The sequence below is a fragment of the Canis lupus genome, chromosome 13 (assembly GCF_011100685.1).
Source record: "Canis lupus familiaris isolate Mischka breed German Shepherd chromosome 13, alternate assembly UU_Cfam_GSD_1.0, whole genome shotgun sequence".
NCBI lineage: Eukaryota > Metazoa > Chordata > Mammalia > Carnivora > Canidae > Canis > Canis lupus.
The window spans coordinates 2,689,957-2,762,045 of NC_049234.1; the positions used below are offsets into that span (position 1 = coordinate 2,689,957).

At 40.7% G+C, this 72,089-nt stretch overlaps 2 protein-coding genes and 1 long non-coding RNA gene across 4 annotated transcripts; 2 read left to right on the forward strand and 1 right to left on the reverse strand.

The window, feature by feature from the left end:
• Positions 1-378: 378 nt before the first annotated feature.
• Positions 379-17,348, reverse strand: PABPC1 (poly(A) binding protein cytoplasmic 1). Of its 2 annotated transcripts, none has more exons than XM_038555213.1 (15): positions 16,501-17,348; positions 13,253-13,446; positions 12,945-13,060; positions 10,704-10,834; positions 9,032-9,126; positions 8,571-8,708; positions 8,278-8,373; positions 5,103-5,375; positions 4,795-4,885; positions 4,053-4,163; positions 3,814-3,968; positions 2,836-2,920; positions 2,281-2,411; positions 1,607-1,700; positions 379-824 (listed from the first exon to the last, which is right to left on the reverse strand). In XM_038555213.1, exons 1-14 carry the CDS (start codon positions 16,691-16,693, stop codon positions 1,608-1,610), a joined length of 1,902 nt encoding a protein of 633 aa, XP_038411141.1. In that variant the 5' UTR covers positions 16,694-17,348; the 3' UTR covers positions 379-824; position 1,607. The 2 variants fall into 2 exon arrangements, with proteins under 2 accessions (XP_038411141.1, XP_038411140.1); XM_038555212.1 differs by having other exon boundaries at positions 10,695-10,834; positions 16,501-17,336.
• A 672-nt stretch (positions 17,349-18,020) lies between these two features.
• Positions 18,021-31,929, forward strand: LOC119864992. Its single transcript, XR_005368438.1, has 4 exons — positions 18,021-18,299; positions 23,153-23,929; positions 25,739-25,905; positions 31,327-31,929. It is a non-coding gene; the product is annotated as an uncharacterized LOC119864992 (long non-coding RNA).
• Positions 31,930-46,277, forward strand: LOC119876950 (transcription factor Maf-like). The gene is made up of 4 exons (XM_038556338.1): positions 31,930-32,020; positions 32,302-32,568; positions 43,652-43,728; positions 46,207-46,277. Exons 1-4 carry the CDS (start codon positions 31,930-31,932, stop codon positions 46,261-46,263), a joined length of 492 nt encoding a protein of 163 aa, XP_038412266.1. The 3' UTR covers positions 46,264-46,277.
• Positions 46,278-72,089: the final 25,812 nt, after the last annotated feature.

The following is a 72,089-nucleotide window of genomic DNA, read 5'->3' on the forward strand; positions in this document are numbered from 1 at the left end:
CTTTAAAAAAAAAAAAAAAAAAAAAAGGCAGCTTAAACTAATCCCAACTTTAGGAGTCACTGCTGTTATGGTTTCACACCATAAAAATGAGGACTTAAGCTAATTACCTTCCAGCTTGGAAACCTTACTATAGGCAAACTGGCATTCATCTCAAAGAATGTTAAAAGAATTCACATGGAAAAAAAAAAAAAAGAATTCACATGGAAATCTAAATTCATCAAACACAATGGATAAATTCTTGTGCCTCTTTTCCATAAAACTATGACACCCTTGAACTTAACAGCACTTTTCTCATGAAAGAGGTTCTTTTGCCAATTCCAGCTTATCCCCTATTTGTACAAAACCAATTGCAAAGAGAAATAAAATAACATCACTGTGCACTGTTTAAGGAATTTTTATTAAAGCAAGAATTTTATAATCCAAATTACGTTTCCTTGCTCAGTTATCAATTCTGTTATTTAAAACAGAAGTGACATTCTGAGCTATTCCACAGTAAAGAATTACAAAATTAAAGAAAGGAATGCTTTAAATTTTTGTACTTTGCTGAAAATTCTTTTTCCCAGGGTCTATAAAACATTAATTTGTTTTTATATTTTACTATTTTTTTGTAGTTTTTTTGTTGTTTTTAAATCAGTAAGTAATCTAGGACTAGCATTGTTTGCTAGACCTGGCATTTGCTCGGTACATAAGGTTCAAAGTTTCCTTTCCTTTTTTTATTTATTTTATATTTTGCAATGTTTTTTTTCCATAATGTTTAAGTTTTTCGATGTTTAGATATTTTTCTTCGGTGAAGCACGAGTTTCTTTTCGTGGTCCCTGATCAATCTGTGAATGTGGGGAGAAAAAAACGTAATCATCAAACTTGCTAAGAGGCTAGAGTTTAATGATTCTAACTGCTAAAAGTAATTACATAGAGCTACTAGTTATTGCAACGCTGGCAATCATTACAATATAAAAATGTATCAAGGTGCAGAGCATTCAACTGGCAAGTACCTAACAACAAAATAAGATGATCAATACTAGCACTGGTCAGAAGCAAATTTAAAGCCCATGGCCAAATTCAGTCTGCAGCCTATTGCTATCAAGTTTTACTGGCACACAGACACCCCTATTAGTTTACATAATATGCCTATGAGCTCTTTCACACTGAAACTGTAGTAATTACACAAACAACATGGCCCACAAATCCTAAAATATTTCATATCTATCTGGTCCTTTAGAGAAAAAGCCTTGCCAATCTCTAGTTTGGGCCCCACGGCCCTACGGTACCCCATTTCTTGAAAGTAATGCAGGGCAAGAAGAGTACAGACTCTGGGCAACTGTCAGTGCTGCAACCCAATGAAAGGTTTAAGCTATCAAAGTCCTCTGAAAGTAAGTACACAAAAAGCCAAGCCCATTTAACACAAATCAGTATATAAATGAAGGTGCTTGGATTTAAAAATTCAAGTCAATACCAGGCTAACAGGTAAACTTTCCTTTGTTTGTTTCTACTTCTCTTTGAATAATTAGCAATACATTTGGATTAATGGTAAGATTAATTTCTTCAATGTTCCAAAATACACTCAAATTGATAAAAACAAGCTTAAAACCCAGGGAAGAATGCTCACTTTAAACAGTTGGAACACCAGTGGCACTGTTAACTGCTTTCTGGGCAGCCTCTTTAGCTTGGTGGGCTTGTAGTACAGCTACAGCTTCATCAACCTAAAAAAAGAAACAAACAGACTCTTAAAAGGAGTAACTAGAAGAATTTCAAATTCATGACATGTTAAGTGTTCAAAGAAACCTCCTCTCCTCTGACCCAAGTGGAAAGAACTGCTTCCAAAAAATTTCAACTGTATCCATATCCTTTTGGGTTCCATTCCACCACTATTCTAGAATTATGAACCCTCTTGCGCTTACTTCTTTACTCTCTCCTCACCAACCCGCCCTCCCCCCACCCAAAGTTGAGAAATAATGGCAAACATCTTTCTTCCCTAAAGGAGCAGCACAGCTTAGAGGGTATGGATACTACTACAGTTAAACTGACTGGATGTGAAACCAAGCTCTGCCCCTGACTGTGAATACAGGCAAATTTCTAACCTCTACTGCTTGTTTCCCCATGTATATTATAAAACGGAAATAATGGCATCATAGGTGGTAGATGTTAGAATTTATAATTAAGACTTCTAAAACTTAGAACTGCACAATTTATATAAAGCACTTATTAATATTCCAGTTTCTACAAAAAGCCCCAAAATACATAGTATAAGAAGCTGTTAGATAAATGACAAATTTAAATTACTTTAGAACGGAGAGACTCTGGAGACTCAAGCATATGAAGAAGTTCTGAATTATCAATCTCCAACAACATGCCAGTGATTTTACCAGCAAGAGTAGGGTGCATGGCTTGAATTAGAGGAAAGAGCCGTTCACCTAGGGGAAGAAAAAAATTCCTTCAATTTGAAGAATTTTAAAGGACTCCACCATAATTAATACTGGGTTTAAGAACCTGACTTTTGTATACAGCAAACAGACGCTAGCTAACCCAAAACCCACCATCTTGATAGTTATAAAACAGATGAAGTTCATTGCCTTGTGGTAGATCTTAATTCTGTGTGCAGTTCCTTTTTCATATACTTCAAACTCCCTTCTCCAAAACTGTAGTAGGATCTGTGGTGCATAATGCCCTATTATTCTATTCACCAGAAGCAAAGTATTTCATTAATGCTATTAAAAAGTTTAGCAGACCTGCCAATTCAGACCGATCCTGCAACCTATCATTTTTAGGTGCAAAGCAGGTCTAAGCATTTCCCTGTATTCTAGTCAGTCTCTGACTAGGTGGAATAAAGGTACTTACCCAACATTTGCTTTTGCTCTTGAGGTGGGGCAGATGCCAACATGGAAGCAGTCAAAGGCTCCTGACCTTGTACATGAACAGCAGGCTATAAAAAAAAAACAAACAAACAAACAAAAAAAAAAGGAATTTTCCTAAGTTTAAAATACAGAAGCAGGGGTGCCTGGGTGGCTCAGGTTAGGCATCCAACTCTGATTTTGGCTCAGGACACGCTCTCAGGGCCGTGACACTGAGCCCAGCACCAGCTTCCATGCTCAAGATGGAGTCTATTTGGGATTCGCTCTTTCCCTCTGCCCCTCCCCACTCAAATAAAAGTTGAAGTACAGAAGTATTGAAATCTACTCACTAGAAAAATCACTAAATGATGAAGATTGCACTCTAAACATGAATAGGGGAAGCTGAGTCCATCAGAAATACAGCCCAAGATACAACACCTATACGCTTGAGTATTATAACCATAAAGAATATTTCATTTTCTTTTCTACCTGGAGTATTTAGTGCTTTATTTCTATTATGTTCATGACAATTTTGGTCTTAGGTTAAAAAAAAACCCAGGATGGGCTAAATCTCACAACTATCTATCACTCTTTCTTCCTTACAATTATGCTTAGCAAAGCTCTCAAAAAGCACAAATAATTCAGGATAAGGAATGCTGAGGTGTTGGGGTAGTCAGTTAAGCATCTGCCTTTGGCTCAGGTCACAACCCCAGGGTTGGAGATTGAGCCCCTGTACTGGGTTCCCTTGCTCTGTCAAGAGTGTGCTTCTCCCACTCCCTGTCTTGTCAAATAAATTTAAGAAGAAAAAAAAAAAGGAATGCTGAATGCCTGCCTAATCCCCATAAGACATTTTTATAGACTATTATTGGGACATCAAATAAAATGTTCTAGATAAGACAGCTAAGTTCTCATAACCTAGTTGTCTTTAGTGTCTTTAACTGCAACCAAGGCCTCACACATCATTCTAAAGGAATCAAAGTCCTACCTGCTGCATGGTGACTTGTGGCTGAGCATTAAGATGCTGTTGAGGATTGCGAACTCCTGCAGCGTACTTATACTGTGGAACGGTGCGAACGGCAGGAGTGGCTGCGGCAGCAGCAGCTGCGGGACGTGGACCCATTGTCTGTGTTGATGTGTTAGCTACAAAATAAATACGTGGTTTGTACTGTTTACCTTGCTCTTTCAAATTGGAAGTCAAATTTTACAGAAAGCATGAAGACCTACCAACACGCTGTGTTGACATGACTCGTGGAACCTGTGAAGAAGCTGGTCTCATAGTACTAAATGGTGGTCTAGGAGCGGCTGGGCGGATAGCACCGGGCATATTTTGGAATGCTATATTTAAAGATATGAACACACATTAACTGGAAAAAAACTCACTGGAAGTGTTCAATGCTGTTGAGCTGAGGTTTGAACAAAAGGATGAAAGTGACTAAATAGAAGTACCGTGGTTTTTTTGTTTTTATTTTTTTCTTAGTACCGTGTTTTAAAGCTTAGTTTCTCACCTGTCATTTCCCCAGACTTCCCAGATCAGAGAATGAATACATTAAACCATTCATTAAGACAAGTACTTGTTAGTATCTGAACATGCTACACAAACCTGGCTCCAAGTGCTCCTGCAATATAGCACTGGGCCACAGGGCAAGGCTAAAAATACCAGGGCTCTGATCCTTACACACGGAACCAGATTTTTAGAATTTACTGCCTAACTAAATATGAAGTTAAGAGTTGGATCCATTCCCAAACTTGTCATAAAGGAAAAATTAAGCCAGCATGGAAATTATTGGTCTCGAGACTGCATTATAGGATTCTAAAAAAAAAAAAAATCCCCAAAACGAACACCCATATCCCTATATTACACACACACACACTAGAAAATATATTGTTGAAATATAACAGCTAATTTGTCTCACATAGATTTTTAGTACAAATAATTCATAACCTTAATTAAAAACAAAAGGCTTACGATGAGGTCTGGCACCCTGAGCAGTCCAGCGAGGACTTGGTCTTAGTTGAGCAATTTGGCTAGGAGGATAGTATGCAGCACGGTTCTGAGTCTGTAGAAAGCAAGCAAACATCAGGTAAGAAAAACAAATAATGCAGCTAGCTATATAACTCTCAAAACATTCCACGGGTCTTTACATTCTTATCATTTTTTTTCAAACTTAATCACAATTCATGTTTCAATCTTAGGCCTTTATTTAGGGCGCAAACACTAAAAACGACCAAATATGAAAACCTGCATAAGGTTTTTATTTCTCTTCTGAAACATACCTGTGGGATAGCTGCCATGAAGTAACCTGAAGGAGGTGCTGGCTGGTAGGGGTTGATTACAGGATTGGGCACAGCTCTTACACTTGCCATTCTCTGCATATACTGGTTAGTGAGGTGAGCCTGGCGCTCTTCTTTGCGCTGAGCTAAAGCTACATACAATGGTTTGGTGGCCACAATTCTACCATTCATTTCTGTAACTGCTTTTGTGGCTTCTTCCGGGGAGGAGAAACATACAAAACCAAAGCCTTTGCTGCGACCACCCTCCATCATAACCTATTAAAAAAAAAAGTTCACTTAGAATGAGGCTGAGAGGAAAGCATTACTATTACAATTATAGCTACTGACTCAAGTAAACACTGTTAATGCTTTCATCTTTCCTACGATTTTTCCTTAATACCTAAGTATTACATACATGCAATATCTGAACCAAGAAAAGAGGTGGAGGTTAAGACAGCAAATGTGCTAAGATTTCAGACTGTCAACAGATAGAATATGAAGGTTTAAATATCTGAATGATACATCCAAGGCCTACAAAATTTGACTCTTTAGTACCATTAAAATTTGACTTAGCAATTCAAGTTGACAAGATGCTTTACTATTCTTTTTTTTGCAGGGCGTGGGGGAGATAGGAGCAGCTGAATCTTAGAATATCCACATTTTAAAATAAAAATTTCACATTCAAGACCAGAAGGGCCATAAATATTTGCCAGGAAGAATCTTCCAAACACTGAGATCTTTTAAAGGAGCCAAGAGGAAATGCAAAGAACTCTTCACTAGCCCTGCAATGTACAATCTACAATGACATTCAACAGTATGTGGTGGCACAGGAACAGGACCATCCTAAGGATCTCACTTACATGTGGCACCAAAACAAAACACCAAAAACCAACCAAACAGGGCAGCCCCGGTGGCGCAGCGGTTTAGCGCTGCCTGCAGCCTGCTTTCTCCCTCTGCCTGTGTCTCTGCCTCTCTCTTCGCTCTCTCTGAATGAATAAATCTTAAAAAAAAAAAAAAAAAAAAAATCCAACCAAACAACAAAAACAAAACTGAGCTCATGGTTGCTGGGAATGGATAGGGGAAAGAATGAAGAGGTTTTAAAAAGCACAGTCTTAAAAAAAAAAAAAAAAAAAAAAAAAAAGCACAGTCTTAGCTGTAAATTAAGTCTTAGGGATGAGACTAATGTACAGTAAGGCGACTACACTACTGTAGTACAAATGTGAAAGTTCCTGAGAGTAGATCTTAAAAGTTTTCATGACAAGAAAAAAATTTTTTTAACTGTGTATAGTGGTAGGTATTAACTAGATTAGCAATACACAGCATACGCAACACAAACATCAAATGGTTATGTTGTACACCTGAATATGTCAACTATACCTAGAACAAGACCTAAAACATTTAATGCGCTAAAGTTAACATTTTAAAATAAGAAAAAATGGACTTTACATGAAGTACATGGTACATTGAGACAATTGAGAAAAATTAAGTCTCTTATTCACATCACACTGAAAAATCCAATTGCCAAACAGATTCTCAATCTGAACATAGGGTACAAAAATATGGGGAAAGATGACAAAAAAAAAAACAAAAAAAAAACCCAAGTCCTAAGTTAAAGACTGGAGAGAATATTTACAATGTAAAACAAAATTCTAATCAATAAAAAGACAACCAATCCAATATAAAAATATGCAAATTGGCACAACTAGTCAGCATAAGACATGTCCACCACTGGAAAAGATGTATACTACTCTCCACTAAATTGGCAAGACTGCAGGAACTTGTCTAGCTTGACGGCAGGAACTTGTCTAGGAACTTGGGACAATTTGGGACTATCAATTTTAAATATACCCACTAACCAGCAATTTTAACTCTAGAACTTTGGAAATCCTGGCATTTTTTGCAGATATATAAGAATGTTTATTAGAATGGTGGATCTAAAAATGGAAAGACAGATGTTTACCAGTATAGGTATAAAGTTATGATACGCCTACCTATTACAATGAATATTCAACCTTCGGCAAAAAAAAAAAAAGAAAAACCACCAAGCCTGAAATGAATGAATATACAAATATGTATCTAGACCTTATGTTAAGTAAAATAAAACCACAAGTCACAGATTCTGTATAGTATGATCCTGATCTTCTAAAAAAAAATTTTTTTTTTAAATTTTAAAGACCTTATGTACTCATGAGACACAGAGAGGCAGAAACAGAGGGAGATGCAGGCACCCCACACAGAGCCCAATGTGGGACTCGATCCTAGGACCCCGGAATCACGCCCCAAGCAGAAGACAGATGCTCAAACCGCTGAGCCACCCAGGCGTCCCTTCTAAAAATTTTTTATACATATACATTAAGTGTTTGGACAAACAGAAAATTATCCACCCAAATGGGGGACAGAGAGGGAAAATCACCTTTCATTCTTTACCTTTCTGCTTTGAAAAGTATTTTTTTCCAGCTAGCATTAACACATGACCTTCTCCTCCAGAATACACTTGCCAAATTTTCACATCCTTGCCACCAAAGAATATTATGATCCACAAAGAACTTTAAAAACTTTATATACAGATGAATTCTTGGACTATGGACATCAGAAAAAAACATCTAGAGCAGAGGTTCTTATATCAAAATCCCAGAATTCAGGCTAGAATCATAATACCATAATTCTTCATTCCTGATTTCAAGTGAAAGAAAAAAAAATCTATCTCTACTGATATAGGGTTTAGAGTTTGACTCCCCAGAATGAACTGCATAAGTGAATACAAATTTGCCTAAAAGCAATTATAGTTCCCTAATAAACTGCCACCTTTAATCAGGAAAATAATTAAGTAAAGTAGAACAATGCATGTTATGTGAGGATCAATCACTAACTATGGTCAACAAATGCAGCCTTCCCCTCAGGAAGAATTCAGAACTCAACCTGCAAAACAAAACAAATCAATAAGGCTACAGCATCTACTTCAAATTTAAAGGTTTGTCAAACAATGAAGCAAAAACTAACTGGATTTCCGGGAAAAAAAAAAATGGACTTTTCTGTAAGAAGGAAAAAAAAAAAAAAAAAAAAAACCTGTGTGACTATTCATTTACAAGATAAGAAAAACACTCCACACATTACTGTGAAATTTATACAGGAATATCCATGTGCATGGATTTTCCCCAATCTTAAAATATCACGTTACCTTTGCACTAGTGATTGTACCAAAAGGAGAAAACTCTTTCCGGAGACGTTCGTCATCAATACCATCATCAAGATTTTTCACATAAAGGTTAACACCCTAAAAAAAGAGAAGAAAACTGTAGAAAAAGGAGAAAGAAAACTACAGTGGTACTTAAAGACGCTTCCTAGTATTTTATCCCATGTTTCTTCTCCTTTCCCCCTCACAAACCCTCCAGTTACCTGGCAGTAACTGAAATGAACGCAAAATAGGTTTCCTCATCCCTGTCTTATTTTGCTTGTCAATTAAAAATGAACCTGGTATCTGGTGATCCTATCTTGCTTCATCTGTTCAAATTTGCGCTTAAGTTCCGTCTGCCGTTCCACTTTTTTCTGAGCTCGACCAACGTAAATTTGTTTTCCATTGAGCTCCTTTCCATTCATCTCATCCACAGCCTTATAGAAATCACAGAAATTTTAATTACTAACTTGCAACAGAGAAGTTCCTTTCTCTAACAAGAAAATTTGTTAGGTTATGAATGCTAAAGATGGACCCATCAGAAAAACTTAGCTTCGATGTTTTGGGAAAATACAGGTTCCCAATTTATACCCTCAAAACTAATACATAAAATGCAAGTAATTCAAAACAATATATGTAAGATAGCCAATGTAATACATGTACATTTCAGTATGAGAGCAAAGAAACCTTCTATCATCTCCCTTCTCATTATAAACACAGGAAATCCATACTGTCTGTAGTTAGTATATTTGAGTCTTACTTTCTGTGCATCTTCATGCCTTTCGAAGCTTACAAATCCAAAACCTTTGGATTTTCCACTTTCATCAGTCATTACTTTCACACTTAAGGCAGGTCCTAAAAAAATTTTTTTAAATGATTCAAAGGTATTCCACACAACATTTAGTTTATACATTTCAAATTTCAACACACAAGAACAATGCCATGAAAAAAATAAAAATTAAAAGTCTCTTCAAAGACCTTATATTTCTACTAAGAAGCTAAATACTTTATTTCCTTAAACACTCCTTCCATTTAAGGAGGCATGTTTTAGACAATTGTTAAAGATGAAATTTTATTCTTTGTTTAAAAGAGATTTACTTTTTTTAGCCAACAATTTTATTTCTTGATAAGAGAATTAAGAAATAAGATTCTCTTAACCCTTGGTCCACTTGACTTCCAATTTAGAGTGGAGGGAATATGGGGTTTGACCCTTGGAAAGACAGTGTCACTTGGAGGAGGCAGCACATATTTGAAGACACATGGCCCCAGTCCTCCCAAATGAAAAAGACACTTGACTGAGGTGGGTGTTATCTGAGGTAGGCGGGGCCAGAAAATATTAAAAATCACATTTGATTACAAAAAATATGAAAGATGTATGGGCACAGGTAAACTGTTTCTTTTCAGTGTACCTCTGGTCCTAATGCTGTACTTCCAATCTCTAGGAGAAAAAGCCAAGAAAATACTTGACAAATTTACATATTGGTGGTCACTTCACATAGCATTATTCATTTGGGATAATTGGTTATCAATATCCAACTTTAGAAATAGCTTCTAATTAAAAGACAGAGGAAATATACAAAACCAGTCACTAAAGAGAATTTGGGAGGAAGATGCGAGACACAATTTATCTTTGTGCAAAAGACAGGTTTTTTTGCTCAAAGGAGCAGAGTTCCATGTCGCATGCTAAATCAGCAATAAAAAAGTGTTAATTTCCTATTTCTGTATCATTTGAGGTGCTCAAAAACAAAAGCGCCACCTATTTAATAAGTTCAACAAATGACAAGGAACAAGCAAATCACCTGCAAAAGCGTTCAATTTAAAGTTCATCTTCTGACCAGTTATAGCTATCTAAAGTGAGGCTGGTTACACTTCAGATTTAAAATTTAATGAAGTTAATTTGAAATCCAAGGAACAAATTAAGATCCCATGGACTCAGAAGGCCATCCCAAGGAGGTATCACGGGAAAAATCAGGATCTCTGGCTTTGTCTTTGAATGTCATGATTTCAAATTGCTCAAACATGAGGCTCTTAAGACTGGCCAAATATCCTAAAGCTGCCCTGCTTTCCTGTCCCATAACTAAAGACTACATTCCAACCTAGGTTGGCTGTGTCATTGTGCATGCCTCTGATGAGTTGGGATCTGTAAGTGCATAAATCCAGCACAATTTCTTATTGTAGCATAACCTTTTAAAATATGTTCCAATTAGGCAGTCACACCTCACTGTGCTTAGACAACACTATTAAACCTTTATATACTACCTAGTAGTATAATGGATTATCAGTTTAATCCAGATAAATGACAGTTATTTCTAAGTATCATGTTAAGTTTCATTTCATTCACTTTAGTATAAAGTATTAGCCAAAACTAATGTTGAGCAATTACTCAGAACTTTGAGTGTAAAAATTTAATTCAGACACATTACCAAACTTGCCAAAGAGATCCTTAAGGCGCTCATCATCCATATCTTCTCCAAAATTCTTGATGTAAACATTGGTGAACTCTTTTGCCCTAGCTCCGAGTTCTGCTTCTCGTTCTTTACGAGACTTAAATCGTCCAACAAATCTAATAAAATATGTAAGGACTATAAAATTAGGTTCTATTTTATTAAGTCAGATTAATTAAGCCTGATGGTTGATTTTGCAATTGTTACTGATAATTTCAGAATCTTGAATTAAGAGCACACTATAAAACAAGTGCCTTACGTGAAAAAAATGGAAGCATAAAATACGAACAAACCTCCTAACTACAAGAAAAAAGGAAGCATTTTTCTTAACACACATTCCCCCCCTTCTTTCTAGCTAACCCAGGGTTAAAGAGATCATGCCTATCAATGCAAATGAGTGGGAGTTAACACTCGAACCACGCCAAGGGAAAGACATAAAAGCTTTCATCATTGCTATTTCAAAGTGGCCCTTGCACATTGTAATCTGCTAAAATATGAATTTAAACTTCTGAATTCTGTACTCCAACACATAACAGCTTGGCAAATTTTCTTTGCAGTATTATCAACTAAATGTTTTAAAATTTTAGTTTTTCCCTAATATAAAAGGAATACGTGTCATTTGAAAATATAATAGACACCAAAATAAAAAAAACCATTATTTCACAATACCATCCCAATCATGACTGATTTTCCTTAGGTCTTTTTGTTTTACTGGAGATTTTTTTATTCTTTAACCTTCCCCACCCCACCCAAACTGCAGTGCTTCTCCATGCTCTCAGTTTTACAAATGTTCTCAAGATGAACATAATATTCCATTGTGGATATCACAACTTTCTGCTTTTGTTAATAATGCTGGAATTCATTAACAAGCCCTTCTGTTATATGTTCTTTGGATGGAGCTGCAGAAACGGTAGTTCAAATGCATTTAAGTGACCTTAAGATTTTATATATATATATATATATGTCAAGCTGTTTTCCTAAAGGGTTACATCATGTTTTACTCAAAACAGCAATAAACTGTCTTTATTTAACCTAGAGCTCCACCAATAACGGACATTCTTCCCTCGCTCCCAAGCATGCTGACAGGTAAACTATAAGATATTTTCATCTCCTAATACCCATGATGCTAAATATTTCTCTCATTTAAGGATATACTATTTCAAAAAAAAAATAAGGATGTACCACTTCTAACAATTAGTCTTTGTAAACATTGTTCATATTGAAGAACTGCTGGTTTCTTGGATTATAAGGGCTCTTTACACATTCCAACACCTTTCCTTAATCATGCAGTGACACAAAATTCAAATAGGCAACACCGTGTGCATAATGATCCCTTCAGGTACAGACTGACCACAGCACTTGATCGAAGTTGATTTTTAAGAACCACACCTTAAAAGTGATGCAGTGGAGTTGTTAGAACAACTAAGCCCAATCTGTATGTCCTCACAGCAGTTTACATAGCAACATGAACTCAGATCATTTATAAGATGACCTTACAACTGAATTTGCCCAGATAATTAAGCGAAATCCACTGGCACTAGGGATACAAAATTTAAAATGTTATTTCTTTGGGCTCATAAAACCTGTAATTTTATAACCTTGCAGCAAATATAGTCTCCCTGCCATTATATAAAAGCCTACAACTTTTAAAAACAAGTTTCTCTCAGAAAGATGAATTATGAAGATTTCTGATTTAATTCTACTGTAAGTGGATGAAAGGAGGTGAAAAGTTGAAACAACAAAATGTCTTTAAACTCCATCAATAAATTGGAGTAGTATGGCCAAGTAAAGATCCAACTTAGACTCTGAGTTCAGACCACTGGGTTTGTATCCCAGCTCACCTGTTGAACCAGCATGTAAATACAAGCAAATTATTTTGGCCTCAGTTTCCTCAAAATGTAAAATGGGTCAATGACTACCTCAGGAATTATGATCAAGTTTCTGTCTGGATTCCTACTTTTTCAACCACGAACTTATTTTGAAAAAACTTTGTTTATCTAAGTATACCTATCTTCTTTTTCTTTTTGACCTGAATGTTGGCCAGTTACATTAATTCACTATCCTTCGTATGTTACAATAAACGAGAAAATGAGAACATCTACCAGGATGTGGCTTATTAATTTTCACTCCAGCTAATCTCTTTAAGAGAACAAACATATTAACTTGTAAAATGAATTGATTTGGACTATTAAAAACAGATCTGAAACACAATTAACTATATATACTTACACTTTGCGATCATTTAGAAGCATCCCATTCATTTTTTCAATAGCTCTTTCAGCTGCTTCCTGTGTCTCAAAATGTACAAATCCATAACCTTTGGAACCATTTTCATCACAAACCACCTAGGGAAAAATCAGATACCAATTGTTCATTACTTGCTATTGATTTAGCATTTTTTCCAGTGTTCAAAGATAACTTGTCAGTCTCCTAGCCCGAGTTTTTGGGAAATAAAGATAGCATGGTTGCTCTCTTAAGGAATAAACTACAAGAAGCTAAAACACTGTTAAGCATTTACCCGTCACACTTTTGCTTACCTTACATGAAAGGATGTTACCAAAAGCAGAAAATGTATCATACAGTGCTTTATTATCAATGGATTTGTCCAAATTTTTAATGAATATGTTGCCCACTCCACTTTTGCGAAGTGATGGATCACGCTGAGACCACATGATGCGTACTGGCTTGCCCTTTATAACATCAAAATTCATGGTGTCCAAAGCACGCTCCGCTGCAAGAAAGACATGTTCAGGGTATTACTTCAAAACATGTACAGGCCACTAAAAATTATATAAATTAACATGGGGGAAGTGGCTGGGCACACAGTCCCTCTACCTCTTTAAACTTAAGACTGCTGGACCTTACCCCACACTACACTATAATGCAAGAAAAGAACACGATTATCAAAAAACCCCAAATTCCCCATGTTAAGAGATGATCTATCACCAATGTACTTCTGAAACAATCTTTTCCTTTAACTGCTGTAAATTTAAAATCCTCTTTTGGTTCCTACTCAACATAAAACCAAGATACCCCTTCACATAAAATTGACTTAATGAGAAATATAAAAGATATTAGGTAATTATAAATTATCCAGACTTAATAGTTTTTAGATTTTTCAAGCATTTTAACTCCCCTTATTACTTGTCAGAATCAATCTTACTGCTTATCACAGCACTATACAAAAATTAGCCCATTAAAAAAACAAAAAAAACAAAAAAACAAGAAGTCCCTGGATTATGGGGTCAGGGGGATTTCAGTGACTCCTGGCACAACTTCCTATTATTATGTTAGAAAAATAAAAAAAAGGTTATATCCATTCAGATCAAGATATGAATCAGGCCCTCAAAAACTAAAGTGAGGCTGGGCATACTCAACTGTATAATGAATACAGAATTTTTGCAATAGCAGATCTATAATACAATTCATTCATTAGAGCTTTCTTGACATATAAAACCAATTTTATCTTCAGTCATTGATTTACTAAGTAACTGATCATTTAATCAATTATTTCTGAATAGTGCTACAAAATTTCAAAATCTACCCTATGATTCCAAGGTCTATGAAGGATTGAATTATGTGTCCCTCTATCATGAAGCACTTACTAAATAAATTGAGACTTTCCACAAAAAATATATTAAGTAAAAAAACAATAGTCCAAAACAGGGAATAAACAGTCCACTTTAAGCCCTGAAACACTAATTTCCACGAATTTCATGTCAGTATAACTCTAAAGTTATTGAGAGGACAAATTTTCCGGCCACTTCTTTTTATAAATAAAAGCTCCAGTTTCTAGAAGATAGTGACAATCAGCTGTCAGCTCATTATCAATTGACCACACCTACTCAGCTCCCCTAGTTTTTTAGCTGACTTTGCTTGAGTGTCTTTTGAATGAGTCACCTCTTCCTGCTAAATTGGAAAATGGTCACTTTCAGAAGCTATTCTACAAGTCCATGAATGTTGCAGTAAATAGGAAAACAGAAAACCACTGAAAAAACTACTTGGAAAGACTGTACATATAGAAACCAAACAAATGGAAGATGGAAAAACGCTATCTTTTTTTGAGCAGTTACAGAACTGGTCTACTGGTATAGACTGAGAAAACATTACAGTGTACTGTAACCATGGTAACCTGAAGTTCAACTTTTCAAAATCACAAGAAATTTTAAAAATTGGGTTTTTTGGTTTTAACATTAAGCTTGGAATGAACAGCCACTTCCAAAAGTTACATTTTATGGTCTTTACGATTTGTTCAAGTTTTCTCTGTCAACTCTCGACTGGGATTACAAGCCCCAAAATTATCTTATCTTTTAGCTTTCATTTAGTGGTAAATCTTGTCCAGAGCTGGGAAAAATTGTTAAGGAGTGACATTTGGAGCCACTGCTTACAGAGCAAAAGGGCAGGAAACCTGCAGTGCAGCTTTACAACTTCTGGCTCTGTGTCACTGAATAGTATGTCTGCCTACCCAAAATCTTGATATTATACTTTACCTAGTGAAAGAAAAGCTGATCATTACGTAACTTCAGTTTTACTGAACTTAATAAAAATTTTTAAAGTAAACTCCCTTTATTCTCTATTTGACATGTACTCAAGCATGAATTCAAGCGGGAAGCAAAATTGGGCCATAAAAATCAAGGGAAGCTGACTTTTGGAAGTCAACTGATCCAAATATAAAAGAAAACCCTGGCAACTCATCATGCCACATATCTATCTGCCAAATTTTGTTTTTGTGAACTATTTGTCTTCAAAATAAAAAGAGAAGGTTAGCCACATTTTTTTCCTCCATAAATTTCAATCTTACTCTGTTATTTTGTTCAATTCTCCGTGACGTACAGATATTCTGGACCACTTTAAAAAAACAAGCCTTTACGACTTGAATGCCATTGAATACAATGGTCCAGTCCACACTACACTCAAAGTTTACAACAAAACTGGTGAATACATTTTTTTTTTTTTTAAGGAAAAACCTCTCAAAAGCACAGAACTACTTCAGAAGGGAAAATATTCTGAACCGATTACCATTGGGTAAAAAATTAAAATGATCTACACGGCCGGAAAGGAAACCGTGAATCTCAAAAGGGTGATCCTCCACATCCTCTGCTCCCACTACCCTGCTGTTTACCACAGGAGAGTGAGAAATGCCTGAACTCGGGGAAAACCTCAAATGCGCGTCTCATTGGCAATTCACATTTCTAGGGCCATGGGTTACTGACAAGTTCTTAAGAATGGAATCAGAAACCCGAGGACCGCAACATCACCAAATTAACTTTATTCTAAGGCGCTGTGGCTCCCCCAGGCGATTGGGCCAGGAGCAGAAGCAGGCCTCGGGCCTGTGAGGTTACAGGGTTCAACACGTGGTGTTTTTCGAGCACCGAGACGCACTTCCTCTGGGTCCTGGGGCGCCGGCGAGAGCCCCGGGTGGTGGGGCGAGCCTCCGCCGAAGCCCGGAGAAGGGGGCTCGGCTGCCGACGCCCCAGAGCCCCGCGTCTACTGGCGGGAGCGCGGTGGAAGAAGCCAATCTCACCCACCCTCCCGGCGCGTCATCACCCTAAAGTTTGAGAGCGGCAGAGGCCGAGAAAATGGTCGCAAAGGAGGAAGTAGCCAGGCGTGCGGCTGCCGGCTCCCGGGCGCCGGGGTCCCGGCGCCCGAGCCTCTCCGCGCCGGCCCTCGGGGGGGTGACATGCCCTCCGCCCCCTCCCCCGGGCCCGCCGGCCTAGCCCGCCCGCCGCCGCCTGCGCCTCATGGCCGCCCGCCCGCCCGCCCGCCCGCCGGGCCCGGCTCTCACCGTCCGCCGGCTGCTGGAAGTTCACATACGCGTAGCCCAAGGAGCGGCGGGTGATCATGTCCCTGCAGACCCGGATGGAGAGGATGGGCCCGGCCGGGCTGAACTTCTCGTAGAGCATCGCCTCGGTCACGTCGGGGTGTAGGTCCCCCACGTAGAGCGAGGCCATGGGGTAGCTGGGGGCGCTGGGGTTCATCTCGGCACGGCTGCCCGCAGGGCCACAGGCCGCGACCTTTCCGTGAGAGGAGGAGAGCGAGTGCTGGGGCCGGGGGCCGGAGCCGGGGGGAGGGGAGCGGGGGCAAGCGCAGAGGGACAAAAATCAACCGGAATCGAAAACTACTCAACGGCCGCAGAACGGGGTCGATCGGCTGCCGCCGGCTGCGGAGTGCTGGCTGCTGGCTGCTGGCTGCTGGCTGCTGGCTGCTGGCTGCCGGCTGGGAAGCGAGGGTGGCGGTGTCGGGTCCGGGCAGCGGGAAGGCCTCGGTCTCTTGGTTCCTTCTTGGAGCTGCTGCGGGGCCGCGGGCGGGCGGGCGGGTCGGTCTCGGCTGCTTCACCGGGTTATTTTACAAAAGAGGAAGAAAAAAAAATAAAAGTCTCCGGCGGAGGAGACGCGGATTTTTTGTAAATTTTTTTTGGGTTTTTTAAAAGGCTTTTTTAGATTTTTTTTGGATTTTTTTAATAATAAATGTGTGTTCCGAGCCCGGAGCACACACTCCGCACTCTCAGCACTAACCGCCGGGGAGAAGGGGAAGCACCGCCTCCTGCACCCTCTACTTATACCCCCCGCCGCACTCGCCCCGCCCCCGCGCGTCTGACGCCAGGGCCCTACGCGAGCGTCAGCGCCGGAGGAGGAGGGGAAAAGGAGGCGAGGGGGAGGAGGGAAGAGAGAACAGGAGGAGGAAAGAGCAGAGAGGAAGGGAGAGGTGGCGGCGGCGGCGGCGGCGGCCGTGCGTGTGGGGGTGGGGCGGGGCGGAGCTCCTGCGCACGCGCCGCGGCCGGGGGCGGGGCCCGCGGTGCGCACGCCCGCGGGGGAGGGAGCCGGGTGGGCCGGCCTCTCCTGCCGCCGCCGCCCCCGCCCCCGCCCCCGCCCCCGCCTCCACCCCGAGGGAGCGTTAACCCGTCACCGCGGCGGTGGGCGGTGCGCGGGGCTTCCGGGTTCCTCGGCGCTAACCACCCCGCACGTGCGCGGCTGTCCGGGCCTCCTCCCGCCTCGGCCCGCCCTGCTCCGACTCGCCCCGGCCCCGGAGGGACGCCGGGCACAGGGGGGCCGGCGTGGCCCCTTCCGGGCCCAGTTTCCGAGACGCGCGTGAAAAGAGGCCGGGGCTGGCCCCCCTTTCTCCTACCGGGACCGCACTACGAGTCCCAGCGGGCAGCGCCGCCACGCGCGTCGGCCGCAGAAGCGGTGCCTGCCGGGAGCTGGAGTCCCCAACGGCCGCGGCGCTCGCTGCCCCCAACCGGCCGCGGGTCGCGGCCGCCCGCTCGGGGACCCGCAACCGTCCGGCGCCGGACCCGGGCGGCCCGTGGCCTCCGGCGGGGGCGGGGCCCTCGGCCTCCACCGCGCGCTGTCCTTTGCTCAGAGGGGCTTTAATTTGGGAAAGCGGTTTCGGGGTCTTTGTCCGCCTCCCTTTTTAAAGTGTCGTGATCTCTATGAACTTAAGCTGCGAGGTGGGAATCTTTGGTTCTGCTATTTCTACTTTGAGATTTCTTTGCGGCAGAAAACAGGACTCAAGAAAAACTGCTGTTTTTCCTCGGAGTATGAGTCTCTCAGTCGGAATAGCAGCCCAGACCCGCAAGCAGGCAAGGTCAGCAACAGTTTATGACAAATGTGTGAAACAACCTCATACATTTCGTTGCGGACTTTAATAGAAATGGTGAATTTAATGAATCGATGGTCCTCAAAAAAACACCGTTATATAATTCCATTACAGTGTCCCTACAGGAATGCCATTAAGTCAACTCCCACTTGAGAGTTTTTTACTTTACAGTTCTTAGACCCCTTGCATAAGCATCATTTGTTCCCTACAGCATCTGGTGTGGGTGGTGGAGCACTTAGTAATAATTTTATCTTACTGTTAAGAGAACAGTCTCAAACTAAACGATTGCCCAATTCATTCTTTAATTCAATAAACTTTAATGCATGCCAGATACTTTACCAGGTGTGGACTGGGGGCTTTATTGTCATTTAATTAGAATTTAAACCAGCAGAATCCCACATAAGTGCTATTTCGCCCCCATCTTGGTAGGAAGATAATATTTTTTAAAAACATACTGCCTCATGTGCTTTATTAAGCAAAAGAGCAAAACTTTGGATTGTGTAGTAGGAAGACGTGTCTATTAGGAAGTGTTAAATCACCGTTCACTCTGTTAGAACTCTGTGGTTAAAAGTCAATCCGTCAATATATTTATTGAACGCCTGCCAAGTGGAGAGTACTGTGTAAGTAGGAAAGACAAGTGACGGAAACAAAACCCTGTCCTCACGAAGCTTATCATGAGCTCTCTGGTATCCTAAGTGCCAGCATAAAAATTAATGCAGTCAACATGCAATCCCAGCATTTTATCTGGCTGTGACAATTTTCTGTTAGATTCTGTATTTTCTTTAAAAAACAAGGGGTGGGGGATCCCTGGGTGGCTCAGCGGTTTAGCGCCTGCCTTCGGCCCAGGGCGTGATCCTGGAGACCCGGGATCGAGTCCCACGTCCGGCTCCCGGCATGGAGCCTGCTTCTCCCTCCTCCTGTGTCTCTGCCTCTCTCTCTCTCTCTCTTTCTGCATCTCTCATGAATAAATAAATAAAATATTTAAAAATAAATTAAAAAGTAAAAAACAAAGGGTGGAAATTCCATCATTGTACTTCGGAAGAAAACAGGACTTCGTTTTAATATTTTTATTAAGTGACCAAAACAGGTAATATGAGAAAACGGGTCAAAGAAGAAGTGTACTCAATAAAGGAAGGTAAAGGGAGATCACCTCCAATAACGTGAACATTAGACTACAGCAAGGATTAAAACTATCCAAACCCATACATAATTACTAAGATTATCCAGAGGCTCTTACATTATTTCTGGTAGAAGATGAGAGTACAGTGTGGTAGACCTCATGAAAACGTAATTGTAAATAACAAAGATGAGAAAAATGGTCTGCTTGGAGTCTAAAAAATTTTGTCAGAGAGCAAGAGTTCAACAAGAGTGGAGTTTGTCTAGGTTAGGTTTGAGTACCTCACTCATTAGAAAGGGCTCACTCTCCGGTTTCACTAGAGTCTGGATTAAATAACTCTCCAAAGACTTGTTATAAAGCCATTTTGAACAAGCAACTTCCTAATAAGTCCAATTAACAGTTGAACCTCCGGGGCACAGGAAATGGATGCCCTAGATGGTTGACAGAAGTATTCTAGTCCCTGGAAAAATATATCAATTCTTTGTGGATTAATAAATACTTTGGGAAGGAAGCTGGTCAATCAGGACTTCTGTGCAGCTGTGGTTCTTGACATCCAGTGAATGCCGTTGTCTTCTTTTAGGGAGGTAGAATTGAGAGTAAGCTAGGGAGACTAGAAGCAAAGCCCATCCCTTAAGGGAGGGAACTAGTAGAATCAGGAGAGGGTATTAAATCCTATCCCAGGAGGAACCAGGAATGGGATGTGGAACTGGAACCAAGAACCTGTTCCCTCGATCCATTGATCACCTCTTTATTTCCAACCAGCTCCTTTCTCTCAGATTAGAAACCTGTTTTTCTGATCAAAAAACAAACTTTCCCTTAATGACCTATGCCTCTAATTTGCTCTTTTCACAGCCAAATTTACTATTCCCACTTCTTGTCTCTCCTTAATTCCTCAACCTCCACCTCTACTCAAACTGCCCTGACAGTGAGCCCTCCTCTATTTGACAAATCCAGTGGATTCTCTTCAGGTCCATTTTGCTCAACATCTGCAAAATCTGACCCTGTTTACCTCCCCCCTCTTTTTTTAAGCACACTCTCTTGGCTTCTGGACTACAAGTCTCCTGGTTCTGCCAAGCTCTCAGACTCTTATCTCATCATCACTCCTCCCTGACCACCAGACTGGGTTGGGTGCTCTTCCTTTGGGCTTTAGCCTGACTACCCCTCTGCCACATTTACCACGTTCCATTAAAAGTTTTTTTTTTTTTTTTTTATGAGCTATCTTCCCAAATAAGTTGTAAACTCCAAAATAAGTTGTAAACTCCAAAAGAGAGCCTATGTCCTATTTGTCTGTATTCCTATCAGGGAGCATGAAGCCAGGCACACTGGAGGTGCTTTTTTGTTTTGGGGGCGGGGGGATTGTATCCCAAACTCAGAGAGATGGCCAGACAGGCTTGTGGACAGAACACATAGAAGGGAAGTTTAATAGGGAGATCTCAACCTGAAGTTCACATGGCATGAGTATGTAGAGCTGTGTTCAAGTCCAGATCACTTGTCTCACTGCAGTGTGCCACTTTCCAACTCCATAGGCTCCTAGAAGGAATATTTCCTAACATACTGGCTGGGCACTCATTTCCAGGGCTGAGCTTGAAGATAGTGGACTTTCAGTACCTAGAGTCAGGCAAGCAGGGACAAACAATGACTGCTGGATGAAAGAACTTTCTGGACCTCCAAAGCTGAGAACATTATACAGCATGACTGACTTTTAACAGTCTGACTGCTTCTGACAGAGGAAATTAAGTCTATGAGTGAAAGGCAGAAGATAGAATATTTGTCAATTCCCTTTGACTTTTTGATTCACTACTCTCATTTTTCTCTCCCATCATTTCTTTTTGGTCTCAAAAAAATGTGCTATGTTTATCTGGCTTGCCTGTGTATATCTAATTTTAGATTGCAAGCTGTGGGGCAGAATAATGTCTTTATATGTGCAGCATCTCACTGTGGATGCCTGAGAATGTCCAATGACATCAACATCATTCAATTAACCTGTACAAAGTAAAAAAAAATAAAATAAAATAAAAGTAAAGTACTCTGTAGAACTTGCTCACTTGAACTTCACCAGAGATTCATAAGTAATTTTCACCTATGTCCAGGATACATTCAGAATATATCCAGAATAATTTATAGTATTCCATGTAATATATGACAAATTAAAGTTGACCAGCCTTATAAGGTCTTTAGATACTATTCAGAGATGTAGTTGAGATGAATAATAAGGAGGTATAGCAGTGCTCTCCCAACTGAAGGGATAAACTTTCTGTAGATCCTTGAAATAGAAAAATATTTTTAAAATGTCTATGATAAGACCCAAACTATATAATGTTTAAGAAGATTAGCCATCTGCTTCTTTGGTTTGCTGGGTTGGTGAGGAGCACGACACCTATTCAGATTTGTAAATTGTTATGCCCATGATCAGAAGGATTTCCTGTGGTAAGAGTCTTGTTCAGATTTTATGTTTTATTCCACATGCATTACATATTTTCCTCATACCAATCAAACAAAGAAATGATTTATAAAAGAGTTTGAGATTGGTGCTGACATTGTGTGTCAGATGAGGCACATGAAGTTAATTGTGAGGAAATGGCTGCCACATAAGTAGATCCAGAAGCAGAGACCCACTTAGAGTCATAAACACAGGCTCAGAAACACAGAAACAATATTGGGAGAAAAAAGGCAATTAATCACTTTGTTATAGGAAAGAATAAGAAACTCAGAGAAATCTAGAATATTTAGGTTTCCTTACAAAGTGCTCTTCTAATGGCATAGCCATCTGTGTTAAGCCAACACTAACAGCAGGGATGCTACTACAACAGAAATACCACTACCTACCTAATAGGATTATGGTGAGACCTGAATAAGGTATTAATTGTAAGTCCATACTACATAATGTACAGTACTACCATTTATTGAGCAACTCCTATTTCTATAAATATAACTATTAGAAAGAGATAGACACATGTAAACAGACATACATAAGTTACAACTGTCATTGTCCTAAACTAATGTGGTGAACAGAAAAATACAACGGCTACATGGAAACAATAAGTATTAGATGAGCAACCAAAAATATTATCTACTTCCTATCCAGGTTGTGGATTATGTGGGGAGGGTCAATGTGAGAACTTTGAAATGGATTATATTCTAGGACCTGAGGCACAAATAACCAAAGTACATAGTTCAGGTATGAAGTATGAGAAAAGTACACTTTAGGAAAATAGAAGAAATTATGTTAATTTAATTTAAATTATGTTAATACTAAGCACTATTATTTATTGACCACTTATATCCCTCCTCACAATAGCCCTATAGGGTATAAAGCTACAGAATTGCCAATGAAGAAACTAAAGCTTAAAGAACAACTTTGATTCAAACACAGGCAGTGCAAGTTCAAAGGGCAAGATCTCTGATCAGGGAATTAATGGTGCCAGTACTTGGAATAATGACAGGAAGGGGCATTGCCAGGTGGAGGAAATAACATCAGGAATGCCATGAGGCAGAATAAGCAAGAGGTGTTGAGGATATGACAACATCAAATGGCTGAAACATGGCCGATAGGGGAGGGTAGAGGCAAGTGAGAGTGTGAGAGAGGGGAGCAGATACAAGGAAAAAGGGATTGGGGCTTAAACGGAAAGGGAGCATAGGATCCAATCTTATCAGAAGGCAATTCTGGTGGGGGAGTAAAGATATTAATTTTTTTTTAAAGATTTCATTTATTTATTTGACACAGAGAGAACACAAACAGGAAGAGCAGCAGAGAGAGGGAGAAGCAGGCTCCCAGCGGGGACTGGATCCCAGGACCCTGGCATCAGGACCCTCAAAGGCAGATGTTTAACTGACTGAGCCACCCAGGCTCCCCAAGATGTTAAGTTTGAAAGAAGACAGACAGAGGATATTCTTCGAAGGGTCCTGCTTTAATCTTCCCTGAAGGAAGTAAAAGAAAACACCTTCTTACTGTCTAACGAAAACGCCACATCAGTTTATTCAGGAAGACAAACTTTCTCCCTGTAGTCAATCTTAGAAAATAATTCATTGTATAGCTCTTTATTTAAAAGACATCAAATTATAGAATTCACTCATTCATTCACTACAAGCCATGTACTCATTCAGGCCTATAGCATGCCCTGCCCAAGGCACTGCATATAAAATATAAATTTATACTGCATATAAAACCAGTAAAGTCTCTGGCTTCATGAAACTTACTTTCTAGAAAACAGGGCAACTGTTTTAGTGATTTTACAAAAACTGCAGGAATAATTTTCATGTGGATGTTTTTCCTTTGTCGACTCTTAATATAGCTAATTATAATCTGGCAAAGGTATTACTGTTGAGAGCTAAATTTGACATTAAGTTTACCAAATATATAGAAACTGAGGGTTGGGTAGCCTTTAGGCAACATATCTCAAATATCAGTGCACTTTTTAAAATAGGTAGATTAAAGTCACTTTCAAATTGAGGTCTCTGGTAGGTGACAAAAGGACAGTATTCTGGGCTGGTGATTACAAAGGTATGTCTATATTTATATTTATACTTTATTCATTCAGTATATATTTACTGAGTAGTATGTTAAGAACCTTGAAACACTGCAGGTATAGAAGTGGGCAAGAGAATCTCTACCTTAAAGAATATGTAATGACATTAATACCATTGACTTCACTTCTGTGTATGGATGCATTTTTAATCTTAGTGAATGGATTGCAAGGTTCTCTAGAAAACTTGAGCATTTGAACTTTCTTAGAGATTTTATAAATATTTTCAACATTCTGCTCTCTAGGATATACCTAGAATAACTTATATCTTGTTATAATAGATAAATTAGAGTTGACTGGCTTCATGAGGTTTTTAAGTCTAAAGTTAAGAGGCCTATTTGATGTGAATCACGAGAGACTAAAGCAACCCCCAATTGAAGACTTATTCTTTCTGGAAATGTACATCTACATCTGAAAGTCTATCTACAGAAAAGTCTATCTGAAAAATGTAGATAGACCAATGGGGTGACAGACATGATGGCCAAAAATTACAATGCAACACAATACTTGGTATACTAGTAGAGTGAGCACAGGGTATTCCAGTTACACAAGGCAGGTAAATTGAACTCAGCTTTGGATGCTTGAGGCTGGAGGTGAGAGGAGCAATCAGGCTGAGTTTCCCTAATTTAATAACAGCCACCATGTAGCAAGCCTACTAACTCAACACGCAGCTCAAAGGAAGAGAAAAGTGAGGCCCAGAGCCCACAGTTAAACCCTATAAGCAATGCATTTGGTGATAGTGCCACTTCCTCTGGGTTAGGCCCTGATAGAGCTCTGTGACAACTCTCCTGAGTCATAACTCACCTACCTGTCCAACTAAATGAAGAAATTCAATTCTAGTTTTGTATTGTTAATCATTAGGCAGCTCCTATAACTATGGTTCACTGGTTTATTTTGCTTTTTCTTCAAGGATACCAATCAGGTGTGAACAGCTTCCTTCTAGAAATCTTTCTTCGGGCTCATTCGTGGGCTGAGCAAGAAAATATACTTAGGCTAACTGGTGAATAACTGCTTATGTCTTCACAAGTGGACTCTGAATGATAGTAGTTACAGAATTATTCATGTAGGTACCTGTCCAGTTGTCTCTGACTTGGAAACCTATAGTAGTAAGTCTGGATTTTAATCAGTTAGATTAAAATCTAACTTGTGACTTCAGGTTTACCACGTGATACCATTTCCTTTCTCTAATAATTTTGGAACATTGTCCATTTCTTTTTATACGAAAACCTATTTTTAAAAGATAACATGAAGATGGCCTACCTGTCATTTAACTATTGCTAAGCTAATTTGCATTTCAAAACAAAAATTCTAGCTTCCCAAGAGGAAAAAGTAAGAAACTGGAGGCCACTGTCTCCAAGAACTCAAAAATGTTAGTTGTCTGCTTGCTCATGGACAAAGACACAAGGACCAAACAATACTCATAAGTATTATCCAAGGAAGCAAAATGAAGTCTTGAGTGGCAGAGTAATTGGTCTGGATGCATTCAAAGAGAAAAGCAAGAAAAAAATTGAACATTATAGAGTAGTTTCACTGTTAGTACTAATATTTATATTACTGTTCAATCCTTTTATCATCAGATAAATGAAATGTGTGATTATGTTAACTTTGTCAAGAATCCAACAGTTTTATTTAAAGTGATAATTGAATGTTTCATTGAATTGTAAAAAAGAGAAATATAATTTATTTGAAGAATTTTTAAAAATTGAAATGGACATATGGTAATGTGAGAACTAAGGTGGAAATACTAATAAAAACTAATAACATATAATAAATTATGTCTTTTCTAGCTCTGTTCAATGAAATGGCCAAGGAATAATACTACTCCACCACATGAGCCTCATGATATGCACTCCTAATGCCTACATTTTTGGGTCTAGTACTATTTTTCACTTGAAGGAAACGCAATATGCCTTAGAAAAATGGCTGATTCATGTCTGGGTCTGGGAAGATACAGGTAAGTCTTGGAATATTTTATTCCGACAGAAAGTAAGAATGCTTAAAAAAATAATGGTGTTGCATAGAAGAACACAGGGACACTCATGGGCTAAATTCTGTCACTCTGAGTATCAAAAGGAAAATGATGACTATGGTTACTTAAAATGTGTTAATTTGTGAAAAGCTGAGTTCATAATGATAGCGAAGATAACAAAAGTTGACAAATTGTACTAAAGAAGTTGAATATAATTGAATCTCATTACTCACTCTTATTGTGCTAGTATTTTTGACTCATTTACTGAATCAATGCAGAATATCAAATTCAGTAAATATTAACTATGTTAGTTTTATTTAATCGAAGTTTACATATACAAAAACAATTCTTAACTCTTACACAATAACTGCTAGTGCTATACTAGTGTAGACTGATGTTTTGTAATGACAAATTATATACCAGTCTGCCTTAGAAATCTAAAGCTGGGAGTTTTGATTGCACCTCTAAGTGCCATTCTAGTGAGTCATCTTGGGGAAATTAGCATTGGAATGTATTGGTATTATTGTACTCCTGAGTCTCTTTGTCTTGATCAGCTAAGTTTTAAGAGTTAGCTCATAGCCCTGATGGTATTTTTGCATAAGTGTATAGCAGTCTGTCTGATAGAACTTTCCATGATGTGGAAATGTTCTCTGTTTTGTCCACATGATAACCATTAGTCACGTGTAGCTAATGGCTACTGAGCACTTGAAATGTAGTTAGTGTGACCAAGGTACTGAATTTGAAATTTGATATTGTTTAAATTAAGTTTAAAGTTAAATAGCCATGTGACTTGTAACTACTGTACTGGAGAGCATAAGTCTAGATTTTAAATATTCTTGTGATTATATAGACTAACTTTAGGTTTACCCAGTGATGCAAACTTTCTCACCAATTCTGGAACATTGCCTGTTTTCTGTAAGATAAGTATCTATATGGAAAAAATGTAGGATTTTAATTTTTTGAATAAGTAATAATACATTCATGTTGGTTAAAACATTTAAAAATATAAAAAAGTGTACAGTAAGAATTCTCCCCCATTCTATTCCCCAGCTACCAGGGTCCCTTCACCATAGGCAAGTCAGTTTCTTATATATCCCAGAGATACTTTATATATACACAAAAAATGATAGCACCCTTTTGTTGTATACAAAGCTTTTTTTCCTTTTAACATATTTTAGGGGTCACTCTGTATCGGTATATCAACAGTCTCCTTTATCCTTATGGCATAGTCTTAACAATGTATTTTAAAAGATCCCAGAAGGTGGCCTGTCTGCTATCTTGACAACTGATCAGATAGCTAGCAGTTAGAATGTGAAGAATCTTAATTTCATAAGACAGGTGAGGATAACAGCAGGTAGAACCTATGGCAGCCCCTACTCAGTGCACCCCACCCATATAGAGAAGGTCCAAATTTGAAAATGCATAGTCCTTCTTTTTAAATTTATATTTTGAGCCAAATCATGCTAAACTTTGTGAGATGACCAAAGATGTTATATTATGATAACATGGCCTATGATTTTTTTAAAAAGTAGTATGATTCCAATTTTAATAACATGTGAGTTTCTTTAGTGGCTTTCCAATGCACATAGAAAAAATCCAAACTTCACATCAAGGCCTGCCAAGCGTTGTGTGATCTGACTCCAGACTTCTTCATCACTAGGCTCCAACCACACAGGCGTCTGAAGAGAGCTAGCCCTTTCCTGCCTCAGGGCCTTTGCATTCACACTTCTCTCAGTCTAACATGCTCTTTTCTGGGCTCTTTCTGTGGCTTTCTACTTCATTCTCCAACCTCAGCTTAAATGTCACTGTCTTCTTGATGTCTTTTCTCAAAAAGCCATCTATAGCAGTCTTTCACTCCCACCCCACATTACTTTCTTCATAGCACTTACTATAATCTATAGTTATTTTATTTGCATATTTAAATCTCTACCATTGGAATGTTAAGATCCCTGAGAACAGGAACTTGAACTCTCTTCATGGATGTATCTCCAGGGCCTAGAATAGTGTGTGGCATACTATTAGTATACAATTAATATCTGCTAAAACAAAATATGTTGAGTGAGCAAATACTGAATACACTTCAAACATAGTGTCCAGAACTTGAGAGCATTTGGACAAATGACATGTCTTTCAAATAGTCCCTTATAATTGAATAAACATGGTAAATTACTCTAAAAGAAATACTATTTTTGTATGTTTTTTATTCCATTAACATCTATCTGTAGTCCTATTTACTTCTTTTGTAAGTCAGAGATGTTTACTATGTTTGACTCACTAAAGCTACTTGCACTGCTATGATATGTCATCTATGAAGCGTTGCTACTTAGGCCATAATGGTATGTGCTCCTCATCTTACAATCTTTTCAAGTCACTACATCAACATGTATTGGTTATTATATCAACATTTATTAGTGTTACCTTGTCATTACTGAAAAATATACCTCTGTACAATGCTTTAAAATATGTAAAAAGTTTTTTATTGATGTCACTTTATTTTTCTTAAAGATTTATTTATTTATTCATGAGAGACACAGAGAGAGAGGCAGAGACACAGGCAAAGGGAGAAGCAGGCTCCTTGCAGGGAGCCAATGCAGGACTCAATCCCGGATCCCAGGATAACCACTGGAGCCAAAGGCAGGTGCTCAACTGCTGAGTCAACCAGGCATCCCGATGTCACTTTATTTGATCTTTACAACTACCTCTACCCTGTAAGATATCCTATGGCCATTTTACTGGTGAGGTTACTGGAACTCAGTAAAGATTAAGTTTTGCTTAAAATAACACAACTGGTAAAACATAGAGCTAGTTAGTGAACTCAACTCTTCCAAGTTCGAATCCTTGGCTTTTTCAGCCACACCACAGCTACTCTAACACTATATTTGATAAAACTTGATAGTTTACAAAGTACTTCCACATAAACTCATTTAATCCTCTGTGGTTGACAAGGCTAGTAAAATTCCTTCCCTGAAGAACTTATATAGTCTCTTTAAGAAAATTATATGCCTGCAAAACTGAAGACATTGTTATGGAATAATATAAAGACATGGAAATTATTATGGAAATGCATACGGATGTCAAGGATATTGTAAATTGTATATAGGTGAGTGGTAACAGGATTTGGAGGGAAAGGAAGAAATCAGATTCATAGTGTGAGAAAACAAGAGGGGTTTGTGCCTCCCATACCGAGGCAATGAGCTATGTATGCAAAGATGTGCATGAAGACATGGTGCTGTGTGGGCAACGTGGAAAGCAAATTAGCTTGATGAAAATAAGAATAAGAAAAAAAATAAGAAACCGTGAAAGCTGAGGACGCTAAGAGGAGCAGTATTCCTAGTCGTTAAAAGGCGTTAGATGTCAAGGAGAACTTGGATTTTATTTGGCAGATATTAAGAAGCTGGCAAATGCTCGTACAAATAAAATATTAGAGGTGAAAACAAAGCTTGATGGCTCTTCTGGCAGCTCTGTGTAGAATGAATTGCAGCAGAGGAAACTGACCCAAGGCCCCACAGTGATCCTGGCGTGGGGTGACAGAGTCAGAGACTGCAGTGGTGACTGGGGAAATGGAAGAAAAGTGGACTTTGTGGAGAAAGGCTCATCAGGACTGAACGATGGATTAGAGAAGCGGAGAAGGAGAGGAAAGAGTGAGCGCCACTATGCGGTTTCCAGCCTGCTGAGCTGCGCTGATGGTGGTGCAATAAACACGTTATTTCTGAAGGGAAGCCTTTTGGCAGAGGCCAAGAGTAGGCAAGGGAGGATAAAGAATGGATGAGCTAACTTTGTGAAACGCAAAGTTGAAGGTGGTGCAAAGATGTTTAACTGAAGGTCTGTCGGCAACCCGAGAAACAAGTCTGGAAAGAAGGTGAGAAGTCAGGATTGTGTTGTGTCATTTTAGCTAACCTCTGGCCCTTTCCCAAACTGCACACTGGCTGCCTACTCATATAGCCTCAAGGGCTCTTTTCTTGGCAACTCACTATTGAGAAGAGTTCACATTTATAGATTGGAATATTTATTTGTGAACTTTCTCCATGGTATCAAAAGGAAAGGAAAGGACTTTAAAAATGAATTAAGACTTTTTACCCTGAGATGATTATTTAGAAGTTACTTTGGTTTTTAAAATTTAATATTCATTACTTTCAAATTCAAAATTTGGGCTTAAGCCTTTACATTAAACATATCCATTTATTATTCAATTTATAAAGCCAGTAAATTGATGTCTGCTTCACTTGGTTAAGCATTTTCAACTGCATTTATTAATTTAATAAGTTGAATATTTTTTCCAAACACATCAATTTTCAGATAGACAAAGCCTCCCAAATTCTTAGGTAATTCTCATAAAACTAATAAACACAAAGCGGTGAGTGGTAAGTCTTCTTAAAAGTTCCAGTATAGTGTATAAACTTTAAAAGGATTTTTAACTTAAAATCAAAAGTCTTAATAATTAGTCAGTTACACACTTTAAATCAGCATTGCAAAGTTAATTTTCAGACACTTTATTAAACATTAAAAAGTATTTCTGTTAAATACTATTAAATATGAAGAGTATTTAAAACACGAAACATTAGGGGCATTTGAAATACCAAATATGTAGATTCTTTGAATACAAAAATATGGGAGGCCTGGGTGGCTCAGTGGTTGAGCATCTGCCTTTGGCTTGGGGCATCATCCGGGGTCCTGGGATTGAGTCCACATTGGGCTTCTGGCGGGGAGCTGCTTCTCCCTCTGCTGATGTCTCTGCCTCTCACTCTGTGTCTCTCACGGGTAGATAAATAAAATCTTAAAAAAAAAAAAAGGCAAAACAAAAGTATAACACCATGAGGTTTGATTTCCTTCATTCTATCTCTATTTAATTCTAAATCTTCCCAGGACTGAGAGATATGTATTCACTAAGAAAACAATTATGTCATCCCAAGCAAATCTAGGAACACCTTCCCAAGAAATGTCTGGGTTTGCCTTCTTAGCTAGGGGGTTTCTGTATGATCAGAGTGTCTCTTGGCTTCTGGGTCTTCAATTCTTGCCTTTTCTCTAGTGGTGCTCAAAAGGCAGGGTTCGACTTTGTCTCTGGGATGGTAGCCAGCCAGATTTCCAGTTCTATGCTTTCTTCTTGCCACCTGCCTAAAAGCTGGTGCCTTCCCTCTCTCAAGATTCCTGTGTACTCAGGGAGCCTCTGGAGGCCCTAATCTCCTGCCTATAGGCCTGGACCAGGCCGGGTCTCCTTGATAGCCCACTGCAGTCCCGAACCTCTTTGATCCTTCATCATCCTGCAGTGGGAAGAAAAAAATACATAGTTAAGATTAAAAGCAGTCAACAAAACATCTTCTAGGAGAAAAAAAAACAAAAATAAAACATCTCTAGCTAAAGAACTAGACCTAGCACAGCACTTTCTCAGGCCGCTTTGTTTGTCAAAAGGTAGTCCTGAGGGGATGGCAAGAATGAGTTGGGAGTCAAATGGCTTGGCGTGGCTGATGAAGAATAAACTTTTGAGTTCCAGAGAGCAGCCTGAGAGGGAAGAGGAGAAAAATCAGAGCAAATGGGGAGAGAGGAGCTGAGCTCAAGGGTAAGGACAAGGTGGGTGGGGGGACCCTGTGCGGAGGAGCCTGTGAAAACTTCCTGTTGTTGGGAATGGCTGGATCAGTGGAACAGGGAGATGGGATGTTCGCGGGAGTTCGTCCTGCAGTGTTCCCCTCTCTATCAGCACCATCCTGCTGTCCTTGGAAAATGAACCTGAGCTGTGGTTTAGGTCCTACCTGAGGCGGGAGAGACTGAGGGAGGGAAGAGTCGGGCGCCAGGCCCAACTGCCCAGGAATTGAGCCGCTCCAAGCGAGTGAGGTGTTGACTGGAACCAGGGGAGGCAACAGGTTCAAGGGAGACCCGGGCATCAGGGCCAGTCGGAGTGGGAGCCAAGTGGAGGGAGGGCGAGACCTTCACAGGAGGGACGAGGTCAGACAGTTGGGGCGGCGCTGGGCAGGAGGGAGTGAAGGGGGTGGAGAGCGAGGGGCGGTCACGTTGAGAATGAGATGCTGGAGCTTCCTTCAGGGTGAGTCCACAGCCGGGGCTGGAGGTGGCGGTGGAGGTGGCGGTGGAGGTGGCGGTGGCGGTGGCGGTGGCGGTGGAGGTGGCGGTGGCGGTGGCGGTGGAGGTGGCGGTGGAGGTGGCGGTGGAGGTGGCGGTGGCGGTGGCGGTGGAGGTGGCGGTGGCGGTGGCGGTGGAGGTGGCGGTGGCGGTGGCGGTGGAGGTGGCGGTGGAGGTGGCGGTGGAGGTGGCGGTGGCGGTGGCGGTGGAGGTGGCGGTGGAGGTGGCGGTGGCGGTGGCGGTGGCGGTGGCGGTGGAGGTGGCGGTGGCGGCGGTGGCCGAGGGCGGTGTGAGCGCTTCTGCCGGCCTGAGCCTCCAGGGGAAAGAGCAGACTGTCCCACAGGACTTCGCTCGGCAGAAGAGCGGGTCGGGAGGGAGAAGGAGCCTCCGGGGAGAACGGAGAGAATCGCTTGAAGGAGAGGAGGTCTTGGCCATTGCTAAACCGCAGAGACCTGGGAATAAGTGAAAGGGTCCTGGCGCGCCTGATCCAGCGTCTGCAGTTCAGTTCGGCCCACGGCCGCGCAGCAAGCACCTTGGTGGGCTGGACCCGCAGCACACGGACCGCCGAGGCTGTCCCAGGTATAAAGCTACTTCCTAGAGTTTGGGAATCCACCCGGAACCGAGCAGATGGGGTGGGGAGTGGCTGCAGGCGAGAGGGCCGCAGGCCCCTATTCTCAAATTCTGAGGGCTTGTCCCGCCCCTTGAATTTGATTTAGCAGGTCAGGGCCGGGCCTGAGAACCCCATTTCTGAGGAGCTCCAGGAGCTGTTGCTGCTGCTGGCTCCGGGACTGCAGTGAGAAGTGCCTGAGGCGATGCTGTGGGGCTGGGAGTGTGAGACCACGGGAGAGCCCCGGCTCCCTCCGCCTTCCTGCTCTATGAGTCTCCAGGTCTGACCATGGGGCTTCCGCAGTTGCTCTCTGGTCTTCTCACCACAACCTTAACCACCCCTTGCAGCTTCTGACTCTTAAGGCAGGGTCTGAAAGGCTGCTGCTTCTGAAGGGGGTAGAGGAGGGGAGCCCTCTTCCACCTGTTCCCAGTCTCCCTGTCCCCTCAGCCTGCCTCCTGTGCCAGGCCCTGGGTCCCTGCTTCTCATAATAACAGAAAAAGGTTCCTAGTTTCTACTTGGCTGCTACAGAGAGGCCTCCCTCGAGTACCTGGAGATAGGGTCGAGTTCTGAAACTCTGAAATCCACCCTTAAAGGATCAACTCGGAAGCTGAAAGGATGGCCTTTGCTAACAGGCCTCTTCAGTAACTTCATTAAAAGATTAATGAGAGAGAGAACACCCAGACCTGGAGGCAGTGGGGTTTGGTCAGTCAGAAAAGTCAAAAGGGATTTACAGGAGCTAGCTGGGACAGAGAGTATCCCGGCTTTGGCCAGGGACACATTAAGGAACAGACTTCTAAAAGTATGGTTTCATTGGCAAGCCCATTCCTGATGTGGCGATAGAGGCCTCACGTTTTTTTAGCCCCATTTTATAAGTTGCTTGATTCATCTACCTGTCGTTGTTCTGACTCTCATTTACCTCCTGGGGTAGTCTCTGCAGGGAAAGAAGACACTGGGTCTCTCACACTCTGGGAAAACAGTCCTTATGAAAGTTCTAGTTCTTACTGTAGGTAATCTGTGGATATTTTGACATTATACATTTTTCAGGAAGTCCATTTGAGTCAGCTGCTAAGAGATGGCTCTGTTCTCAATATGCTGATGAAATCAGGTTTCTGAATCTGCCTTGTTGAATACTCCTACCAGAGCCCAGACTGGGACATTCACTCAGGAGACTGCCTAGTCTTCCCTCCTATTTCCCAGGGCATGTGGTAACAGAGTATGATGATAGGGAGCTGCAACCCACCTGAGGGTCTAGAGGAGGGTACTGGGAGATGATAACATATGAGTTATATCTTAAAAGGCTGAGTAAAGGTTTGTAGATAAACAGAGATGGGCAAAGCATTCCCAGTGTGATCCAGGGAACAGAGAAGAGATTAGCGATGGTGAGTTGTGGGAATAACAAACTTAAGTTGAAGAATGGGTGGAGAAATAGGTAGGGGTTAAATCAAGGACAGTCTTGAATCTCACAGGTAAAAAAAAAAAGGGGAGGGGTCATTTGAGTTCTTTAAGCAAGAGAATGACAGGGCAAATTTGATTTTACCACTCCAGCTCTAGGGTTCAGTATGATTTCAGGAAGGAGTGAATCCAGAGGCTGTTAGGAGGTTATAGTCCAAAAGAAAAGATAGCTATAAATTATTATAGTGCAGAAGAAACATTTCAGAAGCAAATACCAGCAGGATTTCATGTTTGGACACATAGTATCAAAGGAAGCTTCGATTAGGGAGATAGAAGGTGAGGAGGGACACCCAGATTCTGGTTTGGGTGTCCAAGTAGATGGCAGTGCCATGAATTCACATATGAAACGGAGGGGAAAGCATCCCGGGGTTTGTTTTATAGACTCTAAGGGATATGGAATTAAGTAGAATGAAAGCAATAGTTTTGAAAGTGCTGATTTTGAGGTATGTGTGAGATTTCCCAGTGGAGATGTTCAGCATTTGGTTTTATATAGTTTCTAGGTTCTCAAGAGGAAAAGTCAGTGCTAGACTTAAAGATTTGTAAGTTCTCCACATAGATGTGGTAAAGTCTGAGACTGAATGAGCTTGCCCAGGCAAGACAGAGGACAGTGGTCCAAGGAAAAATTTCTAGGCAGCAACTTTTAGTGGGTAGGTAGGCAAAACCCATGAGGTGGACCTAAAGTCCCACCATCAGAAAAGAGAAGCGGAATGGAAGGGCTTCAAGAGCCAAGGGAGCAGTTTCAAGGAGGGGGGCAACTCCCAAGACTTGAAAATATCCATTGGATTCTGCACAAAGGTAGTCTTCGGCAGCCCTGGGAATGATGGTCCATGGGGTGTGGCAGGAGTGAATAAATGGGGAAGAAGAGAAGGCAGAGTCTGGATCATTCTTTCACATGGCTTGCAGAGCTTCTCCATCCTGAGATGCTGGTGTAGACCACAGTCATTTCAGGGGGCCACTTTTTCTTTCTGCCTCCCCTCTTGCCTGGGAGTCACATGATTGAAAGCAAAAACCCTAAAGTAGACAGGCGAACCCCCAAAACTGATATGGGTAGAGGATTCAGGGGTGTTCCTTTCCCCAATGTCACTCCACTTGCCCTACTGCTAACCCTTTGCATCTTTTTGCTTCCCTCCACTTGTGGATGATAGATTCCAGTCTCTCATTTCAGCAGAGATCCCTTCCCATGGCGGAAGCAACAACCCAGGGGGCGCCACAGAAATGATGATAGCTTTCATTGATGCAACCTAGCTGGGGAACAGGAGTGAGACCATGTGTCAACCCTCTGAATCTGTGTGCTTTCCTGAGCCCCTTCCCCTTTAGTTAGTGGCCCTGTTCTGATTTCCTCATACTTGGTCTAGCCCCCCAATATTATTAAATATGAGATTCCTCAATACTCCCAGGGACCCAGGCTTGTTCCTGCTGCACCCCCACTGGACAATGGGGGGCTTTCTGGAAGACAGACTGAGGATGTGACTTCAGACTTCTCTCAAGTACAGTCCTTTGACTTCAGAGTGAAGGGAAGCCCCAAGATGTCCCTCCCTCCTCGATCAAATTTGAACTCAATTAAAATATGTCCAATTCTTCTAAAGGAAGGCTGGTCTTTCATCCAGAATCTCCCTGGGCTCTTAAAAGCAGGGAAGAATGAATAAGAAGTGGGCCCCTTCCCTTCATAGCTCCCCACCCTGCACCAGGTCTCAGCCGGGATCCAGAGTCTTCACCATTTACCACCACCCCAGAAGGAAAAGGGGGTTCTACTTAGCCTCTAGCCTTGAGCAGATTCTGCAAGTTCTGTCCCAGCCCACAGGGTGTGATCTCTTACTCAGGCTCTTTAAGCTTGTTAGAAGAGAAGGCAAAAGAGCAGGAGGTGGTAGAGAACACTAGATTTACTGGTGGACCTTTTGTTTGTTGTATGAAAGATTTGAACAAACCTGAAAGCAAAGGGCCAATGGACTAGAGAGACTCAAGACACAGGGGAGAAAAAGTTAATGACAGAAGTAGGTCCTGGAGGAGAGAAGGGATGGGATCACTCACAGAGGGGCTGGCTCCAAACAGGAAGAGTTAACTCATTCTTGGAGAAACCAGCAATGCTGATGTAACAGAGAATCTGATGGGCCCAAGCACATCTGAATTTTAAATGGATCCTCAGTTCTTTAAGAAACTAGGGAATGCCTCCATGGTGAGAGCCACTCATACATACTACATTTAACCCTTACAACAACCCTATGAGGTAGATATTGTTCTGATTTTACATTGGAGGAAGGAGCCTCAGAGAAGTTAAGCAACATGTCCTAGGACACACAGTTTACAAGCAGACCTGGGCTCTGAATCCAGGCCTGTTTTAGCACATGCTCTTTATATGAATGACCTTATGTTGCCCCCTGGTGCCTTAGAGAAAAGTAGAAGGAGTTGTGTCTATTGGAGAAAGCCCATGTGGGTGGTATTAGGGTACAGTGAATTTTAAAATTTCTGAAATCACCACAGGGGTGTTATCTGAGTAGGTATAAGCTTGTTCTGGAATCTAAATCTAGTTCTGGATCCTGTTCTGGATTCTAATTTGTCTAGAAATTTGTCCAACTGCAGCAAATAGCATAGGCCCACGTAGGGCCTCAAAGAGTCAGGGAAGAGCCTGGTTAGAATTTGAATTAAAAATCCACAAACAGGGGTACCTGGGTGGCTCAGTTGGCTAAGTGTCTGCCTTCTGCTCAGGTCATGATCCTGGGGTCCTGGGATAAAGCCCTGCATCGGGCTCCCTGCTCAGCAAAGAGTCTGCTTTTCTCTGTCTTTCTCCCCTTCTCCACTGCTTGTGCTCTCTCACTTTCTCTCAAATAAATAAATAAACTCTTTTTGTAAAAGTTGGCAAACAATCTCCAGATTTTGTACCTTACATTCATTACAGAGAGTCTTTGTGGTGGTCAAAAATATGGGAAGGGTAAAGAAAATATTTGCAGTCCTGGAAGTTCTTTTTATTTTATTTTATTTTATTTATTCATGAGAGACAGAGAGAAAGAGAGAGGCAGAGACACAAGCAAGCTCCATGCAGGAAGCTTGACATGGGACTCGATCCCAGGACTCCAGGATCACGCCCTAGGCCGAAGGCAGGCACTAAACCACTGAGCCACCGAGGGATCCCCTATAGTCCTGGAGATTCTTAACCAGTAACCATAACTAAATCCCACGAATTAAATGATCATCTCTCAAACTGGTAATAGTGGCTGCATCTAGAAAAAAGGACCTAGGGGATCATCCAGGGGATATTAGTTTATGTACATATTGCATCAAATACATTTAACATTGTATGTCTACATGATGGCAGACTTAGTTATTAAATGCAAAGTTCTCAGGTAACACCACCAAAAGGCAAGACTTTCATCTGCCACAGTTCTCCTTACACACAGTTTCTAGAAGAGCAGTCAGACACCAACAACCTTAAGTGCAACGATCTTGGCGCTGCCGTTCAGAGATGCCCACCTCAGCATTGCTCTGTGGAACAGCAAGGAAAGATGCTCCAGGGAAGAAATCTCAGTTTTCTTTTGGAACCATGAATGTTCCAGGACTGAATGTGGGAAAGGAAAGCAGGTTTATGGGCTCACATGGCTGTTATATAGGCTTGCTGCTGAAGTTAGACCAGAGATCAAGAGATCAAAGGGTCAATGATGCGAATGCAGGAATTTAGTGATAAGTAAAAGAGAGAGTAAGGACACTCCAGGGAAAGGTTTTAAAGAAAGTGTCTGGAAATATTGGAAAAGATAGCTAAAAAGGTATGTTGGAGCCACTTTGTGGGAATTATGTACCTCCTCATATATTCTACCTTTTCCACAAAGCCACTTAGAATTGTCCCAGAAGAAAGAATTTTGCTTTCCTTTGCCTTGATGAGCCTAGACTTGGAATTCCATTAGCTACCCCTCCCCCACCTATTAATTTATTCTAAAATATTGCACACCTCCTGTGTGTTGAGCTTTGTTCTAGGTTCTTAGGAATATAGGGGTGAATAAGAAGGATAAGACCATTCTTTGCTTTCTGATGCAAGCAGTTAGAAAATAGAAAATATTAGGTATTACAGAAGATAAAATCAAAACCAGAGTGTTGAGTTAGAATATGCAGACTACTTTAGATTAGGGTGGTTAGCAAAGGCCTCTCTGAGGAGGTATGTTTAAGCAGAGACCTAATTGAGGAGAAGGAAACAGCATTTGAAGGTCTGTGGGATGAGCATTCTAAGGCAAAGGGAACAGCAAATGCAAGCTCTTCCTAAGCTAAGAAACAAGGACAATGGCTTGAGTGAAGTGAGCAAGGGGAGGGAGGCATGGAGGGAAGAGGCTGGAGAGATGGGCTCTGACGAGGGTGAGGAGCATGATTTTACTGTAAGGGCAATAGAGAGCCTCTGAAGGTTCTAGACAGAAGACAGACATGATGCTATTTATGGGTCAATAATTCTCTGGTTATGATGTGGAGAAGAGATTATAGAGGGCAGAGAATGAAATCAGAGACATCAAGAGGTTATTGCAGTATAATTCAGGGGCTAGGCTTGAGTTAGGTGGAGCTAGAGGTAGAAGGGGAGAAATGGTGAGATTCAGGATATGTTTTGGAGACACAGTTAACACAGCTTGCTGATAAATTAGGCACAAGATGTAAAAGAGAAAGGAATCAGGGATCATTTTGAGGTTTAGAACTGGGCAACACGAAATTTCTTTATTTGCTGCTGCTATTATATACCGTAAGAAAACTTAAAAATTTATTATTTTATTTTTTAAAATATTTATTTATTTATTTATTTATTTATTTATTTATTAATGAGAGAGAGAGAGAGAGAGAGAGAGAGAGGCAGAGACACAGGTAGAGGGAGAAGCAGGCTCCATGCCGGGAGCCCAACATGGGACTCAATCCCAGGACTCCAGGATTGCGACCTGGGCCAAAGACAGGCCCTAAACCACTGAGCCACCCAGGGATCCCCGAAAACTTAAAAATTTAAATTATAAAAGCAATATGTATTCATGTACAACACCTAGAATACAAAAAGTAAAATTGAGAAATATAAAATATTTGTGACCCCATAATTCACAATTACTACTAATTTTTTGGTACATTCATTTATTTCTAATCTTTTTATTTTGGAGGAAAACATTTTCCCATGTAATAAAATAATACATATTAATTAGGAAAAATACAGAAAAAATACACATGAAAATTAAAATCACCCAAGTATAACCAGAATTAATATTTTTGTGAATGATAGATACATATGTAGTCAACTTACTTTGAACACTCTTAATATATTGGTTTGTTTTGGGGTTTCTTAAAATTTTTATTTGCTATGAACTTTATCTTGTTATCACCACAATTATTTTTAAAATATTATTTTATTGGTGTGTAGGCACTTATTCTTGATCTCTATGATATTGTCACATGAGCCACACTTTGCTAAAGGTCCCCAGGTTGCTGAATTTTAGGAAGTTTGCCTTCACATTAACCTTCTTCCCCTCCCACTCCTCTTTAGAAATAATTGACTTGAATCTTATACTTGCCCAGAGAAACCTAAGCATTATATGGGGTCTTCTCATCCAAGCCCCCCTGGGTCACCACTCTACCATCACCACCACCCATCCACCCCCATGAAGGAGCAGGGGCCAGCCTGGCACAGCCCTTGGTGGTTACCTGCCTGACATCATTATTTGCAATGCAAAAGAAGACATATGTGGATATGTTGCAGATGAATCGTTGCATGAGCTCTCAAGTATAACCTTTTTTCCAGGAATGAGTTCCATCCAAGTGATGAGTTTTAAAGCACATGCCCTCCCAATATTCCTGGAACCATCTGCTAACAGCACAGGCAGGGTCTTGGCCACTCACCATGGAAAGCCACTTGGAAGACCCCACCTCATAGGCCAGGCCCCTCCTGGAAAGGGATGTGGGGGTTTTCCTCCAGTCTCCAGCGTGGTTCTGAACTGCCCTCCCATCAACCCCACTCCTGACCTCATCTTCCTCCATCAGTCTCCCCACCTTCAAACAGACATGAGATAAGGCTGATTGATATTACTTGCTCATTTCAGGGAGGTAGATAAGAAAGCCCAGCGCTACCTGGAGAGAGATACTTGGTGCCTGCTTCATGATTAATCGACTGATTGATTGATGAAAGATACGTTCTTTTCATTTACATCATTATAATTACGTTCTTACCATAGGTGAAGAGTGCTGTGGTTGTTAGCCAGAAGAGAATTTGATTTATTTTTAAACTACAGATGAATCTGAGTTTTTATAATCATCAGAGCCTGAGCAACTGCCACAGCAAACATGCTTCAGCTGCATGAGTCTGAACTGCTGCAGAGTAGAAAGCTGACGGATAATAATACTTTATATTTGCACCATATGATATGTTGCCATGCACTCTCTCTCCCAAATTATCACATTTGCTCATGACAACAACTTGTTGAGACAGGCAGAGATGATATTTTTATTTCCAATTTATGGGCTTAATTCATCAAACATTTATTGATCCCTTTTTATATACCGGGTCCAATGCAGGGCACTGATGCTATTGAGGGAAGGATTATATAGTTTCTACCCTCAAATTGCTCACAGTCTAGTGGGAGCCACAGAGATAGCAGCTAACTAAAGTATGATGTGGGGAGGAGTGTGCAAATGGCATGAAGCAAAATGTTATTGGCACCCAGAGGGAAGAGTAGGGAGGGCAAGGAGAAATAAATGTCACTTAGTACCACTAAGGGCCAGGTCCTGGGCTAGGGTTTTGATAGTCAGGTGTAGTCCATAGACTACTCACACTTAGGTTACCTGGGAGTTTGGTAGAAATTGAGAATCTCAGGCCCCACCTTAGACCCACCGGTTCAGAATCTGCATTTTCACAAGACATTTGAGACATCTCTATGCCCATTAAAGGTTGAGGTGGGGCCTGAGATTCTGTAGGCTAGGTGATTTACAGATTTTATTTCATTCACCACCTAGCAAAATAGATATTATTAGCTCCATATTATAGATAGGAGATGGAGTTACATAATTCTGTCCATGTTGCACTGCTATGTCATGGAGCTGGAATTTGAACTCAGGCCTCAAGGACTCCAGGCTGCATTCACTACTCTGTACTGTTTGTTACTCTCTAGGAGTCTCAGAGAGGCTCCACAGAGGAGGTGATGTCTGTGCTAAACTTAGGAGGACCTCTTCAGGAGGAGGGAGGCATTCCAGTCAAAATACCACTTGAACGAATGCTTGGTATAATGCCAGAACAGGACCTGTTGCCAAGTAAGGTGAGCAAAGATGATTGGAATCAAATTCTAAAGGGCCTTGAATGCTACCCTAAGGAACCTGAATGCATCCTGTGAACAGATTTGGCGGCCTGCTGTGAATTGTGATTATGGGCAGGTTGCCTGTGTCAGGAGCACAGCTCTACCACTTGCCAGCAGGTTGCAGGCTGAGTTCTCTGGAAGCAGACACCTAGACAGAATCTGGAACACAAGATGGAATCAATGTCTATGAGGGGAAGAGGGAAGAAGCAGAGCTGGCCAGAGGAAGAAGTCAAAATCTCAGGGAAGCTCTGAGTGAGGATGGCCTCTCCCAGCTGTCCTGTTTTGGGCTGAAAAGGGCAGGCCTTTATCCCACCTTGCCTGGCCACCAGCTGCCCAGGCAGGACATGACCTTGGATGATGTGGGGTCTCTGCAGCTGGGCAGACCTCGAGAGAGGAAGCTGTCTGTTGATGGTGGAGTGGCAAGTCCTTGTCTCTGTCTGCCACAGGCAGTTCCCTTATTTCTGCATTTCTGTTCCTTTGCTGGCAAAATGGAAATATTAGTTGTAGACCCCTCATGGGGTAACTGGGGGATTATATGCCTGGCATATAACTCAGGATGCTAGTTATTATTATCTGCCCTGATGAGATATTCGCTGTATGCTTTCTCCTTTGGGAGGACTCAGATTTTTAAAATCTGAGGAATATAAGAGGGTCAATTCCCAGCTTGCCACTGAGAATTCTTACTTTTTCCCCCAGTGTTCCAGGTCTTATCGTTTCTCAGGACATCCTGGTTGAGTTAAGTTGTGTGAGGCAAAAGGAAAGATTTGGGTAATTTAAAGCAGGGGAGCACCATGTCAGACTTGAAGTTTGAAAAGATCTTGTGAGTTGAATCATGGAGGATGGACTAGAGGGTATATTACCTGGGTATACACTATGTTTCTGTGACATAGAACTCAAAATAAGACAAACAAGAGAGTTTCTGAAAGTGAGTGGTCCATGTGAAAAAGTGAGTGGTCAAGGGCCACAGAGGTGGCACTACTCTATGAGGCCACTCAGGAATCCAGGTTCCTTTTAATCTTATTAACCTTTTAATCCCTTAGGACAGTGGTTCTCAAAGTGCAGTCCTTGTACCAGCAGTATCAGTATCACAGGGGAATTCACTAAAAATGAATGTGGATGGGGTCCAGCAAGCTGTGTTTTAATAAGCACAGTGGGTGATTCTGATGAGCACTCAAGCTTGAGAAACACTCACCTAGGATTGTGGCCCCATCAACCAGGTCAAACCTGTGCGACCAGCCTACAGGAAGGTGGAAAGAAAGCCAGAAGAGGGCAAACCATTCCCTTTTCAAAGAAAATGCCTGGGAGCTTAACGCATCACTTTTGCTGACCTCCTATTGGCTAGAACATAGTCATGACCACATGGCTTACCCAGCTGTAGGGAACCTTGGGAAATGTAGTCACTAACTGGGCAGTTTATATCCAGTGAAAACTGGGAGGTTCTCTACCAAAGAAAAATCAAGGAATGGATTCTGGTGGAGAATTGATAGCCTTTGTCACTATCGCATTAGGACAGGCAAAAAAAGTGAGGGTAGGACTAAAGCAGTGGGTATATTTGCGAGAGAAAGGAATGTAGGATTCTCTTTTGATGACTGTTTTGATCTTATGGTGAGAGAGGAGGGAGAAGCAGATAGCTCCTAGGTATCTCTGTAAGTAGACACCATTAATGTGATGTTAATGGGACAGAGATTCTAGGGGAAGCGAAAGGAGAGGATAATACAGCCTTGTACTAAACATAATGAATTTGAGATGACTGGAGACTATCCAGGTACATATACAACTCTGTAGGCAGTTGGAAATACTTGTCCAAGGACCCTGGGAAAGATTGGTGCTGGAGGCAGGGAGTTGGCAAGTTCCATGGTAGTCAGAGCTTGGATGTAAGAGGCCTGCCCCAAGTGCAACATGAAAAGAGGGATTGGTGCTGGGGAACTGTGGCACTCAAGAGGCAATCCCTGAAAGAGACATGAATAAAGAGTGGTCAGAGTGATAGGAGGGCCAGAGATCAGGAGATTAGAGAGGTCAAGGAAGAAAGAAGGAGCTGTAGGGCCAAGGCAGGTGCTAATGCTAAATGCTGCAGCAGTAACACATAGGACCAATGCTTGGAAGTGATCTTCAGTGACAACTCAGAAAACAGAGACTCAGCTTAAGGGATATGCCAGGGTTCCATAGCTGGTGGCAGAGCCAGGACTAGCCGTGTGTTCTGGTTCTTCCTATTAGGAGGGACCCCAGCCAGCCACTGTTGCCTCAGCATTCTTCCTGACACCGGGCTGGGCTCTAAAACTTGTTCTCTGGATTGTGACCCTCTGTTCATTTGTAGGACTGGTTTCCAAATTTATCAAGGTTCTTTCTGCCTCCTGTTTGCTTGAGCTGACCCACCCTGAGTCAATACACCAGGTTGGTTTATGGGCTTTTTTTTTCTTCTCAAGCATTCCACTGTCATGGCGCCTTTTGTCCTTGTGGCGTATCTTGTCCTGCATCTCAGCTTCAGAGCAATGTAAAATAGTTGTCACGCCCTTCTACCTACCATGTTCTGTCACCCCCTGCTAGAAAGATGAGCCTGATGACTAGAAAGCCTGACTCAAGTGCAAATCCATGGCACTGCTGATCCTACCTGCCACAGATTTTTAAAGTGCAGGCAGCTTGCTTTGCTAAAGGCATCGGACACCTGGGTCAAGGACAAAGACCACCAATGTGACTTTGTGCTCTAGGCTGCCTGTTGGTCCTGAGGTTGCTCTTGGAGTTGGCACCATACAAAGTTGTTCATCTCCGAAGTGCTCAATTTGATTTTTATTATTTTATATTCCTAAATTTTTGACAATTGTGCATCAAGGGGCTTTCAAGTTAGCTGAATTCTATGGCAGCTTCCAGCATCCTGCTCCTGGCGAACATTTTTGCCTGTTGAAAGGATCCTGCAGCTACAGGCAGACTCTGACCATCTACCAACAGGCTCACTGTCAATCCTGAGCTATGTGATGACTGTAAGGTGACCTGAGTTTTTATATATCTTGTGAGACCTCTATGGGAACACAGTCATAACGATACAGCAGTTCCCATCTTGAGTACTGTTGATAGTACTGTTGACTGATTTTATTTCCTATTAATATGAACTAGACTCTTGATGACCCAAAACAAACATATTCACATGTTCCTTGTTTCATGTAAAAGCAAAACTTCAAAACGTAGATCAAATAAACCAAGATCTGTTATGCTTCTGTGCACTCTTGTAACGGGTGAAACAGACAGGACTCTGTCAACTTTGACATGTTGGATGACCTTGAGAATTCAGTGATTTCCTATGTCCTAGAACAAAGGTTAGCGGTTGTCAACAGAAACAAGGCATATATACCACTGCTAAATACTACTGCTAGTTCTAAAATATATATTGAATTGGCTCACACTTCAGTTTTTGCTGCTACCACCAAAGTCCAAGCCATCATGACACTATCACTGACATGGACTATTAACTAGTCTCTTTGCTTTCATTCTAACCCCCTCCACCCATTTTCTACACTAAAGCTGGAGTTGTCTCATAAGTGAATTGGACCATGTCATTCATCTGCTTAAAACTTATCTGTATTTCTTCTCATCTCAGAGAAAAATCCAAGCTCATCACCATGGACTATGAGGCCATATGTGATCTGGCCACTGTCTGACTGTCCCATCTCATGTTATACTGCTCTCCTCTCCCTTATAATAACCTGTCTACACTAGCTTTCTTCCACCTTATAATGATCTATCCATACTGACTTTTCTGTTTCTTGAACACAGGGCCACCATGTGCAGACATGCAGGTTGTGCACTGTGTAACTCCAGGAGGGGCATTCAGTAGGCTGCAGGGTGAATGACGCCCCTGGAAATATACAGCATGGCAGTCCAGCTTATACATGCTGTGCTCTTCCCCACTGCAAGGTCTTGGTATTTGCTGGTGCTGCTTGGCAATCCATCTGCATGACTGGCTCTTTCTTGTCATCCACTGAACAAATATTCCACAGAGCACTACTTATAGCAAGCAGAACTGGCTACATAATTTGCAGAACCCAGTGCAAAATGAAAATAAGCTCAGTCTCAGCTTAAATGTCACTTTTCCAGAGGGGTCCTTCCTACCCAGCTAAGCCAAAGGAACCTTGATCAGTGTGTGAAGGCAAGCTAAGGACTCCCTCTCCTTTCCAGGTTAAAACATAGCAGTTTAAATTGCAGTTGAAACAAGGATCCTTGGTTCCACTTGCACTGTGATTTTAGGCTGAACATTCAATCAACATAATAGGTTTTGTATTTCTCTTTAATGAGGTTTTGGGCAGGTTCTCATATTTCTATAAATTGGCCTTCAAGGCAATGACAGGCCTCATAAGCCAGGGAGAACTTCAGTATACAAAGATCAAAAAGGCCCCATTACAACATTGTAAATTGAAAAATGATACTACGGTTGGATTTTTTCTAATAAAAAACAACAATGCACATTTTATGGAGATAAAAATTTCATATATAGTAATGAATTCAATTGTATTTCAAAGTTTAGTAGAAATTACACAGTTACCAACTGGCTAGCACATATTTTCCTCTGCCTTTGGAAGTTCAAGTTTTTGCTTTTATGAATTAAAATAAAATTATTTAAGTATAATTTTATCCTTGAAAAGTCAACATTTTGTTGCTTGTAACACTGTGAACTCACGTATTTAAAATACAGTTAGTTCAATATATATTTATTGCCTTCATTCTCTAAGACATTTATTCATGTTGGATGACAAATTTCCAAGTATGATATTTGACTCAGAAAAAAAGGATGCAGAGAATAGCTTCTTTAAATATGAGATCTTCTCACCTTGTTTTTTTTTCTTCTTCTCACCTTGTTATGAGTTTCTCTCCTACTCCCAGGAATTCAATACACTCTGCCTGAATAACAGAAGAAGTAAAAACTTTAAGGATCTGTGACAGCAAGATAAGGCAAGCACATGTAATTTTCAGAGAGCCTACCATTCCCACCATCATCCTCTGACGAAGCAACACCATATGGGGCCTCAGATACGGTTTTCTGAAGTGAATTAGCCTTGGGTTACTGCCAGAAGCAAACTAGTAAAAATGCGATTCCTAAAAGCACTCGTAACCAAGGGAGAAACAGTTTCTGCCCCAAATTTTTGCTAATTTTGTAAAAGCAGACATTTAAAAAAAGAGAGAGAGAGAGAGAGAGAGAAAAGAAACAGCCCTAAGAATGAAAGGAGTTTATACTTGTGTGATGTAAAGAATGAAAGAAAAAGCTAAACCTGCATACGGTGCCTCACTCAAGACATCTTGTCTTAAGCTATTATGAAGGAGGCCAACCCCGACTTCCTGCCTTTTTGCCCCACTTGCTTCCCAAAGGGTATCTGATAAACTCATCTATACTAAAGTATAAATGACTAATAATGATTCATGGATTACCTTCTATAGGAGTATTTGCTTTAAATAGGGAAATAGATCTTTTCCAAATAGCTGAAAGTTGAAAGTTTTTGTGGTAGAATTTCCTCAGAGCCTAGCAGTCAATCACAAACTAGTCAGTCTTGAGAGAGATATCTGTTTGCTAGTCCTTCTCATCACTCAGTTGTAAAGACAAGACAGAGAGCTCCCCCAAATCTCTCACCCAGTTACTCCTAATATCAACATTTTATATTATTATGGTACTTTGTCGAAACCAAGAAACTAACATAGGTCCATTACTATTTTTTGGCACTCTGGACTTTAATAGGGCTTCACCAGCTTTTCCATGTTTCTGTTTGATCCCACTGTCTTTTACACCCAGTCTCAATCAAGCTCTCATGCTCAGAATTCCACAAAAACAGCTCCCATCAAGGTTATCGGTGACCATCTTTTAGTCAAAGAAGCTGCATGGCAGCCAGCAAGATGCCAAAGTCTTTCCTCGGTACTCATTTCAGCAGCTTTGTTGAACGCAGCAGTTCACTCTCTCCTGAGAACCTGGGTCACTTGACTTTTCTCTTGGCCTCTTCACACCTCACTTCCCAGTTATTCTCGATTTCCCTTGCTCATTCTTATTCTTCCATCCTGCTAAGCAGTGGAAGGAACCAAGGCTCAGCCCGTGGTCTTCTCTTCTTTTCTCAGTCAACACATTTCTCAGGTGTTCTCATCCAGTCACATGCTGGTGAAAGTCACCTATTTGTGATGACTCTGGTTCTTGGTCTCTAACCCTGATCCCTCTGAGGAACCAGGGACTGACCTACCTAAAGCTGCCACTCAACACTTCCCTTGTGTTCTAATGGGAGTCTCAAACTTACACCTCCCACACTGAACTCTTGTGCCCTTGAACCTGCTCCTCCCCTGGTCTTCTCCACACAGCAGCTCCATTCCATCACTGGCTCAGGCCACAAATCTTAGAATCATTTGACTCTTCTTTTTTTTTTCTACCCTACATCAAATCCATCGGCCAATCCAGCTCTGCCTTTGAAACTATCCTGATTCTAACCACTTTTCACTATATTCACTGCCATCCTCCTGGTCCAAGTCACCATCTTTCAACCCGGATAATTGCAATAGCCTCCAAACTGTGCATCTTGCATCTGTCCTTATCTTGCCCCTGCCTTCCCATCACCCCAATTTATTATCAACATATGGATACTTTTAAAGTATAAGTCTGATTATATTAGTGCTTTACTCAAACCTTCCAATGGCTTCTGTTCTTAGACAAAGTAGAATCCAAAGCCATTACTCAGACTACAAGGTACTGCATGACCTGCCTCCTCCCCTCACTCTCTGATTAATTTTCTACTATGCTCTCTCCCATTTACCCCACTCCAGCCACACGCACCTCCTTGCTTTTTTTTTTTTCAATTTACCAAGCATGTTTTGCCTCAAGTCCTTGTACTTGCTATTGCCTCTGCTTGGAATGCTCTACCCCTAGATATCTGCCTGACTTGCAAGGCAAGGAGATAAGGTAGCAAGGTAGGGGGACCAGCTCCTCCAGGTTTTTCAGGGACTGTACTGATTTTAAAATGAAAAGCCTTTTATCTTAGGAACTCCTTCAGTTCCCAGCAAATAGGGACAATTGATCACCTAACAAGGGTAGGTGTGTGTAGGGGGTTGCAAGCATTTAATATGTTGGTCACAGAAGGTCTCATGGACAAGGAGACACTTGGGCAAAAGATTGACAGAGGCGAGAGACTGGGTTTGCTATTCCTTAGTGTTGTATGATTCCTGGGGGTCTGTCTACAGAATCTGTTGAGCACAGATAAAGGAAAACCTAGTGGTTATCAAAAATCCATCTTAAAATGTTGTTTTTAATGATTGAACTTTCAGATTTTATGAGATCTACAAAGAATAGTGGCCAATGAGGGTTTTGAGCACAGTAAACTTGGAATCTTGGCTCTACCGCATGACCTTGAGCAAGCTATTTAATTTTTCAAAGGCTGATTTTTCTCATTTGTAGGATGAGGATTATAAAAACCTCAAGGATTATTGTAAAGATTAGAAGAGTTATTATATATAAAATATTTTGAACCATTCTAGCACATAGCAAACCCTCAATTATAATCCATTATTTTTTTCTCACCATGTTTTTTGGGGGATATTGCTATTATTCAGTCTAAGTGCTATCGTATGCAGGACACAGGGATAATCAAGACCTATGGATAGGGAGTTATGGAGAAAGAAGGCTACAAAAGGGGGAGTATGAAAAATTAGAGTTAATTTAGATACTTATTTTTATTTTATTTGTTTGTTTGTTTTTAATTAGGCTCCACATTGGGTGTGGAGCCCAATGTAGGGCTCAAATTCATGACCCTGAGATCAAGACCTGAGCTGAGATTAAGAGTTGGAAGCTCAACTGACCAAGCCACCCAGGTGCCTCTAGGTAATTATTTTTAAATTATTTTTGAGATGACTGTACATTTATATTCAATTATAAGAAATAATAGAAATCCCATATATCTTCTACCCAGTTTCCCTCAATGGTAACTTCTTGCATTACTATGGTACAATGTCCCAAACAGGAAATTAATATTGATACAGTTCATAGTAGGTACTTATTTTGTTACTGAAACTAAGACTGTCATTTTCATGGGATTGAATGAGCAGTGCTTCCACCATGGGGGTGGGGAGGCTGTGGGCCAAAGACAATAGATCAAGAGTCCCTTCAGTGGTGGACTACTTCAGTTGGGGCCTCATCTTACTCTCTTTGCTCCAATCCACTTCATCAGACAGTGCTTCTGATAGGGTCACTTCTTAGCAATGTTCTCTTTTGTCTAGAGTATAATCAAAAGTTCCACTTACTCAATGTCTACTATGACCACAGGCTCTGTGCTAAATACTTTTCATGCATTATCTCAATCTTCACAAAAGCCCTATGAGGTAGATGATGGTACTGTCTCCATTTTATAGATGATGAAACAGAAATCTAGTAAGGTGAAGCAACTTGCCCAGGTCATATGTCTAGAAAGTAGGAGAGTGGGGATTCAAATGCAGAACAGCCCGATTCCAAGGCTGTTCTAACCCCCTCTCCCCACAGACCCCTCCCACACTCATGACAGAATATAGTAGAAAGAGACTGGCCTATATTGTCTTTCCTTCCTCCATGAATTCACAGTTGAGTTGGGGAGGCAGACTATGAAAACCTACACGATCATACAAGGCAGCACATGGAAAGCACCAATCCAAGGTGCTCCAGGAACCCAGGGGGCAGAGCAGTTGGAAGAGGCTTTCTGTGGGAAGCAGATGGGGGAGATGGCTGGGCCTTGAAGGTGGGTCCGCATCTACACACGCGAAATCCCATGTGCGGCCAAGCTCACATTCTGATGACTCTCATGTTTGATTTCACCCTACCTTCCCACGTCTCCCTCCTCCCCTTTAACCATGCAGCTATGGGTAGACTTTCTTCAGAGTGCATAATAATCCTAAGAGCTAACACATGTAGAGTGCTCATAATGTGCTACTAACTCTTCCAAGTGTTTTACTTATTGTAACTCATTCAATCCTCACAACAACCTGTAACACAAGTACTGCTATTAGCCCCATTTTGCAGATGAGGATATTGAGGCAGAGAGAGGTTAAGTAACTTGCCCAAGGTCACCCAGTTAGTAAGTGAGAGCCAGGATCTGAACCCACACTTTGAGTCTGGACACGCTGCTTCTGATCTCGGTGTCAGAAGTCCAGTATAATTTTTGCTTTCCTGCGTGTGAACCTTTACGGAGGTCCTATCCTCTACTTTGCAAGTCCTTTTTACCCATCTCTATTTAGAAAACCTCGCCTAGTCAAAACTCAAGTTAAATAGCACAACAGCAATCACCATAAGGGGTGTGAGCACTTTCTGAGCAACAAACTTCTGTGATTGGCCAGAGCCCAGTGATCCATATTTCATTTTCACAATGATCCTGTGAGGTGTTTATAAATGAGGAAGCTAAGCCTCAAAGATATTGAATAACTTACTCAAAGGCTGAGGTTCCCATCCAAAACCTAAGTCTGCCTCTCTGTGGTTCATATCTCAAATCCCTCCCCTCACTGAAGCCCTCTTCCTGCCCTATCCAACAGTTATGCTCATCTCTGCTTTGCACTGACCACATGAATCCTGCACCTATTTAGAAATCTGCACACATGCCCTTGATGAGCTTCTCAGTCACATGCCTCTGCAGCTAAGGGTGGCTCCAAATGGCTGGGGCCACAGGGCACACTTCATAGGACTTATAAACTCTATAAAGATTTTTTTAAACATATATTTTTAAATTTTTATTTATTTATGATAGTCACATACAGAGAGAGAGAGAGAGAGGCAGAGACATAGGCAGAGGAAAAAGCAGGCTCCATGCACTGGGAGCCCGACGTGGGATTCGATCCCGGGTCTCCAGGATCACGCCCTGGGCCAAAGGCAGGCGCCAAACCGCTGTGCCACCCAGGGATCCCTCTATAAAGATTTTGAAGCTGGAAAGCACCCAGAGATAATCAGACCCACTACCCATCCCAGGTTGAGTCTCATACAGTGACCCCTGGTCATTAATTCATTCAGCAAGGAATGCCTGCTATGTGCTGGCACGTCCTAAATAGTGGGGATATAGCAATAAAGAGAACAGGCCAAACCCCTCATCTCCAAAAGGTTCCATTCTGGTTGGGGAAGATTGACAATAAACAAGTTAAAAAAAAATATAGGGACGCCTGGGTGGCTCAGTGGTTGAGCTCAGGGCGTGATCCCATGGTCCTGGGATCGAGACCCATGTCGGGCTCCCTGCAAGGATCCTGCTTCTCCCTCTGCCTATATGTCTGCCTCTCTCTCTGTGTCCCTCATGAATAAATAAATTTTTTAAATCTTTTAAAAAAGTAAAAAATATATAGGATATTAAGCATTAGCTATATGCTAAGGAGAAAAAATAAAGGGCAGAAGGGGAAACAAAGAATGGTGTGTGTGTGTGTGTGTGTGTGTGTGTGTGTGTGTGACAGAGAGACAGACAGACAGACAGAGAGGTCTTAGGTTGGCCAGTGATAGCCTCTGAAAAGGATTTCTCCCTTAAAGTCTATCATCCACCGTTTGCTTGTATGTATCTAGCTACAAAAAGGTTGTTCCCTTAAAAGGCATTCATTCCATTTTTAGCAAGCTCTGATTGTTCTGAAGTTTATTGAATCTTCTCCCATGACTTCTACCCTTTGCCCCGAGTTCTGCTTTCAGTTACTATACCCAGCAAGCCTAATCCATCTCCTAGGACAGATAGCCCCTCCTCTGCTCTAGGACAGCTGTGTTTCCTTCCAGTAGTTTCCCCCAAACCCTCATAGACTCAGTTCCTTCAGCTGCTTGCTGAATGACAGTTTCAATACCTACCTCCCAGGTGGCGGCCCTCCTTTCAATGCACTGCCCTTTATCTAAGAAAGGAACATGGGTTGATCAGTGCAGAATATTCCAGAGTATTGCTCTCTGAATATGGACTCAGTATTACATAAAAACAAAACAAAACATGTTTTTAAGCTCTATCCTACTTAGAGCTCCATCCTCACTGGGAAGAGCCAGTCTACCATCTTCAGAAGCTGGAAGCTAGGGGGAGATGTCCTGGAACCAGTGGAGGGGTAAGCCTTTCCTTCCTCAATGGACTTACATTCAGTGGGGGCTCCTACAAGGAGGCAAGAGAGGGAGTCCAAGCATAATTACAGAAATTTATTCATTCTTAGATACATATCTTTTTCACATTTAACATCTCTGAAATTAAGAAGAGCAGCAAGGTGAGGAAGAACCTGCACTAGTTGGTGGGCAGAGGTCCTGGCAAGTAGGTATAACACATTGTTGGAGGAAGGGAGTACATTGTTGGAGGAAGGGAGCAGAAGCCAAATAGCTTGTTGTAGTTTTTACTTATCTACCTAATTTCTTTTCTTATGAATGATTTTAAGCATCTTTTTATGTGTATAAGAGCAATTTATATTTCTTTTATTTTTTTAAGATTTTATTTATTTATCCATGAGACACACAGAGAGAGAGAGAGAGAGAGAGAGAAAATGAGAGAGAGGCAGAGACACAAGCAGAGGGAGAAGCAGGCTCAATGCAGAGAGCCTGATATGGGACTCGATCCCAGGTCTCCAGGATCACGCCCTGGGCTGAAGGAGGCGCTAAACCGCTGCGCCATCAGGGCTGCCCCTATATTTCTTTTAAATATCCTTTGTCAAACTTCCAATTAGCTTAAGGATGTTTTCCTTGTTGGTTTCTAAAACTTTATATATTAAGGAAATTAAGCTCTTGTGTCATACAACTGCTTTCTTCCCGTTTGTCATTTGGCTGACTACTTTATGATATTTTTTTCTATGTAGAAAGTTTTGTGTTTTGAGTGGTCAAACATATCCATCTTTTCATTTTGGGCTTTTTTTCTTTTCCTTCTCCTCCTTCTTCATATATGTCATATTTAGGAAAGGCTTCTCCATTCTGACATTATAAAAACAATCACCCATATCATCTTCAACTATTTTTGTCATTTCACTTTTTACATTTAAATCTTTGATCCATCTGAATGGATGGTGTGCCATTCATTCTGGTACACCATTTATTGTTCATTCACTGTATGCCAGGCATAGTGTTCAGCATTTATATACATTATCATATTTAATAGTAATAATTATTATACCAATGGAGTATTATGCCAACAGGGATGTTGAAGCTTAGCAAGGTGAGCTTGGACAAGATCATCTAGTAAGTGTCAGAATAGAACCCAACTCAGCCTGAGTTTGATACTTATGCTCTTCACTATAATATTTATAAGAGAGGCATCCTATTGTCTGAAAATCCCCAACTTCATCATCACACATTTTAGGAAAGATTGTTTTCAAGTATGTGATGACTACTGCCCATTCTATGAAGTGTAAGGGACTGGGAAGACACCCTGAGGTGGACTACTGATTGTCAGCCAAAGTCACTCTCCAGCTGTATAACTCACACTCCTGCCTGGAAAGCTGAAGATTCACATTCTTCTCGTAGCAAAATTATTAGATTAAGTTACACCAGACAGAACTGTGACTATTAAATCCTTGAATGTAAGAGTCCCTTGAACTTCCCCTGTCATGGGATAGTATAGATCCCAAAGTTTGAATGGGGTCCAACCTGCAAACTGAGCATAATTATTGAAATTTATTGATTCTTAGATACATATTTTTTCACATTTAACATCTCTGAAATTAAGATGCATTTTCTGATCAATGGTATCTTATAATTGCTGCTGGCCAGGCAACAGACAAGATGCAGCAGTGGCTGCCTGCACATATACCAACTTGCTTTAGATTTCTAAGGCCAAAAAAAAAAAAAAAAAAAAAAAAAAAAAAAGATTTCTAAGGCCACATATGGACAACAGCAACTCATCAACTTTTCACTCAACAAACAATTTAAGCACCATTTTAGGAGGTAAAAAAATCCTGGTTGTTTTCTGAAATCTTCTGTTGACACGTTCTAAAAAGATTAAGGAGGACCTGTATTAAGATTTGGGGTAGAAAGTGCAGTCATTGGCTTGGAAGAAAATCCTTGGAAGAACTGTTGAAATAAATCCTGCCTTAGGGGCACCGGGGCAGCTCAGTCAGTTAAGCATCTGACTTTGGTTCAGGTCATGATCTCAGGGTCCCCGGATTAAGCCCCATATCAGGCTCTCCTCTCAGCAGGGAGTTTGCTTATCCCTCTCCCCCTCTCTCTCTGACCTTCCCCCTGCTCATGCATTCTCTCTCTCGAATAAATAGATAAAATCATAAAAGATTTAAAAAAATAAGTCCTGCATAACTGACACTCCTGGTGGCAAAGAGGACAGTTGTGCTTGGAAAAACAAGACATATGTACCCAACCTTGAAGTGAAATGTATTTCAGAAGATTGGACTCCAAATGAGACATTTGAGGAATACTTCAACCTATTTATTTCTCTTGTATTTTCCTTCAGTAGTATGCACAATTGATGTGATAGAGTCTCTAAACTTTTTTTTAGTAACTCATAATCAATTACTTTTTTAAAACTAATCTAATCATCACCAGTAGTGACTCCATCCTGCATTCCTGGCTTGATACTGATGGAAGTAATTGCTGAACAATCTTGGAAGAAATGGCCAAATCCATGATTGCTTGTGGAGTCTCATATAGAAATAATCCCAAGTCCTGGAACCTTCAGCATGAAAAATTTTTCTCATAAGGATTCTAAGAGTCTTGGTGGAAGACTAAGTCCTTTGACTTTGAAGTTCTTTTCCTGTGTGCCTCCAGTCAAGTCTGCTGACATGTTCTTCAGGGGTTTTCCCTTGTGACTGGTTAGTGTGACTCAAATTTGGCGAATCCCCCTTTCTGGCTCCATGGGTGTTTTTCTGGCATCCTTAAAAACCTCCTTAAAAGCCTATTCCTGGGCAAGAGATAGTAGCAGTAAGTCAGGAGCTGCTACTATGCCACTATGTCTTCCTCAAAGAGCTATTAGAGTTCAAAAAGTTCTTTCAATTATTATAAAATAAAAATGCTAAGTGATATGAAAGCATTGTGTCCTAGTTCTGTTGATGGCATTCCTTCCCTCTTTGTCAGTGGTACTAAGCCCTGGTGCATCTTGTAATCAGTGGCATCTCAGATTGGATGAAATAGGGGAGCTTCAGCTTCGGAGAGGTATAGGTAATGGAGCCAGTTAGAGAAGTACATGAGCTCATTTGGCTGTTGTTTCATAATTCTCATTTTGAATTCAATCTGTAGGAGACTAACTATATCAATGGATCTAATGAATTTCCTATGTTTCTACATTTTGTATTATGTTGTTAAGCAGGGTGTTCCTGTACTTACTTGTGTAACCAGGATAATAGGATTTTACCAAGGTCCTTATTAAATTTCATCTTGCTGGCTCTGGCCTGTTATTCCCATCTGTCAAGATCATTCTAGATTATGATTCTCTCATTTACAATATTAGCTATCCCCTCCTCTAGCTTTCTGCCATCCATAAATTTGATAAGCCCAATTTCTGTACTTTATCCAGCTTGCTAATAAAAATGTTAAGCTAGTCTGGTGCAATTTTGTAGACTCATGGCTGGCATCAGTGATTCCTTCGGGTTGGCATGAATCTACAGATGAAGTCTTTCTGTATAGGCATTTTACCCAGTTGTGAGTCCATCCTTCTGTAATATAGTCCAATTTTTAGGCACCCAAGCTTTGATCTCAGAGTAGACCCCTCAAGCCCTGGCTATATGACACTGGGCAAATTACCTGAAAAATCTCTGCTGTTTCTTCATCTGTAAAATGGGACATTTTTTTTACTTTATAGGGATGGGTTGATATTAAATGAATACTCACAAAATGCTTCACATGGTTCCTGACATATAATAGGCTCTCAATAAATAATAATAGTTCTATCAGTTTTTTCAGATTTCTCCATCTTGCCCAATGCATATCATGAGACACATTGTCAAATGCTTAAGGAAAACAATATAAACTAACTTCATCATTCCACTGTTCTAGCAGACTAACAAAAAAAAAAAAAAAAGGGAAATGAGGCAAGTTTAATATGTGTATTCTTTTGTGAGTGTGTGTGTATTCTTTTATTTATTTATTTTTTAAATTTATTTATTTATTTATTTTATTTATGATAGTCTCACACAGAGAGAGAGAGAGAGAGAGGCAGAGACACAGGCAGAAGGAGAAACAGGCTCCATGCACCGGGAGCCCGACGTGGGATTCGATCCCGGGTCTCCAGGATCGCGCCCTGGGCCAAAGGCAGGCGCCAAACCGCTGAGCCACCCAGGGATCCCTGTGTATTCTTTTATAATTTATAAATTGACTATTTTCAACAATGGGTTAATACAGCTAAAAAAAACAAAAAAGAAAGGAACATAAAGATTTATTTGTAGTGACTCCAAGGTGACTCTTAATGATCAACACTGCATTTTTAAGTGCTTATAAAGACTTTGTTGACTCTTTCCAAAGTTTTGCTGAGAATCCATATAAAACCAACAATTTTATATTTTCTTAAATCCCCCTTTTTGCCATGTAATAGCAACCAATATTTGCCTATGTCCAGGTTTCCAGTGATTGCACCATTCTCCAGGACTGCTTACAGATTGACATTGCTGTTTGTATGATCACATCTGCAAATTATTTTATTATCCTATATGTATTTCACAGGATTTGCATAATTAAACTCATTTGAGGCAGCTGGTACTCTCTTATCATCTCCTCATTTATTTTGGACTTCATTTCCTTATAATTGCTGTTGTTCTGTCCTTAAGAGTAGTGGTTACAATCTTTAGGAGCACCTGGGTGACTCAATAGTTAAGCGTCTGCCTTTGGTTCAGGTAGTGATCCCAGGCTCCTGGGATCAAGTCCCGCATCAGGCTTCCCTCAGGGAGCCTGCTTCTCCCTCTGCCTGTGTCTCTGCCTCTCTCTGTGTGTCTCTCATGAATAAATAAAATCTTAAAAAAGAAATCTTTAGAGCACATCACAATCACTTAGGGGAAGCAGAGCCTGTTATAAACACACATTCAGGGGATCCCTGGGTGGCGCAGCGGTTTGGCGCCTGCCTTTGGCCCAGGGCGCGATCCTGGAGACCCGGGATCGAATCCCACGTCGGGCTCCCGGTGCATGGAGCCTGCTTCTCCCTCTGCCTGTGTCTCTGCCTCTCTCTCTCTCTCTCTCTCTCTCTGTCTATCATAAATAAATAAATCTTTAAAAAAAAAGTTATCAAATAAAAAAAATAAATAAACACACATTCACAGCCTGCTCCCAGATATTTAGGATTAGTACTTCTGGGATGGGAGCTGAGAATATACATTTGACAAATATTTTGGTTTTTTTTTTTAAGATTTTACTTATTTACTCATGAGAGACAGAGAGAGACAGAGAGAGAGAGACGAGACACGGGCAGAGGGAGAAGCAGGCTCCATGCAAGAAGCCGGATGTGGGACTCGATCCCAGGACTCCAGGATCATGGCCTGAGCCAAAGGCAGACGCTCAACTGCTGAGCCACCCAGGCATCCCATTAACAAACATTTTGATGTATCACCCTGTAGAAACACTTTACATAGTGGAAAATTATGGGAAGTTATTTGGTAATTTATGATTTTTTATAATGTTCTTATACAATATTCTTATGTTCTTATATATGTTAGCATTACATATCTCTCCCAAGAATTGATCATAGTCTTCCCTGGTTGGTCATTTTAGTCTAAACATATATTGTAAAAAGCCTAAACAAAATTAGCCTTTTTCATAAATCTTGGATTATCTTGGATTTGATCTTCCTGACACTACTCACAAAGCTGGTGCCTTTTAAAAATAATTCTTGGGCAGCCCTGGTGGTGCAGTGGTTTAGTGCTGCCTGCAGCCCAGGGCTTGATCCTGGAGACCCGGGATCGAGTCCCACTTTGGGCTCCCTGAATGGAGCCTGCTTCTCCCTCTGCCTGTGTCTCTGCCTCTCTCTGTGTTTCTCATGAATAAATAAATAAAATATTTTAAAAAACAAAAACAAAAATAATTCTCTGTGAATGAATAAAGGAGATGTGGTGTGTGTGTGTGTGTGTGTGTGTGTGTGTGTAATGGAATATTATTTAGCTGTAAAAATGAATGAGATGTTGTCATTTGTGACAATATGGATGGACCTATAGGGTATTGTGTCAAGTGCCAGGGAAAGACAACTCCCATATGATTTTATCTACATGTGGAATCTAAAAAGCAAAGCAAAACAAACAAAAAGACCCTTAAATACAGAAGGGGGTGCCTGGGTGGCTCAGTCAGTTGAGTGCCCTACTCTTGGTTGTGGCTTAGGTCGTGCTGGAGGGGTCATGGGTTTGAATGCTGTGTTGGGCTCCACACTCAGCACAGAATCTGCTTAGGATTCCTTGCCCTTCCTCTCCCTCCCCTCTACTCCTCCCCCTGCTCGCATGTGTTCTCTCTTTCTCTCAAATAAATGTATAAAATCTTTAAAAAAATACAGAGAACAAACTGGTGGTTGTCAGAGGGGAGTTGAGTAGGAGGATGGGCAGAGTAAATAAAGGGGGTTGGGAGGTATAAACTTCCAGTTATAAATAACTTATGAAGGTAAATAGTACAGCATAGGGAATATAGTCAGTACTATTGTAATAACATTGTATGGTGACAGATAGTGACTACACTTACTGTGGTGAGCACTGAGTAATTTATAAAATCATTGAATCAATATATTATGCACCTGAAACTAGTAAAACTATATGTTAATTATACTTCAATAAAAACTTAAAAATAATAAAGTTAATTGTTCTTGGCTATGGGCCATTCCTATTATTGTTAGCGTGTGTACTTTAACCAGCTTGAGCTCATTGAGGTGCCCTGTACAGAGTTCTATCTTGATTCCTCCAGATGCCCATAGGATAGTAGTCTATACCCTGGTGGCATTCAACCAGTCTTCGCTGATAATGAGATGAAGGCTGTGGATGACAGAGAGAAGAGCAATATGGCTACTTATTAGAATGCTTATAGGAAACCTGACTAGATAGTGGCAATATACTGGTGCTCTGCCATTTGGAAGTGGCTGAGGTGAGAAGGGATGGATCTGGACCAAAACTGAGGCCATCCAGGCTTCTGAAATTGCTGACATCTGACTTCCTTTAGACCTCTCCCCTCATGCCCCCATCACACTTCTTCTCTCTCTCCTGGATCTTGTGTACACTTTCATTATTGCATATTTCACACGGTATTTTGGTTGTTTGTTCACATGTCTGCCGTTCATTATATTTTTGCAAAGTCAGAAACCATGTCTCCTTTATTGAAAACAAAAAATGCAAAACAAATAAAGAAAGAAAGAACCTGCACTTTACATTCAATGAATATTTGTCAAACTAAGCCAAGGATAAGGATCCCTGGGTGGCGCAGCGCTTTGGCGCCTGCCTTTGGCCCAGGGCGCGATCCTGCAGACGCGGGATCGAATCCCACATCGGGCTCCCGGTGCATGGAGCCTGCTTCTCCCTCTGCCTATATCTCTGCCTCTCTCTCTCTCTCTCTCTCTCTCTCTCTCTCTCTCTGTGTGACTATCATAAATAAATAAATTAATTAATTAAAAAAAAAGAAAAAAAAAAACTAAGCCAAGGATAACAAATATTTGACAGGCATGCATATTTCCGATCCTAGTGTTGGGGCAGACATTGCTAATGGATCTTAGATCTCTTCCTTCCTGGCTAGCAAGTTCAGGGTAGCCCAGGTGGCTCAGTGGTTTAGCGCCGCCTTCTGCCCAGGGTGTGATCCTGGAGACCTGGGATCAAGTCCCACAGGCTCCCTGCATGGAATCTGCTTCTCCCTCTGCCTGTGTCTCTGCCTCTCTCTCTCTCTCTGTGTCAAATAAATAAATAAATAAATAAATAAATAAATAAATAAATAAAATCTAAAAAAAAAAGAAGCAATGTCAATATTCTTCAAAACATGGCTTTCCCTTAAATCGAACAGAAGTAGCTTGTAAAGTGAAACCTATTCGCCAATTTTAAACAAAATGTAAGTTCCTTTCTCTTGTAGTTCAGTTGTTAACTCCCTTTGTGGAATAAAAGAAGAAAACTCACAAATATAAATTAAGCACTTAGAAATTCAAGATGGTATGATGAATACTAAGGGAAAATACAGAGAAGAACATTGGAAGGAAATGAGTAGCCAGCATCTCACAAAAAGCAGGTTTCTGGGTTTTCCAGCTTCTGAGACTCTAGAATTATACCAATGATATAATAATGAGAATGATACTAAGGCTCTCATCTCATGGGATTAGCAAAGTTTGAACCCTTTTAAGTAATGGTTCTAACATACCACTGAAACAGGGATTTTAGTTGGATCCAAAATCAATGTGTAAGTTGAGAGCCCTGCCTTCGACATCAGGAGGCAAGGGCTAAAAGAGAGATAAACAAAAGCAAGACCATCTGGGAGAATTTTCTTTCTTTGACTCTCATCACTTCCCCTTCCTTCTATAAGTATCTTTTGAACCCTAATTATTATCTATCACTTATCAATCATGAAATTTCCATTTTGTTCTGATAAAGTTCTCTTTTGTGTATCTACATTAACCTGTCAAAAGTGGGGCTGCTCTGAAGTAGAACCAGTAGAACCAGACCCTCTCTATCTCTTTCTCTCAAACATGGCCACTATACTTATTTTCTCTTTTAAGTTCTTATTTTAGAACTCAGTGATACTGAGAAAAATACCCCTTCTCTTAACTCCTAGATTGAGGGCTGAAGGACACAAAGGTACATTTAGGGTATTTGTAAGCTCTGATTTTTCTGGAGTCCGTCTGAGAGGGAAGTTAGATTTTAATAGGCTGTAATATGGAAATGCTTATTTATTAGATGCTGTTAGTGTCTCAAAAACAAAAAATGTTTTACCGTAAAGGTTATTTTTAACTGTAATTCCTTATAAGTATAGAAAATGTATTAGAGTCACATCCCTCTCTGCTTTCAGAAACAGCTTCACTGGTTTGATGCTGTCACGGGATTAGCACCAAGAGTGTAGATGTTTTTTCACAAAGCTGTGAAGAAGTGCGAAGAGCATTCCATGAGCTGCTATTGTATGTTGGACTAAATGTCTCCATTGTGCTTCTTCTTGAGCTTGTGGACATATCTTGATAGTCCTGTCTACTCTCCACTCATGGAGCTGTCAGATGCCATTCGTGGCTTTCATAAAGAGCCCAGTTTTCAAAATGCATATTTTCTTTCAAGTAATTACTTCTAAGGGTTTACTGGATAGAAAATCAGAGAATGAGGTTTCTTTGAATTGTGTATGAAATAAGAGTTAATCAATACTGAATGAGGCCTTGAGGACTTTCTGTTAAATGAGGTACAGTAAACTGGAGCACCTGGGTGGCTCAGTTGGCTAAGCATCTGCCTTTGGCGTGGGTCATGATCTCAGGGTCTGGGGATCAAGCACCACATTGGGCTCCCTGTTCAGTGGGGAGTCTGCTTTTCCCTCTCTCCTTGCCCCCTCACTCATGCTTTCTCTCTCTTGCTCTCGATCTCAAATAAATAAATAAAATATATATTTTAAAGTACAATAAATAAAGTGATGAACTTTCTGCCATATAACAGGATTATGTAGTCATTTTACATTTACTCATGGATTGTAGGGTGGTTGAGTTTGCTGGAAAAGTAATTTCTGGATAAAGTGTTGCGATTTTAAAATAATTTAGTAGTTGTTAGAAAATTTAATTTTTTTGAAAACATTTCTTAGAAATTTTTAAATATGTCCCTAAAGAGTTTTATCTAGTTCAGTTTTTACAGTCTATTTAAGGGAATGTTGCAAAGATTCTTTTCCTGAAGTATAGAAGAATTAAAAAAAAAAAAAACATATGGCTGCTTTTCCATATGCTAACTGTCTTAGAGCAGGTCATGTTGTTTTTTTAGTTTCTAAGCGTACAGTTCAACCAAGTCTAGGAAGATCAGGGAAGGACTTCAGTTGCAGGAATAAGACAGGATAGGGATCAAACCAACCTCCTACTAGAAACAACCAAAACTACCCACTAAAACAAAACAAGACAAAACAAAGTATTTTTTTTAACTTTTTGAGACACAGGCAGAGGGAGAAGCAGGCTCCATGCACCGGGAGCCCGACGTGGGATTCGATCCTGGGTCTCCAGGATCGTGCCCTGGGCCAAAGGCAGGCGCCAAACCGCTGTGCCACCCAGGGATTCCATTTTTTTAAACTTCTTAAAAGCATCAAAGATCTAGGAAATTAGTTAAAAACTCTAAAACCAAAGGGAAAGACAATCTCTGAAAGTTAAGTGGCACCTGAAAGCTATTTTTGAACTAAGAACTTTTGCCAATTTAGGCAAACTTGAACTTAGGTTCTGAGAGCTTCTCCAGGGAGACAGAAAAAAGCTTAGGGCCTGCCCGTCCCCTCACTAGTATGGGTCAAACCCTCAGGGCTAGGGTGAAATGAAAAGTAAATATACCTCCCCTCTCAGGCCCAGGAGATTACAGGATAAGTTGCCCTTATGATGAGCAAAGCACGACAATTGATAATGGTAGGAACCTGCTCTGACAAGTTATAACTGCAAGTTGGTACTTTCATAGCTTCCAAGTCCATATCACTTTGGCGATCAATAAATAAGTAAAAACAAAACAGAATCATTAAAGCATCTCATGTTGTAAATTTAGTGTAAAGTAATTTAGTTTAAAGTGCCCCTGTGTGCCTAGCAGAACAAATGAAAGTTTTTTCTGGAGAAAATTTGTGTCATCCTAGGATTCAAAGAATACCCCTGAAATAAATTTTCAAAGACAATAAGCAGTATATAGTCAAAAATGTCTAAGCCTACAAGGACAAACCATAAAGAATGAGAACTGGATAAAAAGAGACCTCCAAAGACTTCAGATTTTGAAAATACTAGACACAATCTATAAAACCAACTATGCTTACTAAGTTAAAAAAAATATAAGGAGAAGAGGTAGCCCTGGTGGTGCAGCGGTTTAGAGTTGCCTGCAGCCCAGGGTGTGATCCTGGAGACCCAGGATCAAGTCCCACGTCAGGCTCCCTTGCATGGTGCCTGCTTCTCTCTCTGCCTGTGTCTCTGCCTCTCTCTCTCTCTCTCTCTCTCTGTCACTCATGAATAAATAAATAAAATCTTAAAAATATATGTATATATAAGGAGAAGAAAGAAAGAAAGAAAGAAAGAAAGAAAAAGAAAGAAAGAAAGAAGAAAGAAAGAAAAAAGAAAGAAAGAAAGAAAGAAAGAAAGAAAGAAAGAAAGAAAGAAAGAAAGAAAGAAAAAATGAAAGAAAGAAAGAAAGAAAGAAAATATATATACAGAAATGGAAACAATATAAAGTGACCTAGCAGATTTGAAAAAGAAAGAAACAGAACTCAAAATATAAAATATAATAACCAAAACTAAAAGCTCAGTACACATAAAGAGTTTAGACACAACTAAAGATAGAATTAGAAAACTAAAATGTGGATTAGAAAAATTAGTAATAGTTCAGAGACACACAAAGCAAATAAAAAAGAGACGTTAGAGGCACAGAGAACAGAATGAAAAGATGTAGTATTCATTTAATCAGACCTCTAAAAGAGAAGAAAGAAGAGCTTAGATAAAGGTAACATTTAAAGAGATAATGGCTCAGGGTTTTTCAGAATTGATCAATCAAAAATATCAACCTGTGGATGCAAAAATGGTGAGCAAGAAAAATAAAATGATATCCACACCAAGACTCATCATGAAACTTAAACAGACCAAAGACAAACAAGATCCTAAAATCAACCAAAGAAAAAGATGATCTTCAAAGTAGTGGTAACTAGAAAATAATTGAATTCTAAATAGTGACAAAAGAAGTAACAAAGGAAGCCATTAATGTATGAGTGTAATGAACCATTAATGTATGTAAATAACTGCCAATCCATAGAATTCTACACCCAGCAAAAGTATCTCAGAAATAAGGTTAAAATAAAGTCATTTTTAGGCAGATCAAAGCTGAGAGAGTTTGCCACAAGTGCATTTGAATTTACGACCTTTCCTTTAAGTAGAATGAAGGTCATCTCACAGGGAGGCCTGAAATAAAAGAAAAAGAGCAAAGAAAAGGGTAAGCATGTGGGTATATCTAAGTAAACATCAGCTTTATAAGACAACGATAATAATGTCTAGAAGGACAAAATAAACAATAAAAACAAGATAGAATTTTTTTAAAAGATTTTATTTATTCATGAGAGACAGAGAGAGAGAGGCAGAGACACAGGCAGAGGGAGAAGGAGGCTCCATGCAGGGAGCCTGACAGGGGACTCCATCCCTGACTCCAGGATCACGCCCTGAGCCAAAGGCTGGCACTAAACACTGAGCCACCCAGGGATCCCCAAAAACAAGATGGAATTAAAATATCTGACAATAGCATGTCAGGGAGGGTAACATAAATGGAATTAAAATGTTTTTTGGCTTTTAGACTATATGGGAGAAGGGTAAAGGTATTGATTATTAGACTTTAAGGATGTATATTAATTTCTTGGGTAATCGCTAAAAAATAGAGAGTATATAACTTTCATACTAGTAGAAGGAAAAGGATGGAATAATTTTTAGGGTTTGTTTTGTTTTGTTTTACCAATCCAATAACACAAAAAAGAAAGAAAAGGCAACACATAATAGATGGGACAAATATAAATGAAATGGCAGTTTTAAATCCTAATATATAAATAACTACATTAAATATAATTGGATTACTGAGCAAAAGAATATATACCATATGAGTCGACACATATAAAGTTAAAAAAAAAAGAACTAAAGGAAATTACTAAAAGGGGTTGTTTGTGATAAGCTGGATAATGGCCCCCAAAGATGTCCAGATCCTAATCCCATGTTAACTTATGTGGCAAAAGGAACTTTGCAAATGTGTCTAAGTTAAGAATCATAAGATAGGGAGATTATTCTGAATTATCCAGTTGAGCCCAATCAAAGGGGTCCTCTTTAAGAGGGAAGTAGGAGAGTTAGAGTCATACAGAGGACAGAACAGAAGCAGAGGGCAGAGAGGACAGAAGATGGCATGCGGCTAACTTCAAAGATAGAGGAACCGGTTACAAGACAAGGGAGTGTAGGCAACCTTTATAAAAGCTGGAAAAGGCAAGATAACAGATTCCTCCCCAGAGCCTCTAGAAGGAACACAGCCCTTCAGAGTCCTAGACTTCTGACCCTGTTCTAGGATAATTTTAAGCTACTAAATTTATGGTAATTTGTCATAACAGCAATAGGAAAGTATGGAAAGATATACTATATATCTATATCTAATGTATATCTCTATTTGTCTATGTAACAAAGCAACAAATAAAAGCAAGGAAATGATGATTATCACACAAGTCAGTATGGTGTTTCCTCCGGTGCTCAGGAAGAGAGATAAGAGGGGCCAGGCTCAAAGGCACTGGCAATTCTACTTCTTGACATGGGTAGAAGTTACACATGTAGTAATTATTCTGAAACTATACGTGTTTTACGTAGTCTTTCTGTAATAGCAAATATTTCATAATAATAAAAAAATGTAAAAAATAAATATAAAGACCAGGAAGCCTGGAATTAAATATTTACAGAACACTTAATTAGTAATGTGTTTCTAATAATTGAGAAACAAAATAATAATAATAATAATAATTGAGAAACAGATTATCCAACCTGTAAAACATCCCTACTCCTTATAGTGCTTCTTAAGGCCTCTTGACATTTGACCCCTTCTTTGCTCCTTAATACCCCCACGTAGTTGAGAATGGAAGGAATCTGGAGGACAAAAGCCATGTGTGGGCCATATCACTTATTAACTACTCGGACTTGGCAAGTTACTGAAATTCTTGGTTTCTTAATCTATAAGATGGAGGTAATAGTAGTATCTAGATTTCTCTATGGAGTTGTTAAAGGAAAGAAATGAGGTAAAGCACCTAGGACAATACCTATCTAAAAATGCCATTTCTTTTTTATTTCATTTATCCATCCCCCACTTCCCAAATAATGTTTATGGAGCACATGCCTAAAACCAGGCCCTTTTGCTAGGTTTTAGGGATGCAAAGCCAAATAAACCATGGCCCAATCTTCAAAAGGTTCTTAGTTTAGTAGAGGAAGCAGATGAAAAGTACCTAATTGTAATGCGAAGAATTAGCAGTACAATTAAGGTATGAACAATGTGCTGAGGCCTCATAGGGGGAGGAGTCATTAACAGGGCAGGTGGTGAAGTAAGGGGACTAGGTAGGCGGAGAAGCCTGCCCAGAGGTAACAGTTGAAGAAGGTCATGAGGGATGAATAGGAATTTGCCAGCCAGAGAAGATGAGGAAGGAGTATTTCCATAAAGGGATCAGTATAGGCAAGCTAGGAAGGAGATACTGTACAGGGAAATGATGAATTGGTGGGCGTTAGAGATTTGAGAAGGGAGATGAAGTTTGGAGTAGTCAGCTGTGGTCAGAAGTCAAAAGGCCACACTGACCATGTGAGAGTTTGAATGGTCTCCTCCAGGCAGTGGACAGCTGTCGTGAGCAGGGCCATCTTATGACAAGATGGTCAGAGCCATACGTGAGAACTGCCACTCTGCCTCTGTGCACATATGTGGGAAAGATTCTGAGGACTACTACCTGCAGTAGTCTGGATAAGAGGACTTGAATTAGACCATAGCCTTCAAATGAATAAAGGGGACAAAGATTCCAGAGACATCTAGAAGATAGATTTGAGTGGACTGGTAGCCTATTGACTCAGGGTGAAGGTAATTACCAGAGTTCTAGCTTGTGCTAATAATGACAATGAATAACAATAACATTAGCCAAGTTTGAGGAGAGCAGGTTGTGGGTGAGGATAATAGGAATTTTATTTTTGATTTACTGAGTTTGAGGTGGCTGTGGAACATCCAGGTGGGAATTTCTAGCAGGGAGTTGGAAATGTGGTTCTATAACTTAGGAGAAATGTGGACATGAAGATTTGGAAGCCATAAACATTTATAAATGGAGGTGGAAGCCAGAGGAGTGTGTGGGATGGAGCATGTGCTCAATATGTTTGTTGAATCTGATTGGGAAGAATGAATAGTATGCTCACCTATGTGCCTCTTTCCTTAGTATGTATTTCCGGCCTACATTAAGAATATTTCCATTAAATATCTTCCTTCCACCCAACATCATACTGGTCTCTCCTCATAGTAACTACTAATGACTTGAGTCCATGTTTAAAGCTTCAATTTAGATTGTTGGGTTTTACCAAAATCATTTAAGAATGTGAGACGTGTAGAAAATTCTGTTAGAGTATTCTGACAGGCAAATCTTGCCCCTGAATACTAATTAAGTAAAAGAGTTTGCACAAAATATTTAATGTGATAGCAAGAGTTCTGAGGATGTCAAGATTTGTACTCTTCTCAGATGGATACTTGGTAAGCAACTTACTAAAAATTTTCAGCATAAATAAAAACTTTCCGATGTTTAAGAATGTTTCCATCTACAATTGTGATTTCAAGAACGTAGTTTGGCAGTTTCAGGCTTTTTGAAGATGGAGTCATAGCATTTTTAGCCCTGGAAGGGACTTTAGAGGTCATTTAATCTAATCCTTTAAGATTTCCCTCACCTGGGGTAACTGGCCAGGTCTCTTCATCCCTAGATCATTCTTTCCTCTTCACACCATCCTTCTTCTCAATGGGATCCAATCTTGCTAAATCTTTCATGATAAAAATGAACTAAACCTCAGCTGTCCAAATGAAAGATTTTAATTTATTTATGAATTTAATGCAGATCTGTGATGCTTGGAGCTAGATAAGAACAAAAAGCCAAGTGTGATTAAGATTCTTCCTTTGCCTCATTCTGTCTCAGGCTTCTTGGCAGAAGGGATTATGGGAGTTCCACAAGGACAGACCTAGTGGATAGGACAATGACAAAAGTCTGATCTTGAGTAGGGTTGTCAGATTTAGCAAATATAAATAAGAGGATGCCTAGCTAAATTTGAATTTCAAATAAATAAGGAATAATTTGTTAGCATAGTATGGCCCACACAGTATCTGGGACATACTTACACTAAAAAAGGATTCACTAGGCAGCCCCGGTGGCGCAGCGGTTTAGAACCGCCTGCAGCCTGGGGTATGGTCCTGGAGACCCGGGATCGAGTCCTGCGTCAGGTTCCCTGCATGGAGCCTGCTTGTGTCTCTCTCTGCCTGTGTCTCTGCTTCTCTCTCTCTCTCTCTCTGTGTGTGTGTGTCTCTATGAGTAAATAAATAAAATCTTTAAAATAAAATAAAAAAGGATTCACTGCTTATCTGCGATTGGAATTTAACTGGGAGTTGTGTATTTTATCTGGCAACTCTAATCTTGAGGTCAAGGACACAGGCTTTCAAGAGATGATTGAGGCAGATTGAGTTAGCCAACTAAAGGTAGCATATGTTTTATGAAAGTACATTTCAAATCATTCTGGAATCTACTACTCTTTGTACAGAAGTGAAGAAGGTGTCATGCTGTGCCCCTGCCATCCCATTCCCCCCAGACTGTAGTACAATGCGAGGCTGATGTTTCATGAGATTAACGGGAAGGGTGGAGGGGTGGGAGGCATGAACGCAGAGTCTCTATATCTGTGTGTTCTAAAGCAGCTATATTCTCTTGTGTCTTTAACAGTGCAGATGAATTTTGCAGGCACGGAATCAGAATTCATTATATAATCAGTGATTACAAAACCAAAGCTAAAATGTGGAACAATACAATTTTCCACCACAGAAAACCATAAAACAGAACTATTCTGCAAGACAGTGCCTCACCCTGGCGTCCAAGGCCAGGACCCCGCACGTAAGCCTCATTTAACAAAAGGCTGAGGGTTAAAGTCTCATCAGGCAGTGGGGAACCTCGCCAGAAAACAGGGCTGAGTGATAAGAGCAATGAAATGTCAGCCTGTGTTCACCTATTAGCGGAGTTTGGCCACCCGCTCAGCGGCAGTGAGATGTCATGACAATACTAGCTCTAAGGGTGATTTTCAAGTTGGCCACACAAGCGATGCCAAACCTAGGCTGAGAGTCCAGGTATGAAGCTATCTCTCCCACGGGGCTTGTGTGTCCTTGGTTGGAAGTGGTGGCAGCGGCAATGGCAGTAGAGGTGAGGCGAGGGTTGGAAGTGGTTGGGCAAATCTGAGAAGGGACATGATTTAACTAATCAATAGAATTGCAGAATAGCTGCAAACATATTGGTAAAGTTGTACCAATAGCCATGGCTGCCACATGTACTCACAGCGGCATGTGAATCAGTCACACAGTCAATTTAGTTTTACCTTTTACTGGTGACAGAAATGTTCTTAAAGGACATTCAAACCTGCTATTAAAAAAAATTTCAAAAAGTAGTGAAAGGGAATAAAGGGGAAAGGAGAGAAAATGAGTGGGAAATATCAGTGAGGGTGACAGGACATAAGAGACTCCTAACTCTGGGAAATGAACAAGGGGTAGTGGAAAGGGAGGTGGGTGGGGGGTTGGGGTGACTTGGTGACGGGCACTGAGGGGGGCACTTGACTGAGCACTGGGTGTTAAGTTATATGTTGGCATATCAAACTCCAATAAAAAATATATATACAAAAAAAATCCTCATGCAGTCTTTTTTTTTATTGGTGTTCAATTTGCCAACATACAGAATAACACCCAGTGCTCATCCCGTCAAGTGCCCCCCTCAGTGCCCGCCACCCAGTCACCCCCACCCCCCGCCCTCCTCCCCTTCCACCACCCCTAGTTCGTTTCCCAGAGTTAGGAGTCTTTATGTTCTGTCTCCCTTTCTGATATTTCCCACCCATTTCTTCTCCCTTCCCCTCTATTCCCTTTCACTATTATTTATATTCCCCAAATGAATGAGACCATATAATGTTTGTCCTTCTCCGACTGACTTACTTCACTCAGCATAATACCCTCCAGTTCCATCCACGTTGAAGCAAATGGTGGGTATTTGTCGTTTCTAATGGCTGAGGAATATTCCATTGTATACATAGACCACAGCTTCTTTATCCATCATCTTTCGATGGACACCGAGGCTCCTTCCACAGTGTGGCTATTGTGGACATTGCTGCTCTAAACATCGGGGTGCAGGTGTCCAGGCGTTTCATTGCATCTGTATCTTTGGGGTAAATCCCAAGCAGTGTCCTCATGCAGTCTTAATGCAGTCTTAGTGTTGCCTAGAGTAAAAAATAAATGTTGAAAACCAGGTCATAGTGGAATTAAGAATATGATCAATTGTAAAAATCATATATGGCTGCTATAGTCAAAAATCACCTTGAGGGGTGCGTAGGTGGCACAGTCAGTTGAGTGTCTGACTTGATTTTGGCTCAGGTGGTGATCTTAGGGTCATGAGATGGAGCCCCGCGTGGGGCTCTGCACTTAGCGGAGAGTCTGCTTAAGATTCTCTCTCCTTCTCCCTCTGCCCCTCCCCCAAATCATTTGCTCTCTCCCTAAAATAAATAAATAATTTTTTAAAAAAATCACTTTAAACAACTATGTAATAGTTCTATTTTTTGAAACTTCAGTGAGGGAGGAAGTGAATGGTATGTGAGTGTCTGCTATGGGCCAGGGTTTTCTGGGAGCTTTTTATCATCTCAGCTAATTCTTTTAATAAAAAAAAATATTTTTTATTGTATGAGATGTAGGTAATATAAAAATTACCACTGTAACCATTTCTCAGTGTGCAATCAGTCTCAGTAAATACACTCATTATGTTGTACAACCCTCACAGCTATTCCTCTCTAGAACTTCACCATCCCAAGAGAAACTCTGTATCCACTAAGCAAGGAGTCCTCATTTCTCTCTTCCCTCAGGCCCTGGTAATAACCTCTATTCTATCACAATAAATTTGCCTCCTTTAGGTACCTCATATAAGTGGAATCATACAATACTTATCCTTTTGCATCTGGTTTATTGCAGTTCATATAATGTTTTCAAGATCCACCTATGTCTACCACAGAGTATCTCATCTAATTCTTACAACCTGCGAAATAGGTTTCTTATTACTCTAAGGAAATGACCCTGTCCCCAAGCATGCAGGCTCTGTCTATGGAATTAAGGTTGAATGGTCTATTCTGGTGGGATTGCCCTATCGACAGCATAAAGTATGGCCACACCTGGGGGGGTCAGGAGCCCAAGCCCTGAGAGCCATCCTAGAAGAGGGTGTGGTGATGCAGTAGCAGGGGTTTCTAGGTTCTTCTAGTCTACAAGGAAGGAAGAAATGGGCTTGGGTGAGGAACAGAACTGCCTGGTGAATTTCCAGGGACAAAGTCAATTTGCCCAGAGCAGCACTTCTAGGCCCTGAGCCCAGAAATGAACCTTGTGCCTCATCTTTCCTCCCTCATCCCCAATATGGAATTCACAATATAAATAATACCAAACCAGGGGCACTTGGGTGGCTCAGTGGTTAAGTGTCTGCCTTTGGCTCAGGTCATGATCCTGCATCCTGGGATAGAGCAGGGAGCCTGCTTCTCCCTCTGCCTGTGTCTCTGCCTCTCTCTCTGTGTCTCTCATGAATAAATAAATAAAATCTTAAAAAAAAAAAAAGAAAAGAAATAATACCAAACTATTCAACAAGGCAAGGAGGCCCTACAACAGACCCATTACTTTATGCTTAAAAAAAACCTTTTGACATAATTTTGTCATAATTTTACACTTAGAGAAAAAGTTGCACAAATAATACAGAGCACTCCTTTGCTTGCTTCCCTTGGCTTCCCCAAATGCTAACATCTAGCAATAACCAATGTACAATGATCAAAATTCAGAAATTAAAAAAGCACAATATTATTAACTAAACTACTGACTTTGTTCAGATTTCATCAGTTTTTCCACAAGTGTCCTTTTCCTGTTCCATTACCCTATCCAGATAATACCATGCTGCATTTAATCACCAGGTGTGGTTGGAGCCAATCTATGATATCCCTCTCTCTGACTTT

Coding starts and splice junctions, on each gene's coding strand:
- PABPC1 (XM_038555212.1), bottom strand. CDS start 16,693: ATGAACCCCAGCGCCCCCAGCTACCCCATGGCCTCGCTCTACGTGGGG. Junction 5,376..8,277: donor GTACAATCACTAGTGCAAAG/GTAACGTGATAT, acceptor TTTTTTTAATAG/GTTATGATGGAGGGTGGTCG. Junction 2,921..3,813: donor CACAAGTCACCATGCAGCAG/GTAGGACTTTGA, acceptor TTTTTTTTATAG/CCTGCTGTTCATGTACAAGG.
- LOC119876950 (XM_038556338.1), top strand. CDS start 31,930: ATGAGATGCTGGAGCTTCCTTCAGGGTGAGTCCACAGCCGGGGCTGGA. Junction 32,569..43,651: donor GACCGCCGAGGCTGTCCCAG/GTATAAAGCTAC, acceptor GTTCATTTGTAG/GACTGGTTTCCAAATTTATC. Junction 43,729..46,206: donor ACCCTGAGTCAATACACCAG/GTTGGTTTATGG, acceptor TCCTACTCCCAG/GAATTCAATACACTCTGCCT.